The 72,089-nt window shown below is 47.1% G+C and overlaps 1 protein-coding gene across 1 annotated transcript; it reads right to left on the bottom strand.

Annotated features, from left to right (window-relative positions):
* Window positions 1-29,788: 29,788 nt before the first annotated feature.
* Window positions 29,789-58,096, bottom strand: LACTBL1 (lactamase beta like 1). The gene is made up of 7 exons (XM_043531864.1): window positions 57,829-58,096; window positions 55,289-55,433; window positions 53,463-53,572; window positions 47,470-47,627; window positions 41,366-41,613; window positions 37,902-38,007; window positions 29,789-34,562 (listed from the first exon to the last, which is right to left on the bottom strand). Exons 1-7 carry the CDS (start codon window positions 57,910-57,912, stop codon window positions 33,584-33,586), a joined length of 1,830 nt encoding a protein of 609 aa, XP_043387799.1. The 5' UTR covers window positions 57,913-58,096; the 3' UTR covers window positions 29,789-33,583.
* Window positions 58,097-72,089: the final 13,993 nt, after the last annotated feature.

The raw sequence follows: 72,089 nt of genomic DNA, 5'->3' as shown, positions 1-72,089 counted from the left end.
GTCGTGCTTTAGCGTGTGCAAGCACATGGAAACACTTCCACACTTTGAGGCATTATTTCCCCTATTCAATGGACTATCAGAAATAATATATAAAAAAGATTAACGAAAACATTGGGGGATTGATTACGTGCTTGGAGATATTTTGTAGCAGTACTTGCAAAGCAACAAGTATGTTTTTTTGTTTATCACCATATTCAAGGGGCCCTAAACAATTATTCTACTATTTTATATAACACTTTTATACAAGCTGTAACCGTAGATTCTTTGCAGCATTGAATAATACAAAACAGTAGATCAGAGATCTGAGAAATCACTGAAAACGGAGGTGTTATGATGACTAACACCCAAATGCAACGGGTGAGGGTGTGGGGGGGAATTAAAAGGCCCAGCTGAAGTGGAAAAGGGCATGATTTCAGAGCAGATATGAAGAAAAGGGTGGGGGAATTGTGTGGTTCAGGGTTATTTTGTGATGGCCCAGATGCCCTGCTGCTTATACTCCTAACACAGACATATACAATCATACAGGGGCCCTTGTCAGAAGAACAGGCCATTCATATGCCTTTTGATGTTGACAAATGGTAACCTAACAGCAAGTATAAGATATAAAATAATACAAAACAAAGGGTATGTCTACACTACGAAATTAGGTTGAATTTATAGAAGTCGGTTTTTTAGAAATCGTTTTTATATATTCGAGTGTGTGTGTCCCCACAGAAAATGCTCTAAGTGCATTAAGTGCATTAACTCGGTGGAGAGCTTCCACAGTACTGAGGCAAGCGTTGACTTCCGGAGTGTTGTACTGTGGGTAGCTATCCCACAGTTCCCGCAGTCTCCGCTGCCCATTGGAATTCTGGGTTGAGATCCCAATGCCTGATGGGGCTAAAACATTGTCGCGGGTCGTTCTGGGTACATATTGTCAGGCCCCTGTTCCCTCCCTCCTTCCGTGAAAGCAGCAGCAGACAATCGTTTCGCGCCTTTTTTCTTGAGTTACGTTTGCAGACGCCATACCACGGCAAGCATGGAGCCCGCTCAGGTAACCGTCACCGTATGTCTCCTGGGTGCTGGCAGACGTGGTACTGCATTGCTACACAGCAGCAGCAACCCCTTGCCTTGTGGCAGCAGACAGTGCAGTAGGACTGGTAGCCGTCATCGTCATGTCCGAGGTGCTCCTGGCCACGTCGGCTGGGAGCGCCTGGGCAGACATGGGTGCAGGGACTACATTAGAAGTGACTTGACCAGGTCATTCTCTTTAGTCCTGCAGTCAGTCCTATTGAACCATCTTATGGTGAGCAGACAGGCGATATGGATTGCTAGTAGTCGTACTGTACCATCTTCTGCCGGGCAGGCAAGAGATGAGGATGGCTAGCAGTCCTACTGCACCATCTTCTGCCGAGCAGCCATGAGATGTGGATGGCATGCAGTCCTTCTGCACCGTCTGCTGCCAGCCAAAGATGTAAAAGATAGATGGAGTGGATCAAAACAAGAAATAGACCAGATTTGTTTTGTACTCATTTGCTTCCCTCCCTCCCCCATCTAGGGGACTCATTCCTCTAGGTCACACTGCAGTCACACACAAAGAAGGTGCAGCGAGTTAAATCTAGCCATGTATCAATCAGAGGCCAGACCAACCTGCTTGTTCCAATAAGAACAATTACTTAGGTGCACCATTTCTTATTGGAACCCTCCGTGAAGTCCTGTCTGAAATACTCATTGATGTAAAGCCACCCCCTTTGTTGATTTTAATTCCCTGAAGCCAACCCTGTAAGCCATGTAGTCAGTCGCCGCTCCCTCCGTCAGAGCAATGGCAGACAATCGTTCCGCGCCTTTTTTCTGTGCGGACGCCATACCAAGGCAAGCATGGAGGCCGCTCAGCTCACTTTGGCAATTAGGACCACATTAAACACCACACGCATTATCCAGCAGTATATGCAGCACCAGAACCTGGCAGAGCGATACCGGGGGAAGAGGCGACGTCAGCGCGGTCACGTGAGTGATCAGGACATGGACACAGATTTCTCTGAAAGCATGGGCCCTGCCAATGCATGCATCATGGTGCTAATGGGGCAGGTTCATGCTGTGGAATGCCGATTCTGGGCTCGGGAAACAAGCACAGACTGGTGGGACCGCATAGTGTTGCAAGTCTGGGACAATTCCCAGTGGCTGCGAAACTTTCGCATGCGTAAGGGCACTTTCATGGAACTTTGTGACTTGCTTTCCCCTGCCCTGAAGTGCATGAATACCAAGATGAGAGCAGCCCTCACAGTTGAGAAGCGAGTGGCGATAGCCCTGTGGAAGCTTGCAACGCCAGACAGCTACCCGTCAGTCGGGAATCAATTTGGAGTGGGCAAATCTACTGTGGGGGCTGCTGTGATGCAAGTAGCCCTCGCAATCAAAGATCTGCTGATATCAAGGGTAGTGACCCTGGGAAATGTGCAGGTCATAGTGGATGGCTTTGCTGCAATGGGATTCCCTAACTGTGGTGGGGCCATAGACGGAACCCATATCCCTGTCTTGGCACTGGAGCACCAAGCCGGCGAGTACATAAACCGCAAGGGGTACTTTTCAATAGTGCTGCAAGCTCTGGTGGATCACAAGGGACGTTTCACCAACATCAACGTGGGATGGCTGGGAAAGGTACATGACGCTCGCATCTTCAGGAACTCTGATCTGTTTCAAAAGTTGCAGGAAGGGACTTTATTCCCAGACCAGAAAATAACCGTAGGGGATGTTGAAATGCCTATAGTTATCCTTGGGGACCCAGCCTACCCCTTAATGCCATGGCTCATGAAGCCATACACAGGCAGCCTGGACAGTAGTCGGGAGCTGTTCAACTACAGGCTGAGCAAGTGCAGAATGGTGGTAGAATGTGCATTTGGATGTTTAAAGGCGCGCTGGCGCAGTTTACTGACTCGCTTAGACCTCCGCGAAACCAATATTCCCACTGTTATTACTGCTTGCTGTGCGCTCCACAGTATCTGTGAGAGTAAGGGGGAGACGTTTATGGTCGGGTGGGAGGTTGAGGCAAATCGCTTGGCTGCTGGTTACGCGCAGCCAGACACCAGGGCAGTTAGAAGAGCACAGGAGGGCGCGGTACGCATCAGAGAAGCTTTGAAAACCAGTTTCATGACTGGACAGGCTATGGTGTGAAAGTTCTGTTTGTTTCTCCTTGATGAAACCCCCCACCCCTTGGTTCACTCTACTTCCCTGTAAGGTAACCACCCTCCCCTCCTTCCTTCGATCACCGCTTGCAGAGGCAATAAAGTCATTGTTGCTTCACATTCATGCATTCTTTATTCATTCATCACACAAATAGGAGGATAACTGCCAAGGTAGCCCGGGAGGGGTGGTGGAGGAGAGAAGCACTGGGAGGGGTGGTGGAGGAGGGAAGGAAAATGCCACACAGCACTTTAAAAGTTTACAACTTTAAAATTTATTGAATGCCAGCCTTCTGTTTTTTGGGCAATCCTCTGTGGTGGAGTGGCTGGTTGGCCGGAGGCCCCCCCACCGCGTTCTTGGGCGTCTGGGTGAGGAGGCTATGGAACTTGGGGAGGAGGGCGGTTGGTTACACAGGGGCTGTAGTGGCAGTCTGTGCTCCAGCTGCCTTTGCCGCAGCTCAGCCATACACTGGAGCATACTGGTTTGATCCTCCAGCAGCCTCAGCATTGAATCCTGCCTCCTCTCATCACGCTGCTGCCACATTTGAGCTTCAACCCCGTCTTCAGCCCGCCACTTACTCTCTTCAGCCCGCCACCTCTCCTCCCGGTCATTTTGTGCTTTCCTGCACTCTGACATTATTTGCCTCCACGCATTCGTCTGTGCTCTGTCAGTGTGGGAGGACAGCATGAGCTCAGAGAACATTTCATCACGAGTGTGTTTTTTTTTCTTTCTAATCTTCACTAGCCTCTGTGAAGGAGAAGATCCTGTGATCATTGAAACACATACAGCTGGTGGAGAAAAAAAAAGGGACAGTGGTATTTAAAAAGACACATTTTATAAAACAGTGGCTACACTCTTTCAGGGTAAACCTTGCTGTTAACATTACATACATAGCACATGTGCTTTCGTTACAAGGTCACATTTTGCCTCCCCCCACCGCGTGGCTACCCCCTCAACCCTCCCCGCTCCCCATGGCTAAGAGCGGGGAACATTTCTGTTCAGCCACAGGCAAACAGCCCAGCAGGAACGGGCACCTCTGAGTGTTCTCTGAAGAAAAGCACCCTATTTCAACCAGGTGACCATGAATGACATCACTCTCCTGAGGATAACACAGAGAGATAAAGAACGGATGTTGTTTGAACGCCAGCAAACATACACTGCAATGCTTTGTTGTACAATGATTCCCGAGTACGTGTTACTGGCCTGGAGTGGTAAAGTGTCCTACCATGGAGGACGCAATAAGGCTGCCCTCCCCAGAAACCTTTTGCAAAGGCTTTGGGAGTACATCCAGGAGAGCCGCGAATGCCAGGGCAAATTAATCCTTTCACATGCTTGCTTTTAAACCGTGTATAGTATTTTAAAAGGTACACTCACCGGAGGTCCCTTCTCCACCTGCCAGGTCCAGGAGGCAGCCTTGGGTGGGTTCGGGGGGTACTGGCTCCAGGTCCAGGGTGAAAAACAGTTCTTGGCTGTCGGGAAAACCGGTTTCTCCGCTTGCTTGCTGTGAGCTATCTACAACCTCATCATCATCATCATCTTCTTCGTCCCCAAAACCTGCTTCCGTGTTGCCTCCATCTCCATTGAAGGAGTCAAACAACATGGCTGGGGTAGTGGTGGCTGAACCCCCTAAAATGGCATGCAGCTCATCATAGAAGCGGCATGTTTGGGGCTCTGACCCGGAGCGGCTGTTTGCCTCTCTGGTTTTCTGGTAGGCTTGCCTCAGCTCCTTAAGTTTCATGCGGCACTGCTTCGGATCCCTGTTATGGCCTCTGTCCTTCATGCCCTGGGAGATTTTGACAAAGGTTTTGGCATTTCGAAAACTGGAACGGAGTTCTGATAGCATGGATTCCTCTCCCCATACAGCGATCAGATCCCGTACCTCCTGTTCAGTCCATGCTGGAGCTCTTTTGCGATTCTGGGACTCCATCATGGTCACCTCTGCTGATGAGCTCTGCATGGTCACCTGCAGCTTGCCACGCTGGCCAACCAGGAAATGAGATTCAAAAGTTCGCGGTTCTTTTCCTGTCTACCTGGCCAGTGCATCTGAGTTGAGAGTGCTATCCAGAGCGGTCACAATGGAGCACTCTGGGATAGCTCCCGGAGGCCAATACCGTCGAATTGTGTCCACAGTACCCCAAATTCGACCTGGCAAGGCCGATTTAAGCGCTAATCCACTTGTCAGGGGTGGAGTAAGGAAATCGATTTTAAGAGCCCTTTAAGTTGAAAAAAAGGGCTTCATTGTGTGGACGGGTGCAGGTTTACATCGATTTAACGCTGCTAAATTCGACCTAAAGTCCTAATGTAGACCAGGGCTAAGTGTGCAACCTACTTCACTTTTGACAACAACCTTCCTCCCACCATCTCACCATGCCACAGACAGACGTTTTCTCCTTACCTAGGAAGGGAAGCCAATGGACTTTTGAAGTGTTGGCCCAAAACTATTGGCTCAGCAAGGATTGGACAACCATTGTATAAAAGAAGATGCGCTCTTCGAGTGGAGCTGTGGCTTAAAGATGGAAGTGCCTCACTTCATCCCACAAGGAAATGAAGAGGCTGATTCTCTCAGAGTGCTACATTATAATTATACAGGAAAAATTATTCTAAGAGAAAAGCCAGCTGATCCCAGAGTCTTAACAAATGTTGCCTTTTTAATCATATGCACTTTCATAGCCTTAGAGAACTTGATTGTATTTTTTGCCCTATGGAAAAATAACAGATTTCACAACCATGTACTTTTTTTTAAATCAGCAGTCTAACTCTCTGTGATTTGCTAACTGGTCTAGTTTACAAAGTGAACATTCTTATGTCTGGATAGAAAACTCCAAGCCTGCCCTACACAATCTGGTTTCTTAGGGAAGGTGGTGTGTTTATCATACTAGGAGGAACTTGTGTTTTTAGTTTCTTAACCATAGCCATTAAGATGCAAATAAAGTACAGGGTCTTCCTTCTTATTGGAACGTTAGCTTTCCTCGGTTCCCTGGGTACCTTGCCAATCCTTGACTGGAACTGTATCAACAGCTTACCAGACTGCTCAACAGTTTTGCCTCAAAGAATAACAAGTGTCACCAAAACTGTTATAAAGATACTTATGCAAAATACAACATATTTCTTGGAATAGACAGACAAACTCGTTGAGCATTGATATAGATGCTTCTTTTACTGGCAGGCACTGATGGAATCAAGCTCATTTCAGCAGGATGACGTTTCACTTCCAAATTTTCTTGGCGAATGGGGGTTGTTTCCTATTTTATTCTTTATCAGTGCAGGATAATTGTCCCCTCCTAAATCCTTAATGGAATCCCAGAGTAAAACAGTCATCAAGCAAATGCATAACTGTAAAAATCCTCCACAGTGGAATTTCTGGTTTGTGGATGGATTAGTGTCCTCTACCAAGATTAACCAGCTTTCATAGTAATCTTGGACATGATGAAAGTAGTTAAATTTCCTGGCCCAGTAAGTGAGAATATGTTTCTTTATTTGTAACAGCTTTATTCTTGCCATTGACAAATAAAGAGATGGAAGGAAGGTGATTTGAGTTTAAGAATGAGAGAGCATATCTTTCAATGCTCTAGAGGAAAAGAAGATTTCTGTATTACTCATACGTGCCTTTCAGCTCAAGTATTCTGAAAAGGTCTTGAATTCATTGAACTGTAGATCCCAAGCTGACCCTATTGCAGAGCTTTCACATGTAATGCTCCACACACAGTGCAGATCCAAACTCCCTTAACACTGGACCTTCCAGGGGTCACAGACTGGGTGCAACATGGCTAATGAACCCAGACAAGCTTAACTCTGGCCTGGAGTGATGTCATGCAATAACCCCGTGATTATGATTAAGGTATGTCAGTATTTGTAATCCCAGATTACATTAAACTGATTTTTAAAGATACAACAGACATTTTTTCGTTCCCCCCCCCCCCCATGATGGCATCATGGCAAGAGAAAGATAAGTTTGTATGGGTGCCTTACTGTGCTTTTCTTACCTTCACATGTTTGAATTTCTTTTGAATGTAACCTTAACTTTCAGTTTCCTGGGTTTGTAATGTTTGGCTTGGATATAATTGCAAAATCCCTGTAATGTTTTTTACCTTTAAATTACTGACACAAACTCTCAACCTTAGCAAAGATGGGAATTTCCTTGGTTTCTTAAAATTATTTAAAATGCCAAACAAAAAACCCAAAGAGAGTGCTGCCATGTGACTATGTCTAATGGTTTGAAGTTATGCAGTATCAACTGTAAATCATTGAAAAAATTTAAGAATAAACTCACGGATACAGCAAAGCAGCTCAATGCAGCCAGAGCACAATGGTCAGAACCAGGGGAGCTGGAACAATAAACTCTATAGTGGGGGGTCCAGAGAGCCATTGAACCAAAATGTAAACCCTGTATATAATGGAAACTTCCAGCCAGGGGGTGCGGAGCTCCCCCAGAATCCTTAGTTCCAGCACCTATCGACAGAACATTTTTCTTCCCTTTTCTTGCTGCTAGGAAAGGAAATAAAAGGAAGATTGGGAACTGCCTCCTAAGGAGCCATTGCTTGGCCCTGCGGGGAAGGTTGGAGGGAATTGTTGCAGCCGGGAGCTTTGTAATTTAAATCTCTGCAGTGGCATCACTTAAACTGCGAGACTGTTCAAGCAGCTGCAGAGAAGGGAATGGCTGGATTATGTGTGAAGGGGGAGGGTAGACGCGGGAGGAGGAAGGGGGAAATCACATAATTTCGCAGATATCCAGCAGCTATCATGAATGGCAGGCAATGAGTTCCCAACACTCCTCCACTGCCCTGCACTGGGTTTGGTGCTACTGTAAAAAGCATCCTTGGCTGGTATAATTGCTTAGCACAGTGCTCCCTGAAGGGTCTGGGACCCGCAGAGAACTGGAGCTCTCAGACCGGCTTATTTATCTCTGGGCTTTGCTCATTTGCCATCTGGAAAACCACTGAGGTATAAACAAGTCCTTCCTCTCCTATCCTGGACTCACTCTGCATCCCACGACACTCGTCGCACATCCTTGCATCTCACTCATCCTTGCATCTCTTTGTCACTCCCTCCCATCACTCCTCCTGCTGCATTTGTAACCTTTCACCTGTCCCATGTCTGAGGCTTTGCCAAACTCTTCTGAGTGGCACATTCACAGCCTGGCCCATGGGTGAGGGGAAAGCTGGGCTGCCCCTGAAACAGCACATCCCAAGCACGGATTCCCTATTGCCCTGTGCCTCATGTGGTCATTTACACTGAGACAGAGTGGGTCCAATATGCTGCCCTGCTGATGTGGTAGCATTTCACACCTCTTGGCTCTTCCCTATGGGCCTAACTCAGCAGACCAGATTCTCCCCTGCTGCTAACCAGGATCACAGGAGTGGATGTCAAATCCCACCATTCTGATTCGGTAGTGCTTCACACCCACTTGGCATTGTCTTACATTACAAAAATAGCATCCCAGTAACGATCCCTGTTCAGTGCAGGATGATCTGAGCTACCGACCTGAGTATCCATTGTGACTGGAATTTGCCCTTTTTGCTAAAGAGTAGCACCTGCTCCCAGCAGTATTTCCTGGTGACTAAACCCTTCGTCCCAATATTATTGGGGCAGTCCTGATATTCAGGGTTTTGTTTTATATAGGCTCCTATTACTCCTTCCCACTCCCCCCGCACACACTCCTGTCCCCAATTATTCACACTTGCTATCTGATCACCCTTGAATTACAATTGAGGGTGTAAAGACAAAAAAGAAAAAACATGCGGAGATGTTTTAATCATCCCAAAAGGAAGCATTATAAACCTAGGAAACTCAAAGTTAAGGTTACGCTAAAAAGAAATCCGAACATGTTAAGGTAAGAAAGGGTGGTCAAGGCCGTCCAATGACCTTAGCACTGCCCTAGAGTCATGCCAGGTATTTTTTCTTAAACTATGTTTAATGAAAGCATTTTAGTGTTTGTTCTCCCACATTTGATTGCACTACTTTTTAAAGACACATTTCCCCCCATGGCAGCACTCTAGGGCAGACATAAGGTTGTTTGGATGCCCAAACTGTTCATTTCTCCCTTAACATTTGGTTTTCTTTTTCATGTAATCTTATCTCTGACTCTCCTGGGTTTACATTGCTTCATTTTGGGATAATTACAACATTCCTATAATGTTTTTTAATCTTAAACTACTGAGATCTACTGTCAAAACTTTTTGCCTGGGAATTTCTTTAGTTTTTTCTTAAAAACTTAAAATTATCCTAAAATTACTAAAAATCTCATATAAGAACACTAAACAAAAAACCAAACAAACGCAAAGCGGATGCCGCTGTATGATATGCCTAATGATTTGAAAATCTATAGTATCAACTGGCACGTGGTCTGGAGTGGCTCTGGACCAAGAGTGCCAACCTCAAGGTAGATTGTCAAAAACCAGGGCGGACAACCCAAACTGGTGGTATGTTCTCTAATTAGATTTCACCAACCCAGTAACAAATGTGAGCTCCCAAAGTACTACAGTAGTCTTACAATGGAGTCCCCTTGCACGCTCCAGTCTATCTTCCAACCCAGGCAAGCTGGAATATGTGGTAAACAGTCACTTACACCAAAAAAATCACAAAATATTCAGTTTGTTTCCAGTCCCAAGAGACCAGTCACTTACCCCTGGTCAATATGTACCTTAAATCTCAAATCAAATACAACGCTTTTAGCTAATCCTGTAACAAACTAACTAAAGGTTTATTAACTAGAAAATAAGAGAGTTACTGGTTAACGCAGGCAACATATACACACAGGTGAGTTCAGTCTATGGTTTCAAAAGGTGACAGAAGTAGTAATCTGTCAGCAATTCAGTTTCTCCTTGTCATGGATTTTATCCCCTCCTCTCCAGAGTCCAAAATTAATAGGATGAGTTCACGTGTAGGTCTGACCTTCCTGGAGGGAGTTAGGAATGCGATCAACAAAGTTTCTGTCCTTTGATGCTACACGATATCTCATTTGCTTTCAATGGGCCATCTTTTATGCACGATGAGCACTTTACATTAATTAATGCTTCTTTTCCTGTTTGGTGAGTTACACAATTACAGAGGGTTACATTGCAAACACTCCGTATACCTTTATACCCTGGGCTATAGAGGTTATATGTGAGATCAATACGTGCAGCATCCTACAAGCATTTTTATAAAGTCTAAACACATTCTAGGGGCAGAGCTCTTCTTGACCTGCTGCTCACAAATGGGGAAGAATTAGTAGGGGAAGCAAAAGTGGATGGGAACCTGGGAGGCAGTGACCATGAGATAGTCGAGTTCAGGATCCTGACACAAGGAAGAAACGAAAACAGCAGAAAAGGGACCCTGGACTTCAGAAAAGCTGACTTTGACTCCCTCAGGGAACTGATGGGCAGGATCCCCTGGAAGAATAACATGAGGGGGAAAGGAGTCCAGGCTGTATTTTAAAGAATCCTTATTGAGATTACAGGGACAAACCATCCCGATGTGTAGAAAGAATAGCAAATATGGCAGGTGACCAGCTTGGCTTAATAGTGAAATCCTTGCTGATCTTAAACACAAAAAAGAAGCTTACAAGAAGTGGAAGATTGGACAAATGACCAGGGAGGAGTATAAAAATATTGCTCGGGAATGCAGGAGTGAAATCAGGAAGGCCAAATCACCCCTGGAGCTGCAGCTAGCAAGAGATGTTAAGAGTAACAAGAAGGGTTTCTTCAGGTATGTTAGCAACAAGAAGAAGGTCAGGGAAAGTGTGGGCCCCTTACTGAATGAGGGAGGCAACCTAGTGACAGAGGATGTGGAAAAAGCTAATGTACTCAATGCTTTTTTGCCTCTGTCTTCACGAACAGGGTCAGCTCCCAGACTACTCCATTGGGCAGCACAGCATGGGGAGGAGGTGACCAGCCCTCTGTGGAGAAAGAAGTTGTCATAAATATAAAGGGAAGGGTAAACCCCTTTAAAATCCCTCCTGGCCAGAGGAAAAATCCTCTCACCTGTAAAGGGTTAAGAAGCTAAAGGTAACCTCGCTGGCACCTGACCAAAATGACCAATGAGGAGACAAGATACTTTCAAAAGCTGGGAGGAGGGAGAGAAACAAAGGGCCTGTGTCTGTCTGTATGCTGCTTTTGCCGGGGATAGACCAGGAATGGAGTCTTAGAACTTTTAGTAAGTAATCTAGCTAGGTATGTGTTAGATTATGATTTCTTTAAATGGCTGAGAAAAGAATTGTGCTGAATAGAATGACTATCCCTGTCTGTGTGTCTTTTTTGTAACTTAAGGTTTTGCCTAGAGGGATTCTCTATGTTTTGAATCTAATTACCCTGTAAAGTATCTACCATCCTGATTTTACAGGGGTGATTCCTTTACTTCTATTTCTATTAAAAGTCTTCTTGTAAGAAAATTGAATGCTTTTCCATTGTTCTCAGATCCAAGGGTTTGGGTCTGTGGTCACCTATGCAAATTGGTGAGGATTTTTACCAAACCTTTCCCAGGAAGTGGGGTGCAAGGGTTGGGAGGATTTTGGGGGGAAAGACGTGTCCAAACTACGTTTCCCAGTAAACCCAGTTAGAGTTTGGTGGTGGCAGTGGATATTCCAAGGACAAAGGACAAAATTAATTTGTACCTTGGGGACGTTTTAACCTAAGCTGGTAAAAGTAAGCTTAGGAGGTTTTCATGCAGGTCCCCACATCTGTAAGAAGGTCAGGGAAAGTGTGGGCCCCTTACTGAATGAGGGAGGCAACCTAGTGACAGAGGATGTGGAAAAAGCTAATGTACTCAATGCTTTTTTGCCTCTGTCTTCACGAACAGGGTCAGCTCCCAGACTACTCCACTGGGCAGCACAGCATGGGGAGGAGGTGACCAGCCCCCTGTGGAGAAAGAAGTGGTTCGGGACTATTTAGAAAAGCTGGACGAGCACAAGTCCATGGGGCCGGATGCACTGCATCCAAGAGTGCTAAAGGAGTTGGTGGATGTGATTGCAGAGCCGTTGGCCATTATCTTTGAAAACTCATGGAGATTGGGGGAGGTCCCAGACCACTGGAAAAAAGCTAATGTCGTGCCCATCTTTAAAAAAGGGAAGAAGGAGGATCTGGGGAACTACAGGCCAGTCAGCCTCACCTCAGTCCCTGGAAAAATCATGGAGCAGGTCCTCAAGGAATCAATTCTGAAGCACTTAGAGGAGAGGAAAATAATCAGGAACAGTCAGCATGGATTCACCAAGGGCAAGTCATGCCTGACTAATCTAATTGCCTTCTATGACGCGATAATTGGCTCTGTGGATGCGGGGAAAGCAGTGAACATGTTGTTCCTTGACTTTAGGAAAGCTTTTGACATGGTCTCCCACAGTATTCTTGCCAGCCAGTTAAAGAAGTATGGGCTGGATGAATGGACTATTAGGTGGATAGAAAGCTGGCTAGATCGTCGGGCTCAAGGGCTAGTGATCAATGGCTCCATGTCTAGTTGGCAGCCGGTATCAAGTGGAGTGCCCCAAGGGTTGGTCCTTGGGCCGGTTCTGTTCAATATTTTCATTAATGATCTGGAGGATGGTGTGGATTGAACCCTCAGCAAGTTTGCAGATGACACTAAACTGGGAGGAGAGGTAGATACGCTGGAGGGTAGGGATAGGATACAGAGGGCCCTAGACAAATTAGAGGATTGGGCCAAAAGAAATCTGATGAGGTTCAACAAGGACAAGTGCAGAGTCATGCACTTAGGAAGGAAGAATCCAATGCACCGCTACACACTAGGGACCGAATGGCTCGGCAGCAGTTCTGCAGAAAAGGACCTAGGGGTTACAGTGGACGAGAAGCTGGACAGGAGTCAACAGTGTGCCCTTGTTGCCAAGAAGGCCAATGGCATTTTGGGATGTATAAGTAGGGGTATTGCCAGCAGATCGAGGGACGTGATCATTCCCCTCTATTCAAGGTTAGTGAGGCCTCATCTGGAGTACTGTGTCCAGTTTTGGGCCCCACACTACAAAAAGGATGTGGAAAAATTGGAAAATTGTTGCCAGCGGAGGGCAACAAAAATGATTCGGGGACTGGAACACATGACTTATGAGGCGAGGCTGAGGGAACTGGGATTTTTTAGTCTGCGGAAGAGAAGAATGAGGGGGGATTTGATAGGTGCTTTCAACTACCTGAAAGGGGGTTCCAAAGAGGATGGCTCTAGACTGTTCTCAGTGGTAGCAGATGACAGAATGAGGAGTAATGGTCTCAAGTTGCAGTGGGGAAGGTTTAGGTTGGATATTAGGAAAAACTTTTTCACTAGGAGGGTGGTGAAACACTGGAATGCGTTACCTAGGGAGGTGGTGGAATCTCAATCCTTAGATATTTTTAAGGTCAGGCTTGGCAGAGCCCTGGCTGGGATGATTTAGTTGGGGATTGGTCCTGCTTTGAGCAAGGGGTTGGACTAGATGACCTCCTGAGGTTCCTTCCAAGCCTGATATTCTATGATTCCATGATTCTTATCAACTTAACATCTCATATCTATTTTGATAATGGTAATACGCAGGTGAGACAGATTGGTTTCCAGCTAAGTGTTCAGTGCGGCCTGGGGCCTTGGCATGAGCTGGCACCTGGTCTGCCAGCATCACATCAACCTTATCCTTTAAAAATTTTTTAACTGGTCCAAGACTTCGATGTTTGGTGTCCTGTTCGATCTCTTGATGTTACAAATGAGATGCAGATAGTGCATGTGAAAATCCTCAAGTTGCTTGAAGTGCCCATTGTAGAGTGTCCATGTTTCACAGCTGTAGAGAAGAGAGCTTAACATGATCACACAATAGAGACTAATCTTGGTGTGAAGCTCAGTGCCTCTTACATCCCACAAGTGTTGACAAAGTTGACCATAGGCAGAACTGGCTTAAGAAATGAGCTGCATGATTTCATCATCAATCGTGGCATTATTGGATAAAGCTAGTAATATTTTTCTATCGCATTAAGCAGTGTCTCATGAATTGCAATTACAGGGGCAGAATACATTTTCCCTGGCCGATAAAGTACTTCAGTTTTCTTGAGGCTGATAGGGAGTCCAAATTGCTTTGCTGATCTAGAACAGCAGTCAGTTAGATGCTGCCTGTCTTCAGCGGTATGTGCTATGAGTACACAGTCATCCGTGAAGACGAACTTTCCATGAGCATGTCAAGCACATTGGTGCGAGCATGAAGATGCTGGAGATTGTGTGGAAGTGCATGTAAATGCCCTGGTCGCAGTCTTTGAAAGAATCTAGCAGCATAGCACCAAGAGAATGGTAAATAGTGTATGTGCTAACACACAGCCCTGCTTTATGCCTTTCGTGACAAAGAAAGGCTCTGACAAAGAACCATTTTCCAGCACTCTAGCCAGCATATGGTCATAGTGATGAATTTCTGTGGGCACCCAAGTTTGTGTAAGATCTGCCTTGTGACTAGCAATGCTGAAGGCCTTCATCAGGTGTACTAACACCACATAGGGGTCATGGTTTATTTCCTGCAACTTGTCCTGTATTGGCAAGCAGCGAAAATCACACCCACCTTTTTGAGTCCCCTGTGCGAATGCCACACTGACTCTAGGAGATGATGTTATCGCTGGCAATGGTGGAGAGTCTGTTCAGCAACCAACACCTGATTGGCACCTTTCGGCATCTGGCAAACTGACCCAATAAAACGTATATCCAGCACCAACTTCTTGGAGCTGAGATTCACTGGCACAGCGAATTTAGCTAAGATCAGTGGTGTCAATGCCCTATCTCTTAAGTTCTCAGAGGATAATGACAGTTCTCTCTGCTTAGTTGTCAGTGCCCAGAAGCTTCTGGATATCTAATGAGGCTGTATTGCTGGTATGTTTTATATACTTCACACTCTTTGTATTTTGTCTGCAGAATTGGATGATCAACCAGCCACAGTAAACTGGAAGGTTAGGAAATGGAGCAGGCATTTAGGGATCCTTTTCTCTCCTTTCCCTGCATTGGGGAGAGCAGCACTGTCCCTGAAAAGGGCTATTCTGTTGCATGGGTGGAATACAAACAATGCAGCTGCTCCAGTGTCTCTGACAAGCGACCATCACACCCACACCGCTGTGCATGCAGGTTTGTGACTGGGGCTCCCAACAGCAGCATCTGTCTGCCTCTGTTGCCACTCCCTCGTTGCCACAAGACTTGAAACTTGTGAGACAAACTGAGTGGATTTAAATGGGTAGGGTTTGTGCATTAGCTGATCCCTCTCTTTCATCCCAACTAGGCAAATGCCCAACTGGTACAGGAAACTGCAACAAGCAGGGTGACTGGCAGGACGCAGCTATAGAACCCATAGCTGGGGCTAATTTGCCACTTTGAGAAGTTGTACTTCTTCGTACTGAAGGATAGCCACCTGCACCATATAATCCAGGGTTGGAACTATTTACCCATAGCTGGCGCATGGTGGGTGAACACCAGGGCATATCCACAAGTCAGTGGGCCTTCCCATTGCACCTCTGGGGCTCATGCTGCTCCTAGATCCCTCATACATTTAGCCTGAAGCCTCAGGGTGTGGTCAGGTTCCAGGTGGTGCCACAAGGAGGCACTGCAAGAGTTTTCACCATGGTGGAGAGGCTTTTGTACCAGCAAGAAGGACTTACATACTCTGCCTTCCTTTCGTCAAGGCTAGGTAGCAGCTGGGTCTGAAGTGAGAAGTGGAAGGCAATTGCACTAGGGAACACACAGTGCTAGAGGCACCACTCAGCCCTGTGCCAAAGCACCACCGCCCACTAATTAATGCTATCTGCGTGTCGTCCTTTATAAGTCCAAACAAACGGGCCTAAGAGAGATTTAAAATAATAACTTCCAGCAATTGCTTTTGATATTTTAAACTTGTCCTGTTTATACCAAACTATTCAAAAAGGAGGGACCACTCTTAACGATGCCTTTAGGAAATCTGTGTCCTTACTTCTTGGAGATGTACTAGAAGTGTAATAAACGTAATAGAAGCATATTGGAATTGACGACTGATTATCATAAGTAAATATAATAAGGAATACCCATGATTTGCACTGTTCTTTGGTATAACTCTTAATCCTAGTCTATGAATCGCTTACAAGACTGTACATACTTGCCTAGGACGTTGGTTGTGTTTACTCTAGATTGGTGAACTGCTGATTGTGTAATGACGTGGTTCTGGGTAAATTAATAAAATGCTGATTGGTTAAGAATGCCCTGATTTAAGAAATACAGTCCAAGATAAAAAGTTGACCTGAAAAGAACCTAGTGTTAAATTAGTAAGCTTGTGCTCCCTGGACACGTAAGCAGGGGATATGCTATTAGACTCCATTCTCTATCAGCTACAGCACTTATCCAATTGGCTTCAGCTTTAAAATGTAACACACACCTTGACAAATTCATAAAATCGAACCCCTGTCATGTATACACCTGATACAGAAGTCGCTGCCCAGGCCAGAGGCAGAGCTTGGTCAGCTGACTGCTGCAGCGACTGGAGCCCATCATCCACCAAGCTCAAAGGCCACGAGCATTAATAAGAAATAGACCCAGTGTGTAAAAGTTCTATGGGAGTTAGAAGAGACAATGGGCCAGAATCACTGATGATCCAAGCAAGTGCAGTTCCCTTAACTTCACTGGAGCTGCACCTTCTTATGTCAGCTTTGAATTTGGCCTTAGGCTAAGAGCGAGAGGCTCCTTGGTGGTGCTCCTTTTGAAATGGCCACCAGATCATAGGAGGAGGGGAAGGAACCATTTTCGCTGCTTCCCTAATGAAAAGTGAATTACCCCAGCTCTGCAGGGTGTCAGCATTTCCTTAGTTGCCATAGAAACATGCACACAGAATGCTCCCTAAGAACCAGGACTTGGTAATCTTTGCAGCAGCACACTGTCACGCTGTGCCTCTGGCCAGGGCAGGGAGCACTGTTTCAGTTGCCTTGCCAAGCCCTCATAGCATCTCGGCTGGTCTCAAGGGTTAGATCCACAAAGGGGATCTGGGTTCAGTGTTGCAGCACCTCACTTTAAGTGTCCTGCCACCCAGCGGAACCCTCCCCCCCGCATTAGGTGCCCAGCGTCCCTGTACATGCATGGGGAGAGAGAAGTGCCTCGGAATAGGGTCCACGAAAGCCACCATGCTGGGTGGGGAGCCGCCTCAACTAGCCACTAGGAAATGCTGAAGATGGGGTATAGCCTAACCCTCAAATGGGGTTCGGCACCTCCCTCTGCTCGGGTTTCATAGCTGTAAACCCGCGCCTGGAGCTAGGCTCCTAAGACCTTCCTCACACAAAACTGAGGAGGAAGAGCCTGCCTTATAACCTTTAGCCCAGAGGTAGGAGCACTCACCCTGGATGTGGGAGATCTGCATTTAATTTCCCTTCCCCCCAGAAATTTAGAGCAGGGACTTGAAGGTGGGTCTCCCTTCTTCCAGGTGAGTGCCCCAGCCACTGGAGCATTCTGGGGTGGGGTTCTCTCTCCTTCTCCGGTTGGAGCTGTTCCATTGTGTACAAACACTGAGCTATGCATCAGCTCATGGAGTGTGTGTAATGGCTGTCTTCCCCGGCGATTCCAGGCCCTGCTCCAATGATTATTTATACACAGTGGAGCATTAGGGCTCACCCAGCCTCTCATCATTTTGCATCAACTCCGAGGGGAATGTTTGTGTGTGTCTGTATTGTTACAGACATACTTGCTAACAGGTATTTTGAAATAAATTACCAAAATAATTGAAACTGACGTGATTATGTAGTGTTATTTTGACAAATAAAATTTGCAGAATTTTGAAGAGTTTTAAAATATTTTGCACAGAATTTTGAATTTTTTTGCACAGAATGCCCCCAGGAGTAAGTGATGTCTCATGTCTCCAGGAAGGCAACACACTGTCACCTTTTCTCCCTGTCCTTTGCGGTATATTCTTTCAGTTCTTCTGAATGTTGAATCCCCAACAAGAATCATCTGTCTTCCTCAGATGCCTGGAGAACTCTTTGTGGGAAAGCTTACAGGTTGGGCTGAGCTGCCATCCTCAGGTGTGTCCCTTACATCTCTCTGTTCCCTTGGACCAGCTGGATCATGAGGGCCTGGTATTGATTGGAAAATTCTAGCTGTGTGGAACTCCTTCCCATCCTCTTCTCTCTGACGGCCACAGCCTGCCCATCCTTGGCTATCTCCAACCATCCAGAATGCTGTGGTGAACTCTTGCCCCTGTAAGTAACAAGTTACCAGGCCTCATTTCTGACTTCCTTTCTCCCCAACTTCTTCGTGACCAGCTCCTTTCTTCCACAAACCTGGGGTACTGATGATTCACAAACCTGGCTGTCGAGGAATTCCTTACTTTCTCTGATTCTCAGCAGTGTCTCCACTTACCCTTCCAATCCAAGGAGCTTCTCCTCCAGCACAGACACCAACTTTCATTTCACACAGAGTCCTTTTTGGCTTCAGGCAAGAAAAAAAACCACCATGGCACATCCTTTGTAGGTCACCATCATTATTCCATTGCTGGCCATACTGAAATCATACATAGAGCTGAACCTGAAAGAAAAGCTTCTCACACTCCCTCTCTAAACTCCCTCCGAAACTCTCCTGTTAGCCACCTCTTTTCTTGGCTCTTGTGACATTTAGCTAGTGACTTTTTATGCCAACTTGCACTGTTTAGCACAGCTCAGCTCTGCCCCTCACCACCAGTAAGTGAATAACCACTCAGAGACTTCAAAGAACGGAGCTGATCAAAGCTCCAAGGGTTAGAGCCTCGCTGCCTTTATGAAGGCACCAAATAGACCTGCCTTAGCTGCTTACTCATGGGCCTGTGGCCTGTGTTCCCTCTAAGCTGTGTGATTACACGGCTGCCCAGGAGTGAACCAAGTGCCGCACACTTGATTAGCAGAGCTGCTCACATCCGGCGGCATGTGTTCACGTGCCCCTCCCCACCCTGCTTTGCAGCCACATTGCTCCTGCCCTCTGCCTTGCAGCCCCAGTCCAGCTGCTCCTGGGACCCTCCTACTTGCTGTGCAGAGTGTGGGGGAGAGGAGGAGGGCACTGATGTCAGGGTGTTTTTCTCCCCCGCCTTTCCCGATGCCCATGTACCCCATCGCCACAGAGCAGGATTGCTGCAGTCTGAATAACAGGCTTTCTGGTGAGCTCCTTAAAGAGACAGCGCATGGTCTCTCATAGACTTCGCCAGCAGCCAGCACACACACACACACTTTCTCTGTGTGTGTGTCTCTCTCTCTCTCGCTCACACACACACATACACACACACTCTGTCACACACACAAACACACACAGTCTCTGTGTCTCACACATAGACACACACACTGTCTCTGACACACACACACTCTGTCTCTTTCACACTCACTCCCAACACATACTTGGGTTGTTGTTGTTGTTAGTTCTTGGTACTTCCTGGAATGCACATATATTCTCTGTAATGTTATTCTTTCAAAGTGTGTTAATTTATTTTTTTGACTGGTCTGTTCATTTCATAATTTTATTTCTCTCTTATGCTTAAATTTAATTCTTTGAGTAGTGAGTTCTAAAGTGCCTAACCTGTCCTGGCTGAGTAATTATCCCTATGGTAACTTTAAAAAAAATTATATCTAGGTTTTTTGTTTCTAGTGGTGGTGCACATCCGCACATTAGCTCAATATTGGTGCACATAAAATTCATTCACACATGGATGGAAAAAATCAGAGGGACCACTGTCTGTGGCCCAGCTCACAACCCGTACACAGAGAGCAAACAGCCAACCCACAGGCAGACCAAACACCCCACTCGCCAAATTGTGCTTCCTCCCGATTCAGGGCTCCCTCAGTCCCTCTCGTTGAAGCTGTTCTACTCTATATGACATAATTAAAGAACCATTGGGCCAGAAGGAGAAAGCAAGAGAGTGCATGGCTCTGTAGGCTCGTGGTCTGGGCACCCACCTATAAGGTAGGAGTCCCAGGATGCAGTCCCGCTTCTCCAACCCTCTGACCCCCCCCCCCAGTAGCCACAATCCTCCAACATGTTTGCTGTACAATTTGTGCTTTGCTGGGACTGATGATTCTGTTTCTCCTGGCGTGGATCTGTGCAGTGCAGCTGGTGCGTTACAGCTGCTGTTCAATCACTTGCCTTCTAGGAGAAAAGGTAACAACAACAAGTGAGTCGTAGAAATCCTGCCAGCACCTGACCCTGAGCCAGTCTTTTTCCCGCCTGTGCCATGCAGGTTACCTGGAGCTCTGCCCATCAGAGCCAGAGCCAGGCCAGATTGTAACTGACAATGGTCCATGTGCAAGCAATTTTAAGAGGCAGAGCCACTGCTTTCTGCTTTGCCTAGGGTTACCGTACGTCTGGGTTTTCCCAGGCATAGCCTCTTCTTTGAGCCTCCTTTCTCTGTCCAGAGGGATTTAAAAAATAACAGGAAACATCCAGGGGTTTTGCGGAACAGACAAGCTACAGCTCAGAAAGCGCCCCGATTGGTCTGCTTCCTGATTGGTCCCTCCCCTGCATCTGCAGCTGATTGGTCCAGTCTCCTGCAAGCCACAGCTGCTGGATCCAGCCCACCCAGGCCCCAGCTCCCAGCCCTGGGCAGGGCGTCCCAGGCTTGTGCCAGTTGCCTTGCCACCGTGACAGGGAGCGACACTGCCCCCCACCTCCAGAGAGTGCCCCTGCTGCAAGTACTTACCCAGCTCCTTCAGCTCCCCCAATTGCACCCCTCCTCCTGCTCCCCCTCCTTCTCTCCCCACAGCTTCCCCTCTTCGGCAGTGTCCTCTTTTGGGGAACCTGAAATATGGTAACTGTAGCTTTGTCAGAGATTATGTCTGTACCAACAGAAATATCCAGGACGAGATATCCAATTAGTAGCCCACATTTCCGCCCCAGAAGTACTCACCCCAGAGTGGCTCCCCCACTACTGGCGTCACACCTGTGTGCTGTCTTTCTTGATTTTGTTTGGGTTTTAGATCTTTGCTCCTAGAACTCGGACTGAGATCCTGCACCCAGGGCAGCTGGCTCTGGCTCCCCATTGAGAACAGAAACAGGGCAATAGTAAGGTATCAACCATGCAGCTCTCGGGCAGGTAGCCTGCAAGCATCCCATCCTAGCATGCCCTGTTTCCTCTCTCTGAGTTCCAGCTTCTTTAGAGCTTTACTGTATCCCCACTCCCCTTGTACTTTAGAAATTATAACACCCTGTCAGGAAAAGCAACAGCCAAAGCCTGTGGGTGACCCTAAGTCCTACAGGGAAAGGAATCGTGCTACATCTCACAATAGTGCTCTAGCTTCTGCAGCATCTTGCAACTTCATTGCACTGTCCTGTGCATGTCATCAGCTCTCTATGGCCCTGTTAGCCCCCAAAATGGTATTTAATATCATTCCTGGGGATGGGGGTGCCTTCGCTCTATGAAGAGTTGCCTTGGCTAACCCAAGCAGACTAAGTTAGCTCTCCCCTGCCCAAATTCCATGGAAATGGGGCTAGCTTTTACAACATTTTGTTCAGGCTGCATTGAAAAACATTATGACCGTGATCTGTGTGTGCATCTTTTGGACAAGGAAATGGAAATAATAGGCAAAAAACAAGCAGCATGTCACTGTTAGCACTCAGAGCATTTAAAGGCAGAGCTACAGACAGGAAGAAATGCAGTGGCGATACACAATTAGAAATGGAGGGGGAAGGGTGTAGTCACTGTGACTCTGTGTCTAGTGGGGATTATGTTCTGATCTGACCAGTCATGGCCACAGATGTCTCCAGAAATCATTAGAGAGACAGAAGCATCCAAGCAGGGCAGCAGAAGGCAGGGCAAATCACCCCAGAGAAAGCGGGATTTGGAACACTGTGTTGGGTAATCCGAGCACTGCTTGTACTGCTGGCAGCCCTGTTCAGAATACCCCCTGGGGGCTCCTCCCTTACCGGTTCTGTGCTCTTCCCTCTAGCAATTCCCATCCAGGGAGTCCTTTATCCAAGAAGGGTGGCAAGAGGGAAGGGATAGAGAAAGAAAAGGTATAAAACTAGGAAAACCACCTGCAGCCACTTGTGAATATGTCCAGAAAAGGAGCTGGGAAACATTCTCTAAATCAGTGGAATGGGTCATCTTTAATGCCCCATGTGCCTAGTATGCTTAGCCCCCTGAAGAGGGATCCCAGATTTGCTCCAGATCACTAAGTCTGTTCAGCTTTAGTACATTTTTCAAGGGATTTAGTACATGCTTTCCTCAGGGAAGGACGAAGCGTTTCTCTGCAGATAGCGGGGCTCCAGGAATCGACCTCGTTTCATGATTTATACATCCAACTAACTGTGTCACCAAAGACTCACTGGTGCAAAGACAGAGAGGAAGCAAAGGGCAAAAACTACTGACCAGTATCCCTCTCCCAGTATTCTACAAGTAATACATCACCTCCCTACCGCACCAGGGTGGGGGTGGGGGGGAGGGGGCTGCGTAAAGCCAATGAGATGATGAAGTGTTGCAAGAGAAAAGCTATGTTAAGGTCTTGCTACATGAGATTTTTAAAAATCTGATTTAGTTAAACCTGGGTAAAAGGCTGTGTAGACACTCTTAGTTTGGTTTAAGAGTGATTTATTTCAGTTTAGCTTAAAATGATACCTAAATTACTTAAACTAAAGCTAAATCAGTCAGTTTAAACCAAAATCGGAGTGTCCACACATGGGTTTGCACCACTTTAGTTAAATCAGTTTAAAATACACTGTTAAATCAATGCAACTTTCTTGTATGGAGAAACCTTAAATCTCTGAGCATGTCCAGTGTAAACTAGATGTTTCTAGAAGTCTGAGCAGGCTCAGGCTGTGCTGAGTGCTTGGGGCAGTTCATGAAAGTGCTGGGCCCAGTCCCATGACAAACCTGCATCCTGACTGCTCCCTGAACATTACATGAGTTTTGTCAGTCCATAGACAGAGTGGCTGTTTCTTCCAAGGTCACTGCTGGATTTGCAAGGAAACCTGACATAAAAATAGCATTTAAGATAAAATAAGGCGGGGAGGTGTCAAACACAAGCTCCTCTGACCTAGAGTGTGTGCAACACCATAACTTAGTGTAAGCTCTTGTGGCCTCCCTTCCACTCTGTGCAGTCCCTCTTGGGCCAGGTGGTCCATTTGTGGTCTAGGTTAATGACAATGGTATGTATTACTTCTCTTAGCAACTGCCATGAGCATGGGTCTTTGAGAACTAATATATTTGGCTATCGATGGCAAGTGAACAATACTCCAAGGTGCGCAGATATCCTCCCTACCCATCTCCATACGTGGTCTGCCATTGCAGAGTCACTTCTGTCTTTGGAAGACTTAACAGGCATGAACATGAAAAGGAGTCCAGTGGTTGAGACCGATTGGTGTGTGGTACAGGCAGCATTTCGCTTTCCCAGGGAACGTCTCAGGACACACTGGTGCTCTGCACCATGGTGTGGTGTATACGGGGTTAGCACCAGCAGAAATGCAGCCCTAGCAGGGCTTGAAACATCCTAAATTTAAAAAGCAGCCTATCAGGAGGCTGCCTTACCAAATAATTGCTGGGGAGAGGGAGAAAGGATGAGCCCAGGGGTTGAATTCCGGAGGAGGCTGCAGCAGAGAGGCTCTGGGAGGCTGCACCATGGAGGGAGTATATTCCTGCATTCAGTCAGGATGAAGGATGGGCAGACTTTGCTTTTTCCCTTATAAATTATTCTACCCCAAGGACTCTGTGAGGTTTTAGAATGTGTATTAGAAACAAGTACTGCAGGAGCAAAGGCACTAATAGAAAGAGAATTTTCAGTGACACAGTTTTCTCCAAATCAACTGTCCTTTCGAATTAAAAAAATGTCACAAAATCCCTCTCCCAGGAACAAGAACACACTTCAGGAAACAGGGTTCTACAGCCTTTTGCACTGTCTGTACACAGGAGCTTTCATCTAAAGACTTCAAGGTGCTTTACAAACCTCACAGCACCCCTGAAAGCTGACCCCATCCGAGTTTCAGCATTCATCTGCACAGTCTCTGCTTTCGTTAGCATCACTCTCTGTGTCCCATGGCTTTACATCACGTCTCTGCCACCTGTCTTCTCATACTTCACCCATCTTTCCACTTCTCTTCTAGCTCTAATGTCCATGGACTTTGGAAAAAATCAGTGACACATTGTCATCAAGGTGTGAAAAAGGTTCTCTCAAGTGTCCTAATTTCATACTTGATCTGTGGATTAACTTAAGTATCTCGGCGTTTGCATTGCAGGGTCTCCCCATTGCAGATTATACTTATTGGAATCAGTGGGTAGTGAATCTTGTCACATAACAGCAACATCAGACTTTTCTTACTGTAGTGCACAGGAATTGGGTAGTGTTCATTTAAATAATTTGTGAACCTCACTGTGTTCTACAGGTAGAATTTTGCCAGAGCAGCAGTGCACCTACCCTGCTAGGTTATGCTTGTTGTTTATAGTTAGTAAACATGGTTCCTTGGACCACACAGTGCCCCCGTGTTTTCTTCATATTACATTTGTTGTGTAAAGTGCAAAAGACACAACATTAGTCCTGAGGCACGTCAAGAGACTGGCGTTGGAAAATGAAGACCAGATTTACCAGTACTCCTGCATTCCACTATCTTACCACAGAGAAGAAGGGCAGCGTTAAGGACAACTTCACCTAAGAGGAAACCAGCTTGATTGTGTGCTACACACAGAGTGAATTATACCTAGACACTACACAGAAAACACATTGTACAGAGCTGTCATTGTAGGAACTGGCCAGTTCCTTCTATTTATCAGTGAACTGACCTGTTATGATGCTCGTGGGCAGCATCTCCTTCGATGGCAACTCTCTCTAATCCCAAATAGTACGAGTCAATGTTCACCTTGTCAATTCCTGTTCTCAGAGATGCTCACTGGAGTATAGGGTTTATCATATCACATCAAACTGTTGGTTCATCTAGCCTAGAATCCTACATAGCGACTAGTCCCCAATGCTTCTGCAGAAAATTCAATCTCTCCATAATGCATCTTGTCAGTTGTGCAGTGATGCACATGGGGAAGGGAGATTCCTTCCTGGCTCCTATAGCACTCAGCATATGCCCTAAAGCATGAGGTTTCACTAAACTTTCCATAGCATCAGTGATCAGAGAAGCCATTGTCCATAAATTATCCAGTGCCTTCATAACAACCCCTTAATCAAGGATTATTGCAGCTGCAGTATTCAACTCATGGCCCACCTTCCTCTCATGTATCTTCTTCTGGTGGCTCTCATTTCTGAAACGTTCTGGGATTATGGTTACAACCATCTAACCAATCATAATGCCAGGGAATCTCTGGAACCTCAGATAGTCTGTTAATGGCTAGCTGATAGCTATTTGATCAGCTACCCTACAGCTCCTGGCAGCATATGTTTATCAGCCAGGGCCCCCACCTATGTTTATCAGCCAGGGCCCCCACCTATGTTTATCAGCCATTCCTCACTAAACTTTGTCTTTGCTCTGCTGTTTGTGTCTCAAGCTCTCTGCCCAGCTCCCTCTCTCCACACGTGTCATGGTGGTGGTGTTCACCATCTGCTGGGCTCCATTCCACTTCAAAAGGCTGGTGTGAAGTTCCGCCACCCAGGGGCGTACAGCAGATCTGTCCATCTTCCACTACAACTCCAGGGTCTTCTGCCTGAGCGTTGCCATCAACCCCATTATCTACAACCTCCTCTCCACCATGTTCTGCAGCTGCTTCTGGGAAATGGTCTGCTGCCATGCTTCATGCAGGGCTTCCACACAGCTCTCCAGGACTCGGCAAGGTATATGCGGTCCCCCTCTCAACTAGAAAAAGCTGCAGGACAATCAGACACTGTTACTAACGATGAGTGCATGCCACTCTCTACTGACTCAAAGATGAAGCAGCCATAGAAAGTGCGTGATCTGTACACTGGATGGCTCCTGCACTGTCCTAGTGTAACAAAGTCAAGTATTCCCGGGCCTTTTGACTCTACAGTGCCCCCTTTTGTCAGCTGATATGCACAGGAACTCGTCACAGCAGTTTAAAAAAGCAGCTGTCTGCCCATCCTCTGACAGAGGGAAGATATTGGGAGAGTTGCCAGGATGACCGGTCAGCACAAAACCCAATCTCCTCCCAGGCTCTGAAGTGAGAGAATGATTTGGAGAATGAGTGAGCAAAGAGCCCATCTTGAGTAAAGGGGAGGAGAGAACAAAGACAGAATGATCATAGAATCATAGAATATCAGGGTTGGAAGGGACCTCAGGAGGTCATCTTGTCCAACCCCCTGCTCAAAGCAGGACCGATCCCCGACTAAATCATCCCAGCCAGGGCTTTGTCAAGCCTGACCTTAAAAACTTCTAGAGAAGGAGATTCCACCACCTCCCTAGGTAACGCATTCCAATGTTTCACCACCCTCATAGTGAAAAAGTTTTTCCTAATATCCAACCTAAATCTCCCCCACTGCAACTTGAGACCATTACTCCTTGTTCTGTCATCTGCTACCACTGAGAACAGTCTAGAGCCATCCTCTTTGGAACCCCCTTTCAGGTAGTTGAAAGCACCTATCAAATCCCCCCTCATTCTTCTCTTCCACAGACTAAACAATCCCAGTTCCCTCAGCCTCTCCTCATAAGTCATGTGTTCCAGTCCCCTAATCATTTTTGTTGCCTTTCCAATTTTTCCACATCCTTCTTGTAGTGTGGGGCCCAAAACTGGACACAGTACTCCAGATGAGGCCTCACCAATGTTGAATAGAGGGGAACGATCTCGTCCCTCGATCTGCTGGCAGTGCCCCTACATATACATCCCAAAATGCCATTGGCCTTCTTGGCAACAAGGGCACACTGTTGACTCATATCCAGCTTCTCGTCTACTGTAACCCCTAGGTCCTTTTCTGCAGAACTGCTGCCGAGCCATTCGGTCCCTAGTCTGTAGCGGTGCATTGGATTCTTCCATCCTAAGCGCAGGACTCTGCACTTGTCCTTGTTGAACCTCATTAGATTTCTTTTGGCCTAATCCTCCAATTTGTCTAGGTCCCTCTGTATCCTATCCCTACCCTCCAGCGTATCTACCTCTCCTCCCAGTTTAGTGTCATCTGCAAACTTGCGGAGGGTGCAATCCACACCATCCTCCAGATCATTTATGAAGATATTGAACAAAACCGGCCGCAGGACCAACTGCTGGGGCACTCCACTTGATACCGGCTGCCAATGATCCAGGAGGGCAGCTTTCTGATACAATTGTTTAATAAAGGCAGCATTCAAATAGCTAACTGGCTGCTTCCCAGCTGTGCCACTTCATCTTACAACGGCTCATCTCTGATGGGGAGAGAGAAGTACTCTTCTGACACCAAGTCCTTGAGTCAGCTGTGCTGGCTTCATCCATTCCCCACCCACTTGCTTGGGTGGAAGTAGCAGGCATGCGACATCTCCTTACTGCTGTGGTCCCAGACCCAAGCGCCAGTGAGGCCGCACAGGGACATCATGGGATTTGCACTCCCCCTTGCGCCCCAATCACATCAACAATTGAGCCCATATTGTTTTGATTGAGGAAATGTATGACTTAGGATGAAGCTAAATGCTTATTGGGTAAGTAATTGCTTGCTAAAACTTGTGACGTCAGCGCTCAACCGTGATTTTACTGTCACTTGAATTTTTCCAGAGCTGTATATGTTAGATTAACAAGGCGATCTCAGCTGGTCCTAGATGGCTGATGCCACACGGTTATGGTGCCTGTATGTTTTATCAGTGGCTCTTCAGGGCAGCAGAGCTTTGCTGATTTACCCCAGCTGAAGATCTGCCCCTTTCCCCATGGTTAATTCAGTCAATTAGAGCATTCGTTTCTCTCAACATAGTAAACTACTTGAGATATTCAGTGAATGAAAAACATTAAAACTCACTGGTCAAATTCTGCTCTCAGGTGCAAGGGTGTAAATCTAGTGTAATTACTTGGCAGTTATACGCATGCAACTGAGAGCAGAATATGGCTCACTGACATAATTTGTATATGATGTCCTTTTTGTTCGTATCTCTCCTTAAAATTGAAGGTTGTTCTGTTTAAATATTATTACTCCTTACAGAATTCTGCACCCATGGTCTGCATATTTCTGTGCTCCCCATGCAGAAAAATGCAAAAGAAATCTGTGGGGTGAAATTTCCTCTTCCCTGGCAGCCCAGCCAGCGCGTCTGTTCCAGCGTGCCTGGAGCAGCCTGAAAGACACAAATCACTGCAGGGGGAGGGAGGCTGGGCGTGTGTGCCTGCGGGGGAGATGTTGATCACCATCAGGGGTGGGACTGGGCATGCGTGCCTGCCTGTCAACAAGCGAGAGAGACTCTATCCCTCTCGCTTGCTACTGTGGCTCGCGGGGCATGGAGGGGTAAGTCTTTTTATTATGCATGAGGAAGGCTCTGTCCCCGAGGCAGAAATGTAGCAGCCTGCCTGCTAGTTAATTGATCTCATTCTCTGAGGCAGAAGGTAGCAGCCTGCCGGCATAGTAACATTGTTAATGTTCCTATTGTTAGTTAACTGTTCCCATTCTCAGTTAATTCCCCCAGGAGCATAAAACCTTTTTACGACCCCTAGATTGCCAGAGTGATGTAAAGCCTTAAAAATGACAGTAAGGGAATCAGCTAGGAAGATCTATGTGCTCTCTCACTTTTCTCCTGTGCCAAAGTGGCACAATGGAGTTAGATTACAGCTCAGGATTTATTTTACTTACCCATTAAAAAAAAATTGAGGGCAAATAAAACAGACCAAGCAGTTAATAAAATGTCAGGACAATCAGAAGCAAGCACTTCTCAAAGTACCCAGCCAGGTCCAGGACAATGATTAGAAAAACTGTATGACTTTCATGTGTGAAAGTCTGAGCAATTTAAAATGACATTCTACTGTTTTTTGGCTGTTTGTGTTCTGTAATGTAATTTAAACGAAAACCCAGGATTATAACTGGAATGCAGGGTATTAGTTACCATGGGTTTGTAATTTAACTTTCATGTATTTAGAAAATGCTGAATAGTTATTGTGACATTTTTCTGTATTGTAGTTTAAATAAATTACCAAAACAACTGAAACTGGTGTGATTATATTGCATTATTTTGACAAATAAAATATGCTGAATTTTGCAGAATTTTTAATTTTTTGGCACAGAATTTTTAATTTTTTGGCGCAGAACCCCCCAGGAGTAAAATATATGATTTCCCCCATGATGTTTCTGTGTCACTATCACAGATGTTTATAAATGAAATGTTTTTTTAAAAAAACCCATAATAAATGGTCCCAACCAAGCTTTGAAATTCATACCTTATTAAGGTGTGCGGGGTTGAGTAAAATTCACTGTTGTTGTTTGTCTGGAGTCAGTTTCCAATGTGGCTAATAAGAAGGCTAGAATTTTATTTAAAATGAAAGCTGAGATTCTGCAGCAAACAGCAATGTTTGTGGAGGGATCTTAAAAACTGGCATATGCCTGCTCACCTGCCTTTCCACTGATGGAAGAAGAGGTCACTAGGGGCCTATTCGGCTCCCATTAGAGTCAGGGAAAGTCTTTCAGTTGATATCAACGGAAGTTGGATAAGGTCCTAGAGTTCAAGCTCACTTGAGGAATTACATTTTAACAAATGCTCTCCCTCCCGCATTTCAACTGGTTTTCAAAGTTGTTTGAGCATAAGCTTTCGTGAGCTACAGCTCACTTCATCGGATGCATACAGTATGCATCTGATGAAGTGAGCTGTAGCTCACGAAAGCTTATGCTCAAATAAATTGGTTAGTCTCTAAGGTGCCACAAGTACTCCTTTTCTTTTTGCGAATACAGACTAACACGGCTGTTACTCTGAAAGTTGTTTGGTTATCTAGTGAGGATGAGGTCAAACTGACTTATAACCATGTTTAAAAATATGGTCTAGCATCTAGCCTATGGTCGTTTTATAATCTCTCATGATTACACAGGAGTAAATCCACTGGGGACGTAGGTTATTGACAGATGATTTTACACTTTGTCAAAAAGTCAAGAGTCACTGAAAATAAGGCAAAATACGTCCCTAGGGATTATGCCCAGCTGGTACCAAAGTTTCACGCTTGTGTTAATGACCTTTGCAACAGTACTAATTAGCACAAGGCAAACATGGACTACAGGGACTACTGACTATCCTCCCACATTTCTGATTTATTCAGAGCTGGGATCTGCAATACGTGGTTTGCCAGCTTTGATCTAGACACATTGATCTCTGTGCAATCAGATAAATGTGCTGCTGGAATTCTGTGGGAAAGAGAAATAAAAGCTAGGGAGCCTGTAATTTCCCGTAGATGGTAGATTTTGCATTTCTACTTTTAGTAGTGTGCTAACATCAGTGAGATGCAGACAGCATGTCTGAGGGAAGTCATACGGGAGCCGGTCCATGTCCCTTTTGGAAGGGGTTAGTCACAGGGCATTCTGCCATACTCCCATGGACATTTCACTCCCCTAATAAAAAATGGCCTGAGCTAGAAACTATAGGTTTCCTCTTGCTCTCACTTCCATCAATTTTTTTTTTGCCAGTGTTACTCCACTGACATCAATGGAGCTAGTCACTATTTATACTCTTGGGAATCAGGTCCCATCCATCCAGATCCTTTGATAGTCCCACCCCCCCATCCACACACACACAAGAAAAGCTCTGTTAATTTAAAATTCAGGTTATTGAGTGAATTCTCCTTTAAAAACATAGACCATGAATATTGTCTCTCATTTATATTTAGGAAATAAAGATGTAGAATACACAGGACAGGCTTCCGTAGCATCTGCGGGTACCAAGGTGCCAACAGGAGTATTAGTTCAGGCTAGTGCATAAGCTATAGGAGTGACTCAGTAGGAAACTGAAATGCTCCCAGTAAGCAAGGGCTTCTCTTTGGGGGTCAATGTTAACAGGAAAGTGAAACATTCTGACATAACAGACAGTGGCCAGCTCAGGGGGCTCAGCCCTGACCTTTGGCCTCTGGATGCAGAGCCCCATTTTCCCAAAGCCATCCTACCCCGTCTCCTAAGCAATCCAAGTACACTGTGCCCTTCCCCCAGCGCGAGGAGAAATGGACGGTGAGTGAGGATTAACCCCTTGTACTCTAGGGCCAGAGAAGTCCCAGCCACAGAACCAGACAGCTGGTTCTGTGGTTTAAGGTCAGCATAAGAGGACTTGTCATGAGCTTAAAATCCTGAAAGCTGCATTTTGCAAAAAGTGCCGAGAGGAGCATTGCAGTCAGGTGTATATACACACAATCTCAGTCCAGTAGTCACACTGTCTGCAGCCATGTGTTCCAGGCACCATCAGTCACAAAAGCAGTCAGAATTTAGACAGGGTTTAATATGATTGTTATTGCACATTGTAACTATCTGAACATCGGAAGATACATAAAGTGTGAGCTGTGATCACCCACAGAGAAGAACACTGGGACCAACACTGCACTGCAGCAACAGCTGTGACTCCAGGGATTGGATGGAGCAGCGGGGCAGTCCTTACGTCATATCCTATGTTTAATGGTGAGCTTAGATGGAAAACAAGGGAGATGGAGAGATTTCTAGGCACTGTTTATAATCTCTTTTCCCAGTGAACTTGAAGATGGGAAGAATAGAAAGGAGAGAGACAGGGGAACAGGAAGAGAGGCAGAGAGGACAAGATCCACATCTTCCAGCTCTGGCAACTCCCGAGGATGAGCCAGGCTCTCCTAAATCCTGCAAGAATGAGCAGCAGCAGAACACCTTGCAATCACTGCTGGCTGCCAACAAGGGCTTATGACCAAGTGGAGGAAATTAACCAGCCACAAGAGACCAGGGTAGGTGCGAGAGAACACGCACTGCTGAAAAGTCATTGAACTGAGAAGATTTTCTTACCATGCCCTTGCCCTGCACCACAGCCAAGGATTTCAGGACTATACAGTCCATGCCAAGTCTGAGCCAGCACTCAGCAGCGAAGTTGATTAATCACAATGGTAACATTTATCTAGCTCCAGCCCTCTGATGGGTTTGAACTCAGGCTCCAGGCAGAGCTATAAGCAGTGATGCTGCCGTCAGCAGAAAGTGGGTGTGGATGTAGCCAAAGGTCTCTGTTAGCTGGAATCCTTCCTCTACTGATGCTCATGTTCCTAAAGCCTCTGCTCCCCTTGCACTGCTGTGATGTTTTCCCATCACTGCCAGCTCCCTCCAGGAAGGGGATAGAAGCAAATGACTGAACACAGCAACTTGTTGTGTGTCATCTGTCCTCCCTGCCTAGGCAGTCAGGTGCGTACAAGGAAGAAGGCAAATGCATCAGTGGCATTACAAGGTACTTGAAGGTGGTCCTAATTTAAAGGGATCAAGTTTCAGGGGGGGAGGGATAGCTCTGGGGGGGAGGGATAACTCAGTGGTTTGAGCATTGGCCTGCTAAAGCCAGGGTTGTGAATTCAATCCTTGAGGGGGCCATTTTGGGTTCTGGGGCAAAAATTGGGGATTGGTCCTGCTTTGAGCAGGGGGTTGGACTAGATGACCTCCTGAGGTCCCTTCCAACCCTGATATTCTATGATTCAGGCTAGTGCCCTATCATGTGTTTTCAGTCTGTGTTCTAGCTAACTCTTCATCCAGACAGCACTGAAGCTTCTCTCTGCTACACATGGGAAATTGGGAAAAGTTAGAGCCCATTGGAGCCACAGTCCTGACACAGCTCAGTCTCTGCTCACAATGCGCACACAGGGATCTACACTCACATCTGAGCCACAACACAGGACAAAACACACAGTACTCACAACTACAAACGCCCACAGGGAGGCATGCACGCAACACATACAGACATTCATGCATTCCTACTCAAAACCCCTACACACAGACATCTACCTAAAGACACAGCCCTGAAACCAACTTTTTACAAGTGCACGCACTCCCACACGTACATGCACTCAGATGACATCTACTTATCTAGGTACTCATAAAGCTCATCACTGTAGTACTTCAGCACCTACCAATCTAATCCTCTTTGATCTTCTGTATCTAAACACTACGATTTCCTTTGTGGACCCACAATGGCAGTAGAAACCCACACAGCCCATAGTGAAACTCCATGGCTCCCTACCACTCACACAGATGCAGGTTGCTTGCTGTACCCCACTGACCCATATGAAAGAGATGGACCCCACTCTCTTAGATGTTACAAAGTGGTCTAGGATCTCAGATTATGGCAAACCTGAGTGGGCAAGGCAGTTGAATCCTAGTAGCAGGGAAGAGGATAGCTGCCTGAAAAACCCTTGGATACCAGAATAGACTCTGGCTCAAAAGCACAGGAGATTCCCAATGGTCCATTGAAGCCAGTCACACTTTGTGATCGTGGCCAAATGGGCAGCTTTAGCACTGGAAGATTTAAGTGCTGGGAATTATGCAGTGGAGTCCATATCCCAGACATCCAACATATCCAGCATGTAGTTTCTTCAGGCTCCCGCAGCTGCCAGCAATCGTTTCAGAAGAGAGAGTTTTTGTTGGATGGAACGGTCAGTTTGCCAGCATCTTTCCTTTTTAAGCTGCATCCCCAAAGCCTTGGGGGCAGGAGAGTCAGGGACACACAGAACAGAAGCCAACTTCCACACATGGTCACGCAGGAGCAAGGGCAGTTAGCTGTAGAACACGGGTTTGCGATGTATGCGTACCACATTGTATGTGTTTAATCCTGGGGCATCAAAGCCGGGAGACAAACCCTTGCGGTCAAAAGGATAGAAATTAAAGAGCTGCCCATCCTGGGTCTCCAGTGAGACTGAGGCAGAGCCCAGCCGCAGAATGCATGGGAACTCCTTGTCAAAAACCACCTGGAAGACTCGGTCTTCCAGGTGGTGGAGCTTGATTGTCCGGTAGTTTTCAGGGATCAGCTCTTCAATATGGGGTCCAAACTGTTGCATGACCAGAACCCCAGTGGGCCCAACTTTAATCTCATAGAAGGTCAGGTTAGAGTAAGTGTAATAGCCAACATAAGGAGTGGGATTTGGGGGAGGGCTCAGGCTCTTCTCTGCCTCCCGGAACGCTGTCTCCATGGCAGGGATAAGGTACTCATATGTCTGAGTCACAATATCTCCCCCTTGGGGCCTAGGCCCTGCCATTAGCACTATGAAGCTTAAGCGGAGTTTGGGGACAAGGGAGAAAGTGGCTGAATAGCCATCGAGGTCACCATCCTTCCTGATAATATCATAGCCCAGCTGCTCATTGATCTCCCAGGGTGTGCCAGTCTTGTTGGCAAAGTATTCACTGGAGCACTTAAAAAGAGGTGTCAGCATCGTCTTCACTGTGTCAGGCTCCAAAAGGCGACGGTGGTAGGTGCCCAGGAAGACCATTGCAAGCTTGGCAAGGTCAGCGGCTGTGGAGTACATCTGGCCAGATGGCCTGTACCAGCCCAAGTCATAAAGGGGGGCAGGCTGCCCACTGCTATAGAACCCGACGGCCATTTGGGACCGGATCGGTGGTGTGATATCAAAGCCAGTGTCCTCCATACCCAAGCGGTCCAGGATATTCTCTGAGACCCACCGCTGGTACTCCCCTTCGGCGGCATGATCTGCTAACACGTGGGCCATCAGAGAGAAGGCCAAATTACTGTAATGGCACCTGAAATGAGAAAGAAATGCAATTCAGTGTCATCTTCAGAACAGGGTTGCACCTGTGAGGCTGGCAGTTCAGGTGTCCACTTATGCCAAGGCCCCAGGCCTCACTGATCTCTCACATAGGCATAGCTGGAAACCAGTCTTGCTTAGCGGTGTGTCAGCATCACCAAAGTAGATATTAGATGTTACGTTGGTAAAAATGTGCTTAGCGTCTTATAAATGTGTGTAGGATGCTGCATGTATTGTTCTCACTCAAATATGCCTCATGTTATAATGTAACAGCACACATTCGCATTGTATATACCTCTGTAACTAAGTAATCCATCAAATGAGAAAAAAGCCTGGTGTAATGCAAATGATGGTGTCTTACAAGAAGATGTTAAATCCTGTTCATTAAACACAGATGAGTCATTGTGTGAGATCAAGGATCAAAGACTTTGTTAACTGCATTCCCCTCTCCCCTTGTCCTATGAAGAAGGAATCTGGGTGGGAACTGCTGCGGTCAGCTTGGTTTCTGTGAGAAGAAGCTATAAATACAGACAAAAGGAAAAATTCTTCATCTCTGGACTGTTTGGATTCTAACACGGCAGAATAACTGAATGGGAAGATGGAGATCCCCAGAGTTATGCTGGGTAGTCCTTAAAGACTTTTGGGAAACTGGCAGATTAATACATCTCTGCTACCATCTCTACTACATCTCTGCTACCTCTCAATAACTCTCATTCCTTTTTTTACCTCACAAACCTTTAGTTATTTTACTATAGAATTGGCTAAAAGTGTTGTCTTTGATGTAAGATTTAAGGTACAAATTGACCTGAGGTAAGTGACTGGTCTCTTAGGACTGGAAGCAACCTGAATATTTTGTGATTTTTGGTGTAAGTGACCATTTATCACATAGTCCAGCTTGCCTGGCTGGCAAGATAGACTGGACTGTCCAAGGGGACTGCATTGTAAGACTACTGTAATACTTTGGGAGTTCATATTTGTTACTGGGTTGGTGAAATCTAATTCTAGAACATACCACCAGTTTGGGGTGTCCGCCCTGGTTTTGACAGTCTGCCCTGAAGTTGGCACTCATGGTCCAGAGCCACTCCAGACAGCGTGACAGCAAGAACCCTGACCTCCATAGATTCCACAGCATTAGGCATTCTATAAAAGCCACAGGCAGATTGTGATGTGGTCTGATCATGTGCTAATGGGAACTAAGAAAAGATATTTCCAAACCCTACTCTCTTGTACCCTGAAACCACCTTAAATTTTCAAAGGGCCGAAGGGCAGGCAGATTGAGTGCAGAGCGGAGGAAGAAAGAAAGAGGAGCAGAGGTTTTGCCATTCTGAATTTCTGGTAAGTCAGGAAATATAGAAGGGAGGATTCCAACAGCAGCATTAACTTAGCCACACTGATTCAAATAGTCATAGTTTCCAAGGCCAGAAGGGAAGCCCTGTGATCATCTAGTCTGGCCTCCTGTATAACACAAGCCAGAGAATGTCCCCCCAAAAGTTCCTAGAGCATGTCTTTTAGAAAAAAACATCATATCTTGATGTGGAACCTGTAGATATCACAGTCCACATTTAGCAATAGAGACTGGAAATACTACACGCAATACATGCCAAAAGACATCACCGCAAGAACAGTTAATTCTGCATTTCCTACCTTGTTGTTTTTAGTTGTTCAGCAGACAGTGCATTCAGTTTTCTGCACTTCATTTCTCTTCACTGTTTTTTTTTAAAAGGAAGGACAGGGCTGAAGGCCTGTAGATGCAAAAGTGCACCATGTCTCTCAGGAGCAGGCCATAAAAGTCCCAGCTTAGCTGCTTTGCATACTTAACATGGCACAAGCATTTAAACCACCTTAAGGTGGCAAAAGCACTTAAATTGCTTTGAGTCAGCAAGGCAGCATCACAGCAATGTTAAGTCCTTAAGGAAACATAAGTGCTTGAGTCCTGTAAGTCCATAAGCTGTTTTAAAAGTTTTAAGCTCGAATGGCATCTATTGACATAAGACAGAGAAGTTCGCACTTCAGAAACAACCCACATGGGCACACTTTGTCTTTCTAGAACTGTTTTCAACCAGTCATAATGTTGTTATTTATAATCAGGTTTTATTTCCATGCTTAGGCATGGCCATAGTTCTCAATGGGCACTCCATACACACCTAGCTCAGCCATTTTTGAACTAATTGAAAAAAAAACCCAGGATGATCATTTTAAACAGCAGGAAAATATATTTTTTTCCTCCCTACACTTATATTGCAAAAGTGGCTGAAAATGTTCTGTTCAGAGTTCCCAGAAAAATGTTACCATTGCATGGATGCAAAGATAGGAAATGTTCCTGTGAAAAGATTATCTTTTCAGAATGTTATGGGTGTGTATGAGCAAGGGAAAAAATCAAAATAATTTTGACACCTGAAGTACCAAGGTGCTCAGAGACCAGCAAAGGATCCTGGAGGCACGCATGTACGTCAGTGAGGAGTGAGACAGGTTAATAGATCTGCAGGCCATAAGGAACCATTATGCTCATGCAGTCTGACTGCCTGGCCAGGATTTTACCCAGAGTTTCCTGAACCAAACCCATAACTTCAGGTGAAGCTAGAGCAGATCATTTAGAAACAGATTTCCACTCTGCATGTAAAGACTCTGTGTAATGGAGAATCCGCCATGTCCCTAGGCAAGTTGTTCCAATGATTAATTACCCTCACTAAAAATATGCAAAGTTTAAGTTTGAGTGTGTCTACTGTCAGCTTCCAGCCACTGGATCCTGTTCTGCCTTTGTCTCCCAGATTGATGAGGCCTCTATTATCAGGCAACTTAAATTTTGGCATTTTCTAACTGTTAAGTGCTTGACTTTGCAAACCCAGGTAATGGTCTTGTAACAGGGTTTTTTATTGCAATGGACATTTATAGATATTATTGACAATATGTTGATTTTCATGTAATTTCTTTATCTGACAACTTGATTTTTTTCTGGAATGGATCACCAAGACCTCAGCCTGAGCCTTCTCCACAACAGATGTAAATTCTGTCCTGTCCTTTCCTACCAGACACAGATCAGCCATGGGACCCGGGGTTAACATGGCAGAATGGCCTTGCATCCCTGCTGACTGTGCTGTCACTAGTTGCTAATGCTGACTTCCAAACTGTCCCGCTTTGTCTTCTCTCTCTATATCTAATGGTACTTGAGTGAATGATGCATGTTAAAGGAGAGCGAGGGTTGCAGGCACTGTACTGTAACAGGAAGGAGCTGCCTGCACCACTTGCAGCTCTGGTTCTGACTCCTTAGCAGCTAAGCATTGCTACAGTCCCCAGATATTAGCCAAGAGAAGTGTAAGTCATGCATACACCTGACCTGGTTCCTGGGTCAACTACCAGGACATCATCCTTCAAGAGAGCGAGAGCATCTTGTGTGCTTCCTCTCCACAGCAGACTGGTGGACCGCAATCTCCTGGGCAGCCCTGTGCCATGGGAACAATAGGATATAAAACAGCAAGAGACAAATAATGATTTTTGTTAGGATAACATCAAGATTCCCTCATTGAGTTTGGTCAACAATGATCCAAAATGGTAGAGTCAAAGACAAAGGAAAACAACAATGATTAATTACACTCTCTACCAAAGACACAGCAAATGTGCTACTACTCATAGACGCATAGACTTTACGGCCAGAAAGGACCATCGTGATCATCTAGTCTGACCTCCTGCACATCGCTGGCCATAGAACCTCGCCTACCCACTCCTGTAATAGACCTATACCCTTTGGCTGAGTTACTGGAGTCCTCAAATCATCATCCCAGACAGAGCTTTCAGGTGAACATGTTCCATTAGCTTAGGAGCTCCTGCAAAACAGTTTCCATTACATCCCCAGTTGTCATATATTTATAAATGTCAGGAACATCCATTTGTGGGGGCTGAAATTTTCCAAACTTGTTTCTGTCCCAAAGGGATTTTTTGTTTCAGTTTGTGCTAAATTCCTCCAGACTTTTTTGAGTTGTAGGAGAGTGAAAACAGTTCACTTTTCCCACTAGAAATAAGATACATTTTAACCACACTTTTCAGAACAGGGCTTCATTAAACAACCCCCTGAGGCCAAATTCTCAGCAAAACATCATAGCTGCAGTGACTTCATTGAGATGATTTACACAAACTGAGGATCTGGAAGTGTAGAACTGGAACTTGTCATGGGCAGAATCCTCAGAGGTCTAGGGCCTGGCCATAGTTTGGGGGAAACTTGTGACTGAGAGGGTAAAAGCAATAGAAAAATTACTTGTTTGCATCAAGCTCAGTGAGCACTTGCCCAGAGTCATAGATTGTTAATCCAGAAGGGACTCCTGTGATCCTCATCTGACCTGTATAAAAAAGGCCATACAGTGTGCGCAAAGTGTAATGAAGCCCCTCCCTCTTTGTGAGATCAATGCACGGGTTCCCTATCTATCCTAACCTGGGGAGTTGGGCAGGCTGTAGGGACCAGGGTGGAGGCAGTCATGCCTAATGGTTAGAGTCAGGAGCTTGGAACCGGAGCTAGAGTCAGGAGCCAAGCCAAGGGTCAGAGACAGAGTTGGGGTAGGCTTTAGAAGCAGGGACGTGGAGTGAGGCAGGAAAGCAGGAACCAGGAACAGACAGGGGCCTGGGATAAGGAGACCAGGAACAAGCAGGAAGGCAGGGCTCAGGCATCAGGCAAGGAGGCAGAGACCATACTCACAGCCAGCAAGGATCCCTCTAGTTGATCACACAACTTTCTGTGCCTTTTTCTGGTTTAAGTAGAGCTTCCCAGCCAATAGGTGGGACTGGATGTCTCACCCAGTCAGGAGCTTTGTGGTGTCTTTTGCAAGCTAGAGCATCACTGGCCCCCTTCTCCCCTAACTCAAGTGAGCTGCTCGGTGGTGGCTGTGGTCTGAGGCCTGAACAGGGCTCTGTAGGCCTGGGTTGAGGCCCACGATCTCTCATGCAGGTCAGGGAGCTGCTGCTACAATAGCTGACTTGCATAGAATCACAGAATATCAGGGTTGGAAGGGACCTCAGGAGATCATCTAGTCCAGCCCCCTGCTCAAAGCAGGACCGATCCCCAATGTTTGCCCCAGATCCCTAAATGGCCCTCTCAAGGTTTGAATGCACAACCCTGGGTTTAGCCGGCCAATGCTCAATGGAGTGAGCGGGGGCCATGGCCTCTGAAAAGGGGTGGGGCAGGGGCGGGGCAAGGGTGTTCGGTTTTCTTCAGCTGGAAAGTTGGCAACCCTAGCACCAAGCAGGTAATGCTCAATCCCTTGTAGAGTCAGGCGCTGATACAGTAGAGCCTCCATAATTACCACCACTGACTGGGAGGTTCATAGCAAGGTACTGAAATCTGCAAATTAGGGAGTGAACAAGCATAACCAAAAAACCCCTAGGTCATCGCTTTACGCACACACTTCGTTAATTGATCTGACAAGTGTAGTCATCATTATTTATAACAACATTTCATAGTATAATTAATACATAAGTACATTTCAATATAACAAAATCTTAGCAACCTAGCACTTCACTCCAGCGCTATCTCTGCTCAGAGGTGTGAGTGGATTTTACAGCACGCAGATCAGAGAAGTGCGGGGTAGTGAGGCTGCATTGTATATTACTGTTTATGCTGTAAAAAGCCACCGCTAAGATATATATCACGTGCAACACTGCAGCATTAATGTTGCTATTAAAATCTTAACTTTTGCATTTCCAGACTTTGTGGGTTTAACTGTGCAACTATAACATTGCATTTGATATTGGATTCACTTTTAAAATCATCCTTCCCTAACTACTAGATGGGGACGGTGTGTGCAGCCAACCACACCTTGCTGACAATAAAAACATGCATAACATGTGTTGCGTTTACTCTGTAAGGTGCTTTTCATCCCTCAATTTTAAAGCACCTTACAATGATGTGTTAGCATCATTATCCCCATTTTACAGGAAGAGCAATGGAGGCAAAGGCACAACCCCTGCCTGCTGATGCCAAGATTACCTGCTTCCAAAAGATCTCAGAATAGCAATGCCCACTAATTCTGGGTTAATAATGGAATCTGCATGCTTCTAAAGGAGTGTCAAAGCAGGGCACTTGATACCAGCTAACAGCAGGCATTAATAGCCGTACCTTTTGAGGGATTTCCAGATTACATCAGGCCTTGCCATCTACAGCTACTTTAATATCAAAGTTACTCATTTATAAGAGAAACAGCAGATTAAGAGCCGTCCCCTGACAGCAAACACCAGGCTATCCCAGATCAGGAGGCCGCACTGCCAGCATTTTGATTATAGAAGCTATATCCCTTCAAAACAAACAATGCTTAACAATTCTCTGGCTCCCAACTCCAACTCACAGACCATGACAGCACTCTGGGCTGGGGAGGAACTGTGGTGAGAAGAAGCTGCCTCACATTTCATCCCTGATTTCAATGCAGGAGCCTGAATTGCAAAGAAAAATTATTCTGATAGGAAATAGCCAGGAATCCAGCAGCTCCTACTGGCTTAGCCAGGGGAAGACCTACTCATCATAGTTCAGTCAGTGGGAAGCATATCCCAGACAACAGACCAACTCACTGCACCTGCTAGTAGCTGGGCTGGAGAGAGGCTCTCTTTTGGCTCGCCTGTTGGAGCAGCTGGAGAATCCTGGTTCACACCAGGAGGGGGCTGTTTGCACTGCCTGACAAACACAGACAGAGGTTTTTGCATTGCTGTGTCCTGTTCTCACTGGGGACAGGGAGTTTTGTTGTTTTAAATGGTATGTTGAAGCACAGAGTCAAGCTGGAGAATTTGGTGAGGATTGAAGAACTGGGAGTGGGGTTCTCTCACCTGAGAGCTGACTAGCCATCCTGCGCAGTGTAACAGGTGATGGCTTGAGTGGCAGTGACCCCTTGTCCAGGAAGATCAGCCCATCCGCTGTGTATCTTTGTTCAGATTCCTTGAGTCGCCCCAGAGGATTTTTAATAATGAAACTCTGGGCATAGCGTTCCAAAGGATCATCCAGAGATGTCACCTTCCCTTCCTCCCACAGTTTGTAGAGCATGATGGTGGGGAAGATCTTGGAGATGCTGGCAATCCTGTCATGGGACAAACGGTTACATGGCTTCACTACCAGCTACTAGTCCAGCATTAACTAGTCCTTGGGCCAAGCAATGTTCCCTCTAATTTTTTACATCTGTGTGTGGAACGAATTTTGTTATGTGCACCAATATGGAGGTGATGTGTGGCAAGGGTGTGGCCAAGGGGTTCAGAGTGTGGGAGGGGGCTCAGGGTTGGGGCAGAGGGTTGGGGTGCCAGGGGTGAGGATTCTGGCTGGGGGTGAAGGCTCTGGGGTGCGGCCCGGATTGAGGGGTTCAGGGTGCGGGGTGGGGCTTAGGGCTGTGGCAGAGGGTTGGGTGCCGGGGGGTGAGGACTATGGCTGGGGGTGAAGGCTCTGTGATGGGGCCGGGGATGAGGGATTTGGGGTGCAGGCTTCCCCAGGGCTGCGGCGGGGAGAGAGGACTCCCCGCAGCCCTCTCTCATGGCAGCAGCCCAAGGCCGAGGGGGAGGCGCCTCTCCACGTCTGGCCAGCCCTTGATAGCCTGCTGCAAAGCTTAGAGGGAACTTAGAGGCTAAGACCTTTCAGGCTACCACGTCATGCCAAACATTCTCTGAACAACTCAGCGATTCTAAACAAGTCCAAACAGGGGACAGCATTTAAGGGATGCTCAGCACATCGGATTGCTCAAGGAGCTGATTATCTGTTGCTTTATTAAATTTATAATCTACATTAATGTAACAATAAGGGACCAAAAGTCAGGAAAGATTAAAGTTAAGCTTGAACATATATAACTCTGGCCCGGTTGCCCATATGCATTATGCTACAACTTTCACGTATGGGATCAAATACTCCAATAGAAATAATATAATAGAATTGTTTGCAAATAATACAATAGATTTTTACAGTATTTTCTACAGCCCTTGAGATACTCAGGAATATTTAAGGTAGATTGTATTCATTTCATTAAAACTGTAACATAATGTGTATCTACACGTGGAGAGAATACGTTTGTGTGTTCGACATTCAGATCTGATTTTTGAATGCTTAATTTTGCAGTCTTAACTTTATATCAATGTATAGGCAGGGGTCTTGTGGAAGAAATAGCATGTGATCATGTAATTAAAGTCTTTATCTAAATGTATATGCACAAGGGGGTCAAATTACAGTTGTGCATGGAAACTTAACTCTGGTATTTCCTAACTTTTGAGTGCTTGACTTTAGAGCAACCTTAATGCAATTTCCTAGGATTTTAGAAAACAAACTGAAAAAACAGAATTTCTATCCTGTGAAACCGTATTAACACCAGCTTGGATCATCAGAAGGGTTGGAACCTTTAGATCCACCACCCATACATCTGTCACTTGAGCTCAATGTCAATGTACACGTGCCACTAGAGGGAGTCTGGACACACACCTTCACAGCTATTTGTTGACAGCAGAGGAAAGTAGAAACTCAACACCTAGGTTCAGTTCCAAGGTTCGATCTATTCTGTACAGGATCCTACACCAGACTCATCACCGTAGTAGCTGAGTGCCTAGGTTCTGGAGACAAGTGGGCTCCAGCGATTATAGACTCTTCTGTCCCTGTGCCCTCAGCCTGTTTCCATCCCCCGTGTCCTCCTATCTATCCCCCAATCCTGGCTTCTGTCCCTCCTCACCTCTACTCCTACCCGCCTCCACCCCTCAGCTTCTTCTCCCTTACCGCTCTTCTCCAATCTATGCCCCCATCCGGCCTCCTGCACCCCTTCCCCACCTGTTCCTATCTGCCCCCCACGTGCCCTGCCCCCCATGTGCCCTGCTCCTGCCTTGCTCCTGCCTGACTGCCTCTCCAATGCTCCCCCTCCTCCTTTGCTCCTATCTACCTCCCCCTGGCTGCTGCCACTCCCCCTCTGCTTGTATCTCCCCCCATCCATGCCTATATACCTGCCCAGACTCCTATCTCCCCCTCCTCTGCTCCTATCCAACCCCCCGCCCTGGCTCCTACTCACATCCCCTTTTCTTCTGTTCTCCCTGGCTCCTTCTCCCATTCCTCACCACCCTAAATTACAGCCAGGCTTCCTCTTTCTCCTTGCTGCTTGGGTTCCACCAGGGGAGCATGGAGAGCACAGGAGAGGCACCAAACCACAGCAGCCCCTGGCAGCGATGAGGCCAAATTGCAGGAAAGTCCAGCTCAGCCCTTGCAGCCCCTATGTTCAGCTGCTCTGTGGGGATGGCACATGTAGGAGCTGTGAATGGCTGGAGCATGCTCAGTGCAGGCAGAATCTTCGGCTAGTTTAGCTGCCAAACGCTAAGTCTCTGTGGAGCTTGGGCAAACTGCAGTTTTTAGGAGACTAATACCTGGGGCCAAGTTTGGGGGAATGTTAATGGCAACAGCAGGGAGATCTCCCTAAGGTTAAGCCCCTGCTTCAAAGCGTGAAGGTGCTAGCGCTTTTCAACTAAACAATTGTGAGGATTTTCTAATATGGCAAAACAACCCGTTTTCCTTTAATCTTACACATCTTAATACCGCTTTTCAGAATTATGCCCAGGTCTTCTTCTTGAGTTGGGATAGTTAATTCAGAGCCTCTAGGTGTATGAGTAATTCAAATTTTCCCTTAAATGTGCATAACTTTGTATTTATCAGCATTGAATTTTATCTGTCATATTGCTTATTTACCTAGTTTGATTCTTGATGAGTTCCCTGTGAAGCTCCTCACAGTCTTCTCTAGGCTAGTTTAACCTGAATAATCAGGACAGTTTCTCACCTCACTACTCACTTTTTTCCAGACCACTAATGAATACATGAAACACCACTGGTCCCAGAATAGAACCTTCCTGTACCTCATGGTTAATCTTTTCCCATGCTAAAAATTAACCATTTCTACTCTTTGTTAGAAGAAAAGGAGTATTTGTGGCACCTTAGAGACTAACTCAAATAAATTGGTTAGTCTCTAAGGTGGCACAAGTACTCCTTTTCTTTTTGCTGATACAGACTAACACGGCTGCTACTCTGAAACCTACTCTTTGTTAGCTGTCTCTTTGCCAGATCAAGGACACCCCTTAAATACAGGGCAGGTTATCACTAAAGCCAAAATAGTGCTGGTTAAGTAATCCTTTTCATATCCGTGCATGGACTATATACAATTTTGCCCTTGTATTGTATGTGTGCATTTTACAAAATCCTGAAGGAAGTATACGCCTCTCCCCCCCGGCATGCACACATTCCAGCTCCGTTGCTGCCCTCCCCAAAATGTGTGGTTTGCCACTGGAAGGGATCAAAGGCCTTGAAGTGACATACATTGCTCTAAAGTACTAAACCGATCAGTTTAAAGGATAGTTCTACTCGAAAAAGTGGCTGTCTAAAAATGGCATTGTGGGTCTCCTATTTATTACACCTCAGCAACTCAGGATCAAGTATGCTCCGTTTACATGTAAAAGGACGTATTTTCCAACTTCTAGTGCTGCAAATGATCCCTGTGAATTAAGTTGTAGTCTTCCCTTCTCATGCATCATCCTCAGAGATATTGGTTCTGCAGACAAAATTCTGCCCTCAGTGACACTTGTTCTCCCCATCCCTTTGCCTTCAATGAGTTTGCACAGCTGGTGGGACCCGAGCCCTTGAGCTGTGTCGTGACGCTAAAAAAAGAGTACAGAGAGGTAAAAATGTATTTTTTGTCACTGCAGTGGGTATATTATTACCTGATACTTATAGGACCTAGATGTGCAATGTTTATTCTTGTTGGTGAGCACCTGACTGTGCACAGAACCACATTGAAGTCAATAGAGTTACTCGCAATTGTGTGTGCTCACCAGGGTCAGTGGGGCTTCCACCACTGGGCCCACAGGAGCAGAGCTGCTGAATAAGAGGTTGTTATTGTCACATTCTGAGTAGAAATGCATTTTAAACTGCAAAAAACAGGGAGGGGTGAGGGTAGATGGGTTCATGGTAAGACTGAGCAGCCAGGCAAGGATGGGCAGGGTTCAAGACAGAATAGGTTCAAGCTGACTTCAGTTTAGATCATCCCATTTTAAGAGGTGTGATTAATTGAAATGTGAATAACTTCACTAAACTGACTGACAAGACAAGCCACATTTAGTCATTTTGACGATATCATTGTTTTAAGTCAGCGATTTCTGGACCATCCTAACTCAGTTTAGCTCAATCCAAAACGGGAGAGCTGCAGAGTCTCAGGGTGCTCTGAACTGCTGCAGCTTTGAATGGCTCAAAAAACAAAGGCAAAAGTTTCAACAAACTGATTTTAAATGTTCATAACTTTAAAATTACTAGGGATTTTCATCAGACTTAGCTTGACCTTTAAGTTTTAATGAGATCAACCAAAAAATCAAGTTTGAGGAAAATCAGTTCGATAGATTTAAAGTTATAAGTATTTAAATTTAGCAAAGACGATATGAAACCCTGCTTCATGTGCATGCGTAGGGCATCTCTTTTGAAGGGTCTCATCTAGGACATATTCTCTCACATTTAAGAGAACAACTAACCTTTCATTGACTTCACTGGGGGAAGGAGTATGTCCATACTGGCTTCATCTACTGAGCATGCTCAGGATACATTTCCCAAATACAGGACTCATTACTTTGCTAAATGAACCCCATTTTCCCCCAAGTCAGCAAAAGCATTACCCCTCAGTATGGATTATGCACAGGCCAAGTTTCAAGCATTAGATAACTTGCTCTAGTGCTGCACAGAAAATGGTGATTAGTTTTTTCTGCAGTGGAAAAAATATTTCTTTTCACTCTGATGGAACTCAGAAACAGCTGACGTTGCCCAAACTCTAAAAAATAAAATTAAATCCACCTGCATGCAGAAACCAAGCCTTGAAAGTTTCATCCCAAATGGTAAATGCTTCAGTAAGCTGAGAGCGTGTTTAAGATGGGAAGATAATAGAAGCTGTTGTCTAGCCTTAACTATAGAGTCTGCAGCACTGGGGGTGGTGTGGTAAAATGGGGCCCAGCTGGGGGCACCCCTCCCCTCAAAACCCACTAGACCCAGAGTTGTGCAGGGGAGACCCCTCACAATCTGGGGGTACTAGGAACCAGGTGGTGCCTCCCCTTCACATGGACTTCCACAGTATGCATCCGATGAAGTGAGCTGTAGCTCACGAAAGCTCATGATCAAATAAATTGGTTAGTCTCTATGGTGCCACAACTACTCCTTTTCTTTTTACTACAGAGAGGAGCCTTTTGGAGAACTTTCTCCAATTTAGGCTGGACTACCACTGCCCTGTGTTGATTAGCTGTTTGCTCCAACCTTCCCCCACAATCTCTTCATTTTAGGCTATGTCTACACTTCACTTGCATCGTTAAAACTTTTGTTTCTCAGGGGTGCAGGGGAAAAAACCCCCGAACGACAAAAGTTTTAACAATGAGAAGCACTGGTTTGGACAGTGCTTCAACAGCAGGCAATGCTCTTTTAAATGGTCTCCTACAGCATGTGGGAAACCCTTATGCTTAACGATCTGTGCCACCCTGTATTTAGCTCAGACACTCTGATTACTGTTTCCAGACCTGAGGAAGAGCTCTGTGACTCTCAAAAGGTTGTCCCTTCTACCAACAGAGGTTGGTCCAATAAAAGATATTTCCTCACCTACCTTGTCTCTCTCATGTCCTGGGACCAACATGCCTACAACAACATTGCAAACAAGACCGTTGCATTGTAACTGCACCTGGCACACATTAAAGGGAGGATCTGTGATGGCTGTTCCATTTTTATTGCCCCACATTTGGAAGAAGTAGGGTTTTTTTAAGATTTCAGAATGTATTTATGTAATTGAATTGATATGCAGTGCATACATCCCTCCCACTTGCTGTCTGTCGGGGCATGGTGACAGTAATTTTCCACTAACCCAATGGCTAAATCATACCCAATTCCTGCTGTATTAACTTGTAAACCCCACCTGTAAATGGTGTACTCATTGGGCATCGCTGAGAAGGGGTCAGAGCCATTCTTCTTCCCAAAGTTGCCTGTCCAGAGCACAGTGTCATTGTAGATAACAATGGCAGACATGGCAGGGAGGCCTGGGCTATGGATTTTGTGGCGCAGAAGCATGTCCACCTAGGAGAAGATTAGAAAGTGGTGAGGAGTTTGAAGGCAAGCACAGAGTAGGACAAAGGAATGAATCAATACAACAATGCATTCACAGTGAACAGGGATAATTACGTTTATCTACTGGTGAGCAAACAGCTCTGTACTAAGACAAGTCAAATATTTAAAACAAAGCATTTTTAATCAATGATCCGTCTCTGAAAATTGAATTTTTCACAAAATCTTTGCTTTTGACTGTCCCATCATTTCTTTAATGTTTTTCTACGGTTCTACATCTCTACTCTGTACCCTTGCTTACTGATTATTACTTGGTTCCCATCATCTGAGTATCTGCAAACCTTGTTATTTAAACAAAGATAAAATTCCCATAATAATACCTAGTTATTATATAGCACTTTTCACCAGTACATCTCAAAGCGCTTAATAGGAAATGTACGAAACCCAGATGTGCAGTCTTCTCACATACCATAGACAATAAAGGGGAAGGGATGCAGACTGGGATAAGTAAAGAACATGTCAGAGATCTTCTGGCCAATTTGAATGAATTCAAGTGAGCGAGGTCTGATGCTATTCATCCAAGGGTACCGAAGGAATTAGCTGAAGAAATCTTGGAGCCACTGGCAATAATATTTACAAACTCATGGATGACAGGAGAGGTCCCAGAAGACCGGCGAAGGGCTAGCATAGTGCCCATCTTTAAAAGGGGGAAAGGAGGAGCCAGGAACTACAGACCAGTCAGCCTGACGCTGATACCTGGGAAGCTACGAGAGCAATGTCTCAAACATTCAATTTGCGAATACCTGGAGGACGAAGGGGTGAGCACTAGCAGCCAGCCTGGATTTACCAAGAACAAATCATGCCACATCAGCTTCATTGGCAGGGTAACTGATTTGGTGGATGGAGGAAATGCGGTGGACATAATATACCTGGACTTCAGCAAGGCTTTTGACACAGTCCCACATGACATTCAAATAAGCCAGCTGGAGAAATGCGGGCTCAGAAGAACGACCATTAAATCGATGTATAATTGATTAAGGAACTGCAAACAAAGAGTAACTATTAATGGAATGATTTCAGATTGGAGGGAGGTCTCAAATGGGGTTCCATAGGCAGGTGTTCTGGGTCCAGTGTTGTTTAACATCTTTGTTAATGACCTGAATGTAGGTATACAGAGCACACTGATCAAATTTGAAGATGACAAAAAACTGAGGGGGTTGCCAACACTTTGGAGGACAGAGCTAAAATTCAGAGGGATCTTGATAAATTGTAGAACTGGGCTATAGACAACAAAATGAAATTCAACAAAGATAAATGTAAGGTGCTACACTTAGGGAAGAAAAACCAAATGCACAAATACAAAATAGGGGATAACTGGCTTGGCAGCAGCAGTGCTGAGAAGGATCTGGGAGTTGAGGTGGATCACAACCTCAACATGAGTCAGCAATGCAATGCTGTTGCAAAAAAAGCAAAAGCAATTTTAAGGTGCATTAAGAGAGGCATAGCATGCAAGTCATGGGAGGTAACAGTATCGCTCTACTCGGTGCTGGGTAGGCCTCAGATGGAGTACTGTACGCAGTTTTGGTCACCAACATGTAGAGAGGATGTAGAGAAAGTGGAAAAGATCCAGAGGTGAGTGACAAAGATGATCAAAGGGATGAAATGCAAACCATAGGAACTGGGTTTGTTTACTTTGGAAAATAGGAGATTATGGGGGGATATGATTAATGCTCTTCAAATGCTTAAAAGGCTGTTATAAAAAGAGGCAATGGATTCAAAATATAGCATGGCAGATTTAAATTAAAACCTCAGGAAAAACCAGAGGTGCTGACTCCGTGGGTGATCTGGGGCTCAAGTCCGCACAGAAAAAAATAAGGAGTGCTCAGCACCCACCAGCCGCAACTGTTCAGTGGGGGCTGCCAATCAGCTGTTCAGACACTGGTGGGAGGCACTTACAGGAGGGCAGAGACCCTTGGGGGAGAGGGCGGAGCCTCAGGGCAGAGCAGGGGTGGAGCACCCACTGGGAAAAATAAAACTCAATACCTGTGAGAAAAACGTCCTAACTGTCAGAACAGTACGACAATGGAACAGACTGCCTTGGGAGTCAGGAAGTCGTGGAAGCTCCTTCACTGGAGGCTTTCAAAAGGAGGCTGGATAGTTACCTGCCTTGGATGGTTGAGATATAATAAATCTGTAACTTGGCAGGGGGTTAGACTAGATGGGCCTTGCAGTCCCTTCTAACCCTATGGTTCTATGATTCTATGAAATGTGAGTCCTCACACTAATATCTTAGGGTGGAAGATGCATAAAGCCAAGGTCCTGACCATTTGTGGATATTAGAAGATTCCATGGCACTTTTACAACATCAAGCAGATCAGTCCCGGTGTCTTGTTCAAATTCCAATCTGGAATCTCTTTTTTACTTGCAGAATCAATTGGATTGACCAGATTTTCTCTGCTCCACTGTGCACATGCTTGAGCAGTGTTAGAAGCTACCGCACTCCTCAGGGAAGTGATTCTCAGTGATGGACTCTTGCATACAATGGCTTTGTAAAGGACTTGGAATCATTATGGATAAAAGCCTCCATCACACAGGACAGTGCTCACTCCCAAACCCATCACACAGGACAGTGTTCAGCCCACACCCCCCACCCATGCTCACCCCAAACCCTTTCCCCTGCACTCACTCAAACCCCTCCCCCATACTCATTACTAGAGCTGGTGAAAAACCCTATGAAATGCCTGACACTTGGCAGCTGTGCAACTTCAATGGGGAGATCAGCTTCCCTGGAGACCTCACTTTTACCCCATGATAGCCCCATATGGCCTTGATGGGCATATCAGCACCCCAAAGGAGCAGAGTGTGGAAGACCATTGGCCAAATACAACCCTACATTTAGTTTCTGCAAGGAATGCTGCGAGGTATCCATGTAGCCATGTCCAACCCAATAAAGAGCTCAAGGGAATATAAGAATTGCCATGCGCAGTCAGACCAGTAGGCCATCCAGTTCAATATCCTTTCTCTGATGTTGGCCAATACTAGATTCTACAGAGGAAGGTGCAAGAATTCCAGTAATGGGCTGGCACGCTGTCTGGAGTGGCTCATGACCAAGACTGCCAACCTCAGAGCAGACTGTCAAAAACCAGGGCGGACATCCCAAACTGCTGGTATGTTCTAGAATTAGATTTCACCAACCCAGTAACAAATGTGAGCTCCCAAAGTACTACCATAGTCTTACAATGGAGTCACAGACAGTCCCCTTGGACACTCCAGTGTATCTTGCCAGCCAGGCAAGTTGGACTATGTGAGGTTCAACAAGGACAAGTGCAGAGTCCTGCGCTTAGGACGGAAGAATCCCATGCACCGCTACAGACTAGGGACCAAATGGCTAGGCAGCAGTTCTGCAGAAAAGGACCTAGGGGTTACAGTGGACGAGAAGCTGGATATGAGTCAACAGTGTGCCCTTGTTGCCAAGAAGGCCAATGGCATTTTGGGCTGTATATGTAGGGGCACTGCCGGCAGATCGAGGGACGTGATCATTCCCCTCTATTCAACGTTAGTGAGGCCTCACCTGGAGTACTGTGTCCAGTTTTGGGCCCCACACTACAAGAAGGATGTGGAAAAATTGGAAAATGTCCATCAGAGGGCAACAAAAATGATTAGGGGACTGGAACACATGGCTTATGAGGAGAGGCTGAGGGAACTGGGATTGTTTAGTCTGCGGAAGAGAAGAATGAGGGGGGATTTGATAGCTGCTTTCAACTACCTGAAAGGAGGTTCCAAAGAGGATGGATTTAGACTGTTCTCAGTGGTAGCAGATGACAGAACGAGGAGTAATGGTCTCAAGTTGCAGTGGGGGAGGTTTAGGTTGGAGATTAGGAAAAACGTTTTCACTAGGAGGGCGGTGAAGCACTGGAATGCGTTACCTAGGGAGGTGGTGGAATCTCCTTCCTTAGAAGTTTTTTAAGGTCAGGCTTAACAAAGCCCTGGCTGGGATGATTTAGTAGGTGACTGGTCCTGCTTTTAGCAGGGGGTTGGACTAGATGACCTCCTGAGGTCCCTTCCAACCCTGATATTCTATGATTCTATGATTCTATAAATGGTCACTTACAAAAAATCACAAAATATTCAGGTTGCTTCCAGTCCCAAGAGACCAGTCTCTTACCCCAGGTCAATTTGCATCTTAAATCTTACATCAAAGAGAACACTTTTAGCCAATCCTGTAATAAACTAACTAAACATGTATTAACTGCGAAAAAGAAATAAGAGAGTTATTTAGGGGTTCAAGCAAGCAAGCATATAGACACAAATGAGTTCAGACTGTTATTCCAAAGGTGACAGCATTGTAGTAATCTGTCAAGTCAAATATCTTTCAGGGCTAACCCATGCCAGCAGCATGGAGATCTCTTTTGCTTATGTTTAGTAATCTTCGCCTCTCAGAGTCCAGACAGGATGAAAGAGATTTTCCTTGTCAGGGACTTTAAACCCCTCCATTCAAGGGTCCCAAATGATGGGATAAATTGTAGATCTCTCCTTCCTGGAGGGAGTTAGGAATGCCATCAACAGGGTCTCTGTCCTTTGATGCTACACATCACCTCATTTGCCTTCAATAAGCCATCTTGTATGCAGGGTCAGCACTTTACCTTAATTAATGCTTCTTTATTGTTTGGTGAGTTACACAAATACAGAGGTTTACAATGCAAACACTCAATATACCTTTATACCATGGGCTATGGAGGTTGTAAGTGAGATCAATACACACAGCATCCTGCAGGCATTTTATAAAGTCTAAACACTAAGCACATTCTTATCAACTTAACATCTAATATCTAGTCTGATAATACTAACACACGGATAAGCCAGACTGGTTTCCCAGCTATGAATTTGTAACTGTTCAGTGTGGCCTGGGGCCTTGGAATGAGCTGGCACCTGGTCTGCCATCATCACACGGGCAATTATAGACAATCTATAACAATCTATCCCATTGGGGGAATGTTTTCCTAAACCCCATCTCTTAGTGAATATAAACTCTCAATTCTTCCCAGGATAGAGTCCCCCATCCTATAAGTATGGCCTGCATTCTTTGTACCTAGATGCATACATTTATATTCACCCATATTAACTTGCACATCGTTTGCTTGCAACCAGTTTACCAAGAGATCTGGATCACTCTGAATCAGTAATCTGTCCTTTTTATTATTTACCACTCCCCTCAATTTTTGTATCATCTGCACACTTTATCAATGATGATTATGTTTTCTTCCAGGTAATTGATAAAAATGTTAAATAGTATAGGGCCAAGAACCGATCCATGCAGGACCCCACTGGAAACACACCTGCTAGATGGTGATTTTAAGAACATGAATAGTAACTCCTCTGTTTAACTGTTTAACTCCTCTGTTTATATATCCATGTAATTAGGAATAAGAATTACATCAGAGGGGCACACTAATCTCCAGAAGCTTCTGGTAGTTTGCCTCTTCTTTCCCAGAGCCCTGCTCACCTTTCCACACATACAAGTGCTTCCCACTGAAGTCACAGAGAGACACTCAAATTTTCCTGTGAAGGAGTCAGGCCACAGGAAGGGAAGTGTGGAGTTGTGCTCCTCAAACTGGATGTTGTTGTTACTGTGTTATCCAGAGGATAACCAAGACTATGGGAGGGCTTAGAGTTCAGCTGGTCCTGGATACACTTGAGACAGTCACCTGTCCTAATATGACACTGGAGACTGAAGGAGACTGAAGAACCCAGATCTCTTCCTTCCTACATTCCTAGACTCTCTTCCCTACACCTACAGGTCACTGAGGTTAAGACATATACACCCCCATCCATGACATTCCCACAGACCTTCTCCAGCGCATCCTTCAGGATTGGGATTGGGTGGTCCAGTGGTACAGGTTCTGGATAGCGGGGACACATCTGAATAGCTTCTGATCTCACCTCCATTGCAGATGGGCCTGGAAACAGTTCCAGAGAGGAGGCTGGTTGAGCAGATGGATTTGCTGACATGTTTTACATAGAAGATTACACAGAATGAAGAAGTGCAGATGAGGCCACCGACCTTACAGAGCCTGAAGAGGCCTTGTGTAAAGCAAAGGAGGGGGCTGACAGACTTACAACTCACACAGAATTTCAGCACGACATGTTGTTGGTGCACTTTCAAATCTACCCCAGCGAGGTACTGAGTACATGAGGGAAATCCTTGACTGAGTGTACTAGTGACAGCGGGCTGGCAGAGAGAGCATAGTTGATACAGGGCTCAATCCTGGTCCTCCTGAAGTTAGTAGGAGTTTTGCTGTTGAGTTCAGTAGGACCAAGTTGTGTCCCAAAGTCTCCCCATGAGCATCAATTGGGCACTGTGACTCCACAGGGAGGAAAAGAAGCAGCAAACGGAAATAAGCTTTTCCAATAAATATTGTGAATACTGCCTGAAAGTGACCTGGACACCTAAGGAAACAAACCAGCTCCAAACCAGAGCACACTGGACACATGGGGCCACCCACATAAACAGCTGACCATCTGCCATGCCAGGGAGAAATCAGGGGCCCAATAATTTTCTTCCTCATTTTAAATTTTTGGTGCAAATGAAGAACTCTTATTTCCTAAGGAAAATGGAAACTCTCCTACCTGGGGCCAATATTTGCCCATCAGATTCCAGTGAGCTTCTGAAGCACAGCTCCCCAGCTCTGCACATTATAAAGAAAATGCCTGTGATTTCCCCTTCTTTTACCCCTTTGGGGTGGGTATGTGCCATGTTGTGGTGCTGTGTAGCAGAGGAGAAATGTCACTGCAGAACATTTGGGCTGAGACCATTGTGGACCAATGACCGTGAAACCCCAGGCAGATTCTGACCAGTGCAGCCCCATAAGAAGAAAGTGAGATCCAGACTCAGAGGTGAGTCCAAGTGAGTTTAGAAGGAGTCTATGTTGGTGTAATGCCTTCGTCTGACCCCTTCAAAGTGTCTCTGTAATTCTCTGGGCTCTCTTAGCCTTACATCCACTTACCAGTGTATGAATTACATCCCTGCACATGCTGCCTCTGAATCTGTCCCACTGAGTTTGCAATAACTGAGTGTGAGGAAGTCGAAGTGAATCTATGGGGTCTAAGCTGGCATGACCCATATGGCAAGGGGCCAGGAGAGAAGAGTAGCAGGTAACGCTGCTAGCAGGAGAGGGTACGCAGGTGTACATTAAAGTAGCCACCCACAGCTTTAACATGCACCTTCTGACTCCCTCCTTAGGATGTAAATTACTCCAGAGTGGTTTTAGCAGGTATAAGGGAATCCAGCTAGGCTTAGGAGGGCTTATCATGCCCCACCTTACTCACCACCCCTGACTTTGCTTCTGAGTGTAGACCCTGACTTCCTGAGGCAACCCTTTCTTATCATCACTGGCAGGTTTTCTTTGTTTTTCATTTGGAATCTCATTCACACCTGTTAGAGCCTTCCATCTCACTGAACCCACTGGGCAAATAATTAGGTTGTGTGTAATGAAATAGAGGCTCTGAGCGCACAGGGCGGGAGGGAGAGCCGTATCTACTACTTCCCCTGCAGCGTCCAACCAACTAACTGTAGTGCTCAACCCTGCAGAGTTTATTCAAACAACCACCTCTTGATTTCAATGGCATTGGGCTTCTGAGACCCACTGTATGCAGGCTGACTGCTGGTTACTCACCAGGCTCCTCCTTGGGGAGGCTGTACTGCCACAGGAAGCAGCCCATCATGGTCACAGAGAGCAGGGAAAAGAAGATTAATGCCACGTGGATCCACTTCACTTCCATCATCAAGAGCCTAAGGAGACTCCGCCCTCTGGAGGCCTGCTGCAAAGAAGAGACATGGGGGTTTCAGTGGTACTGTTTATAGGACACAGAGAGAGAGGAACTGCCTCCCATGCTTATAAATTAGGTATGTACATGATCTACAGACAAGGACATGAGTTCCTGGTGCAATCACTGTAGCATTAATAGACAGCTTATAACGTGTCCAGCTGAAATGCCACAAAATTCTGTGAATAATCTATGCCACCATTGATGCAGCTGGTGCTGGAAGTTGCTTAAAAACTGGTTTGGGTTTCAGTAGGCGAGCTCATGCTATTAAATCATGGCCTATTTGCTACAGAATAATCATGGCTCATTCCCAGCATCCCCACCACACCTTCAGTCTGAGTCATGTCGTGTGCGATGTCATTTGCATGCAAGATGCACACACACAAAAAGTTGCATTAAATTGTCTGCATCTCACTTATCTTTAATCAGGTTAGACTGAGCCACTCCCCGGGGACTCTACTGTAGCCTGGTCTCCTCTCCAGGACTGGAATCTAGGATGGCCGATTCAGGATTTCTTCCAAACCCATTGGTGCATGGGCTCTTTCTCATGTAACAAGGGAACTAAGAAAGCCACGGTCGGACTTGCAGGTACCTTTCTCATGCTCTGGCCTATGTGACTGAGGATCCTGAAGGGGAACCCAGATCCCATCAGCACTTAGCCCCTTTCCCCCCTCCTAAGCTTACAGGGCACTTTCTGAATGTGAACAGATGTTTGTTACAAATATTTTGTGAAACCTTTTGGTCTATTTCAAACATTTCCACAGCAGGTTTTGAAGCTGCATAGTACTCTGGGCTCTTCCATCCCTAAGTGGGAAGGTAACAGCCCTTGTCCCTTCTCGCTGCCTCTATCAGCCGTGTGTCCTGACATCACCCATCCTGGTGCATGCTGGATGGACCAAAGAGCTGACAGGCAGAACACTTGCATTCTCCACACTCCAGCTGCCTGAGCAAGGACAGCTCTCACCTGCCAGGGAACACCCATCAACACTAAGGAAAGCAGCATGTACCAGAAAAGGACCCCATCCTGGATCTGTCAAGACCTCGTTTCCCACAGGAAGGGGGGCAAGGGGAACCAGCATGCACCAGGAAGGGTGATGTCAAGTCATCTGTCTGATGGAGGCAGCAGGGGGCAGGGGAGGGGGGGAGAGGGTAAGAGGGGGGCAGGAAGGGGTGAGGAGGGAGAATGACATACAGAGGAAGGACAAAGGCCATCCAGTCCAGATGGCCTGGTCTGAAAGAGCAAGAGAAGACGGTGATGGAAAGAGGATAAATAGATACAGGAGAAGGAGAAAAGAGAAGCCAGGGCCACATTGCTCAGCTCAGAGAGAGACAGTGAAGCCCCAAGCTACACAGAAACATACTGTGCCCTAGCTGACAGGAGCAAAGGCTCACATAGGTGGAAGGAATTGATCAGACCCTAAGCTGCTATCAGCCAGGTCTATTGCTAGGGTCACACTGCCCCCGCCCCAGTCCTGAGTGACAAAGCTCACTCTTACCCATCTGTTAGTCCATGCTGGAGAGCTGCTCCTTAGAGCTGCAAGGAGATGCCATATTCCTGCTGTAGGAGCTGAGAGTGCAGACCAGGGCCCTCACTTTTCATTTTTAGCTCCCACATGGTAAAACTGCCTTTTCACTGATGCCTCCTGCCCAGACTGTCTCCTCCTAGCTTCTTCCCCCACCCCGTTGCTGCCGGTGACTCCCAGGGCCCTGACGTCAGAGTGAAATGGGATTTTCTTGGTTTAATCTCTGGGGGAGGAGGTAATCCCCAATCTGCTCACTTCATGCACTTCGGACTTTCCCAGCCCAGTAGACATTGATCCAAAAGGGAAGGGCGCCCAAACCTTTCTCACCTGATGCCACCTTCGTTCACCTCCCCTGGCAGGCAAGCGCCCTGCACCCCCAGTCCCATCTCTTCACACACCAGTCCCACTGCAGCACCAGCGACTATGTCCTGCTCTCCAAACCCAGAGACAAATGGCACTTACATAGTAACACGAATGGGACATCTCTCGCCATTCACTGGGATGCTGAGCGCTTAAATCTGACTGACTGCACAGAGCTATTCATTCTCCATGGGATTTACAGGAAATGAATTACCCACAAATAACTCCCAACCCAGTCTGTGGGGAAATACACTCTTCTACCTGTCTCTTCTTATTCAGCAACAGAGAGAGATTCCATACAATTCCTGTCCCAAGTGGGAGAGGAGACCTCCAGGGTGATTTGATCCATGTCCCATTTTCTCTGAGCCCCCAAAGTTTGGGGAGAGGTTCAGATAAGTCACCCTCTATTAAACCCTTCTCTTACACCACGCAGTGTAATATTTCCCTGTGTCCCTCCCAGTGAATTAACACTCACACTTCTGTGTGTCACTTAGCTGGTGACAGACCTTATCACAAGTTATTAAGGCCCAACATGATTCACAGCTCCCGTCGGTACCATCCTCAGATGATGTCTCAGTCACACAGGCCATTGCCAGGAAGCACAAAATATGCTGGATGTATCCGATCCAGGCTAGCTGATCTTAAATGTGGCAACAGCAGAGCAGAGATCTGCCAGCTACCTTGTCTCGCCATGCTCTAAGCTGCAAGCTCCCTTCCCAGCCACCTTGTCTCGCCATGCTCTAAGCTGCAAGCTCCCGTCCCAGGGAGGAGCTGCGTGGCCTCTCTGGCAGTGTCTGGAGTGATCTTTGCTCTCTAGCTGACTGTTCCTTTGTCTCTGTGTTTCTCTGTCCATTTAACCCAATCAGAGCTTCCAGAAAGTGTCATTCACCCCCCGCCCCCTCCCCAGCAAGGACATTAAAGCTACAGGGCCAGAGTGGAATTTGCTTTTCACTCTCTCAGGGTTGAAAGTGCCTGTGAGATAGAATATTAATTCTGTCTAATGCTTCTCTGCCATGTGTGTGAATTGGGGCTGAAACCAGCTGGGCTTTGCAAACTATTTATAGCATCTTCATCTCCTCTTGGCATCTGTGCAGGGAGGCGATTAACCCTTGTGATGGACAGCATCTTCATGTCTGTGGTACGTAGCTCACTCACTCAGCCCCACTACATTTGGTGGGGAATCGCCAGGCTAATAATTTACAAAACACAGGAGGAGGAAGCCCAGATGGGCAGAGACAGGGAACACAGGGGGCAGATCCTGCTCTCACGTCCACCAAAGCTAATGAGGAATAACCCCATTAGAGTCAATGGAGTTATAGTGCGGTAAGCAAGAGGAGAATCAGGCCCAGCCATTTGTTGGTGAGCTACATACTTTATTTGGATACAATGATGTCACACTATTTCCTTTCCATTGGCCTGGGCTCTGATGCTGACAATCAACAGCCAAGGGAATGGGAGCAGTGAAGCGGCTGTGGATGCTGGGAAGGTTGGGCCTTACCCGTTTCTGTAACCCTTCCATGGCTGATTAGGAGTCGCTTCTCACCACCAGCGCTGGGGGGCTTTTGCAAGTCCAGGGCTGGAAACTCCTAGGAGCAGGGAACAAAGGGTTAGAACAGGGGGAAAAAAGGGACCGCAGGGCGAGTCTGAGCAAGGGGTAGAGGGAACTCAGATGCCAGCGTATGGAAAGTGAGGGCAGGGCTGCCTATTAGAATGAGGCAGGAGAGCCCAGCGCTAGGGGATGAAGCAGGAAAGAGGGGATTGCTCCAGAAAATAAGCTCAGAGAGTGCGAGAACAGGTGGCAGCTTCACACCCTCTGCTTCTCTCTGGTTTTGCGTGATACCAGCCTACCCCTAAGGCAGTGACTTTCAACCTTTCCAGACTGCTGTACCCCTTTCAGGAGTCTGATTTGTCTGGCGTACCCCCAAGTTTCACTTCACTTAAAAACTACTTGCTTACAAAATCAGACAAAAGTGTCACCGCACACTGTTACTGAAAAATTGCTTCTTTTCTCAAATGAATTGAAATATTAATATTGTATTTACAATTCAGTGTATAAAGAGCAGTATAGAATCATAGAACATTAGGGTTGGAAGAGACCTCAGGAGTTCATCTAGTCCAGAGGTGGGCAAACTACAATCCGCAGGCCACATCCGGCTGGCGGGACCCTCCTGCCCGGCTCCTGGCCGGGGAGGCTCACCCCCGGCCCCTCCCCCCTGGCCCCCACATCTCAGCTCACTGCTCCGCCGGCACAATGCTCTGGGCGGGGGGGCTGCGAGCTCCTGGGGCCGCGTAGCTGCAGAGCCTGGCCTGACCCGGTGCCCTGTGCTGCGTGGTGCGTGGCTGGCTCTGGCTGGGCGCTGCCCGCCACCGGTGCTCCAGACAGTGTGGTAAGGGGACAGGGAGCGGAGGAGAGGGGGTTGGATAGAGGGCAGGGGAGTTCAGGGGAGTGGTCAGGGGGCGGGGGTGTCGATAGGGGTTGGGGCGGTCAGAGGGCGGGGAACAGGGGGGTTGAATGGGGGCAGGGGTCCCAAGGGGGCAGTCAGGAATGAGAGGAGGGGTTGGATGGGGCAGCAGGGGGAAGTCAGGAGTGGGGGGTGGTGGATGGGGCAGGAGTCCCGGGGGGGGCCATCAGGGGACAGGGAACGCGGGGAAGGGGTTGGATTGGGTAGGAGTCCCAGGGTGGGATCAAGGGGTAAGAAGCAGGGGGGGGTCGGATAGGGGGTTCGGGCCGGACCACGCCTGGCTGTTTGGGGAGGCACAGCCTTGCCTAACCAGCCCTCTATACAATTCTGGAAACCCGATGTGGCCCTCAGGCCAAAAAGTTTGCCCGCCCCGATCTAGTCCAATCCCCTGCTTAAAGCAGGACCAACACCAGCTAAATCATCCCAGCCAGGGCTTTGTCAAGCCGGGCCTTACAAACCTCTAAGGATGGTTGTCATACAGTCATTGTATGAAAGTTTAGTTTGCACTGACTTCGCTAGTGCTTTTTATGTAGCCTGTTGTAAAACTAGGCAAATCTCTAGATGAGTTGATGTCCCCCTGGAAGACCTCTGGGTACCCCCAGGGTTATGTGTACCCCTGGCTGAGAACCACTGACCTAAAGGAACTAACTAGCAATACGGCGTCCTTTTCAAATTGCCCAGGCCCCTTTCCCTCCTGCTGCCAGGACCCTGCCCCCAAGTCATCTGGCTGGCAGCAGTTCCCCCTCTCTTCCCCCCCAGCTCCCCTAGAGAATTAGAGCACAGAGTTCTTCAAGGCTGAAGCTTCCCCACGGTTCGGGTCGAGGTGTGACATGATCCTTCATCCCGCCCAGGCCCTGCGGGGGTGGTTAAACCCCTCCCCTTCCCTGGCCTCTCTCTGCTGGACACTTACTGAACCTGAAGAGACATGAGCCCATCTCAGCTACCTATGATTAGAGAAGCCAAGATGGAGGCATTGATCTGTGGTGCTCTCAGGGCTGGGGGCAGTGCCCAGGGCCGGTGTCACAGGCTCCAAGCACACAAGGGACCATAGTATCACTGCCCCTCAAGCCACCAAAGCCTCCCTCCTCTCCTGTCCTTTTTTCCCATTAGCAGTGATTTCCGCGGTGGGTAAAAGAACCTTGGAAAGCTCTTACCAGCCTCGCTGCTGTTGTTCTCCAGGTTCCAGTGCTGATGAATTTGGGGCTTTCCTGCTGCCACAGATGTTGTTAAGAGTGGCTGGAGCACTAATCCCAGCAGGCAGCCTCTCAGCGCAGATTATTCCCTCTGCCTCACCCTTGCGCAGGGGATGGAACATCTGTCCAGGGAAGCTGCCAAAAAAGAGAGTGACATTGCTATTCTCATGGGATGCAACAAACACAACAGGGCACAGTGGGGGTTGCAGGAGCGGCTGGTTTTAACATGCCACAGGAATGAAACGTTCATTATTCCCCAGAGTCCACCCTTGGGAAGCTCTTTATAGATACCCCTGGTGGTGGGGCAGAGGGGCGGGAAGTGATCTGCCAGAGGCCACATGCAGAATCAGTAGCAGAGCCAGGACCTGAACCCAGGAGTCCTGATTCCCCATCCCTTGTGCTCACTCTGAGGCCATGTCCACATTACTAGCTAGGGGTGTGATTCTCGACTCAGCCTGAAACTGGTGGGTATGTACTCTGCTGCTGCTACCCATGCGACCACAGCTACACTGATATCTATACTCCCACTAACTCAATGTACATAAGCAGAGGACTCACACCCCCACCCCATAATGTAGACTGACTCACAGATGACACTCCCTTCATACACTTCAGAATCCAAGGGGCTCCAGGCTTGCTGCCCTCCAGCAATGAAAACAGAGGAGCTGAATGCCCTTCCTCAACTATCCTGGGCCTGCTGCCAGTGGGGCAATGCATAGGGCCATTCCTTCCAGAGAGGAGAGTACAGAAAACATTTTCAAGTTGCTGATTAACATGTATGGGGAATGACGGACCCGGATGCCATCCTGAAGTGATAGGACTGAGGGATGATGATTTAAGACATGAAATGAAGAGGAGATTAAAGGAGCAGCCTACATTGACTTTTCCTGACCTGATGAGGGGAGCCTTTGAGGGGCTGAGGAGGATGAAAAGAATATTGAAGGACCTGGAAATAAAATAGTTATAGAGAAAAAAATGAAGGTGTTATCCAGCCATCCTGGCAGATTTGGACAATACAAGCACTGTCTTGGAGAGTTTGAGCAAAGCAGGACAAAGACCTCGTGATCAACAAGAAGAGCTATTTAAAATAGTGCATCAACCAAAAGCAAACAATGCATTCTGAGGGGCAGAAAATTTCAGGACATCTCCATTAAGAGATAACTAGGACAACCTGGTTTGATGTGGACGCCACGAGTCCGATCACATCTGGAGAGAATCCCCACGTAACTGAAAGGATCAAGGAAGAATTTCCTCTCCTGATAGGGAGAGATTTGAAGTTCGAAATTCAAGTGAGGGCAGAAGAGACTCTCAAAAAGGGGATGAGACACCCACTACTTCACCTAGGGTGGGTTTACAGATGGCTAGAACTCTGGACAGTCCACAGATAGAGGAAAAGAAAGCCAGAGCTTTTGGAGGCAGCCCCATCGTGGAAGTGGCGATTGGAGGGGTAAAGGCATAGCCTTTACATGGCATAAGGTCTGAAGTCACCACCATGAAGTGAACAGGGAGCAGGCTTCTTTCCATCTACCTGGCAAATGCAGTGAATGATAGGCAAATAGGCTGAATGGCCATGACAGTCACTGCGGAGCATGCTGAGGGGTCTGCGTCTCGTCAGACACTTGTGCAATTTCACTGTTCCCAGAAAGGCCAGACTGAGACAGTCACACACACCCTGTGCTCTCCATCTCCATCTCCCAGTGATGAAATTGATCGCCGGTGACTCCCAGGTGCTGCCTTGTCCATTCATCTCAGCCTACGCATCTCTGGAAGGCCAACGGGTCTCAGTAAATTAATAGGAGGTGCTGTTCTCTGCAGCAGTTCTTCTGCAGGCAGCCACACAGCCCCTCCATCTCTGGCACTGGCAGCCGTGGATGTGTTTGCCAGGAGCACTGGCCTCCGTTGGACACAGCAGGCCTCACCATGGAGCCATGGCCTGCACTTGCCAGTGGTCTCCACCTGTGGGATCCAACTGAAATGAATTCAGAACCCTAATGTTCCCAGGTGAAAGGCCTGCACCAGTGCCAGATGGGGCGACAGGTTTGTATAATTTTGGTGGTGCCCACAGAACAGGTCCAAGTCCCCCCCCCACCACACACACACCTGCCTTGTAAGCCAATATATATATTTTAAAAGAATGTAAAAATGGACTGGAAACAGTACCGTTCCCCTATATTGCACAATGTGGGGGGGGCGGTATGGTGGGATGAGGGCTCTGGCTGGGGGTGCGGGCTCTGTGGTGGGGCAGGGCTGGGGATGAGGAGTTTGGGGCGCAGGCAGGCTGCCCGGGGGCTGGGGCCAGAGTGGAGGACTCCACAATCCCCCCAGCCCTCTCCCCTCCACAGTCCCCCCCCATCTCCGGGGGAGGGGCCCCCCTTGACCCCCCAGCAGCACACTCACCCGCAACCTCACTGCACGTGATCCGAGGGGCCGGGCCTCTCTCAGGTCCAGGAAGCCCCCTTGTCTCCCCTGCAGTGGGTGCTGGGGGAGACCCAGCCCCGAACATTGGTGGAGCCGGGCCCCTGGGCCCTGAATTTGCTGGAACACGGGCACCTCGGACCCATATAACTCACCACCCCTGGTGCTAGAAAGAGGCCTTCCTCTGCCTGTTCATTCCCAAAGGAGATGGAACAGACCCACCCACAGTAACTCTGCTTTCACAGTCACCCAGAGCTGGTAGGGAACAGGTTGCCTGCTCCATGAAAACTTTCATGAGATTGCCAATACCAACCGGCCTGAACTCTGCAGATATGTACGTATTCATCAGGGCTACCCTGAGCTGCCGCTCGCCACTGCCAACCCTGCCCTGGCTATACCTCGGTACAGCTTGGCATTGTTCTCTTCCCTCTTGCCCTGCCGCCATGGCTTCAGAGCATTCTCCTACTTCTAGACAAGCTGCTGCTGCTGAAGAATATTCCGCTGCTCCTGCATCCTCTGCTTAGTGGTGTGACAGCCAAAGTCCAATGCCGAATTTGTCTGGCTTAGGCGGCTGTAATACCTAAGCAGCTGCTGCATCTTCTAGCTTGTCACCGTAGTGGGTGTGCACTGTTGGGGCCAGGCTGACAGAGAGCAATTTGAAAATGGCACGAACCCACCCAGAAAGGAGGCATGGGGCAGAGACCGTGGAAATATGGGATTTTTCAGAAAAATTCCCAGCAAAAATAACCCCGGACTGCACCCTGCTTAGTGGTGAAGCAAAGGACACTGGGATACCCCCAAGAATGCCATGCAAAGCAAGGCTGTGTGTTTGCAGCAAAGCAAGGCCGTGTGTTCACATGATGAGTAGGGCCCTATGAAATTCACGGTCCATTTTGGTCAAAGTCGTAGGATTTAAAAAATAATAAATTTCATGATTTCAGATATTTAAATGAGAAATTTCACGGTGTTGGAACTCTTTGGGTTCTGACCCAAAAGGAGGTTGTGCAGGGGTCAGAAGTTTATTGAAGGGGGGTTGCAGTATTACCACCCTTACTTCTGCACTGCTGCTGGCAGCAGAACTGCCTTCCGAGCTTGTGTCAAGGCTCTTTCCCCACTTTGAGCGCAGAAGGTGGGGGCCCGCAAGGATTCTAAAAATTAATACTGGCCACTCCAGTCTTGTATTAAACTCCCAAGGTTACAGCTTTTCTCTGATCTTGGATGGGTAGATGCTACCGCCACCGAAGTGCAAAAACCCCTTTGAGAACCCAGGAAGGTGCACTTGGGAATTCCTTCCTGTGGGGTACCCTCAAGCCTTTCACCCCCTGTCCCCCGGAGAAGAGCTGAGAAAGAAAACAAAGGAAATCAGAGGTTGCCACCAGCTAATTAAATAACGTGCACAAACCTCTTAGGACACAAAAACCCAATCCTGTTCTTAAAAAACGTAAATTTTAGTAAAAACAAAAAGAAAGAAAATACATCTGGAAACTCAGGCTATTGCTAGATTTAAAAAAAACACCACTTATAAGGATTAAGCATCAAGAATAACATTCTTGCAGTCCAGCTTAAAGGTTGCAAGCAAAACAAAAGCATTTGGGGTTAGCACAGAGGAGTCCACAAGCCATAAAGAAACAAAAAAGAGATAAACCTAATCGCATCTCCCTAGACATTCCCTGATCTACTTACATATCTAGGGTTTCAAATGAGTAGTTTCTAGGTATGATCTGATGATATTTCATACCTGGCCCAAAGCTTCTTACAGCAACGTTGCTCTGTTCCCTTTCTCTGGAGAACAACAACAGACAGACAAAAGGGGAGTCTTGTTTCAATTTTAAAAAGTTCTAGCCTTCCCATTGGTTCTTTTGGCCAGGTGCCCACTCACTTCCTTTTACCTGTGCATCGCAGTGACTTTTAACCCTTTACAGGTAAAGCAAGTAGAGAACAGCTGCGAAGAGGGATTTTTTAGCTAACTGGCTGGCTGGGTCCATAAAAGGGAGCTAACCCCCCACTTCATTTATCATAGCTTGGTGGCCAGACAGCAGTGGCTGCTGGCCAAGAGCTCAGCTCTGAAGGCAGTGCCACTGCCAACAGCAGCGCAGAAGTCAGGATGGCATGGTATGGGATTGCCACCCTGACTTCTGCGCTGCTGCCTTCAGATCTGGGCCCTCGGCCAGCAGCCACCGCTCTCCAGCTCTGATGGCAGCAGCAGAGAAGGAAGGATGGATGGTACAGTATTGCCACCCTTCCTCTGCACTGCTGCTGGCGGGGCATTGCCTTCAGAGCTGGGCACCCGGCCAGAAGCCGCTGCTTTCTGGCAAGGCAGCCTGGACTGGCCCACAACTCCAGGTCCCGGGCCAGGTTTTTTACAAGCTCAGCCTTCCCCTGCCCAGATGGGCTTAATTACAATTAGCCTTTCGGTCTATCGACCGAGGTACAGATGATCAGGTGGATTGTCCTAAATTAACCCACTCTGCCTTGTGTAGGGTGGACACCCCATCATGGGGGTGTTTCTGAGGTCGGCTGGAGTTGGATTAGAAGGAACTGAGGGGGAAGGGTTGGACTGGAGGGAGCTGAAGGGCATGGGGTGGTTCTGAGGGGGGAAGGGTTGGACTGGAGGGAGCTGAGGGGCGTGGGGTGGTTCTGGGGGGGAAGGGTTGGACTGGAGGGAGCTGAGGGGAATGTGGAGGTTCTGAGCTGTGGGGGGTTGACTTGGGTTGGCAGGGCTGAGTGCAGGTGGAATACAGTCAGAGGGAGAATGTGTGTTCATGTGCATCTGTATGCCTGTGTGTGTGTATGCATGTGAATGTGTATATGTGCCCATGCATGTGTGTGCACATGTGTATGCATGAATACGTGTGTGTGTAGATGGACAGGTATAAGTTGCTACTTGCAACCCCTCCAGCTATTTTGATGCCCACTGCCAGTGCCCTCTGCTACCCAGGCTGTCTCAGAGCATGTGGAATACTGGTGGTACAGTGACTGTGGCAGATGTTTTCCACCCTAGGGTCATGATCACACACAGGGTGTTCAGAAGTCATGAGTCAGTACCCAACATTCATGAGATTGGTTTAAAAACATAGGATTTTAAAAAGTAACTATTGGGACTTTTCCTTCTGGTTTGGGTACCTTCAAGGCACACTCGGCTCATGTTTTCCAGCTTTTCTCTGTGACTAGGAGGTCGAGAAACCTTCATTTTAAAAATAAAAGCTGAGATTCTCCTGTCCTCGCCTGACTTCAAGAGCTGGGGCTTTAAGGAAGACACCAAATATTGCAAGACTTGTGATAAAATCATGGGGTCTTCTTGCTTCCTGCTGTGCAGCCACCGGAGGTGGGCAGAGGCTAGAGTCTCGTATCTCATTTAAGGATCAAGAATGAGCATGAAGTGAGCTGTAGCTCACGAGAGCTTATGCTCAAATAAATTGGTTAGTCTCTAAGGTGCCACAAATACTCCTTTTCTTTTGTGGATACAGACTAACATGGCTGCTACTCTGAAACCTCTCAAAACTGGAGACTCTCATACAAAACCAGCCTTCCACACAAACTTCTATGTGGCTGGACTTTACAAAAACAAGACAAGCCATTTACAATGGACACTTTACTTCTCTACAGAGGAAAAAGGACAGTAAACTATCTAAAGTCCTACATGCCACAGGGGGCTACAACAGTGGTACCCTTAACTCACCCAACAATATTGTTAATCTATCCGACCACACATTTAGCCTGGCAGAAGAGTCTGTCCTATCTCGGGGACTCTTTTTCTGCCCCACCACCCCACGCACATGATACAGTTCTGCGGTGATCTGGAAGCCTACTTCCGCCATCTCCGACTCAAGGAATATTTTCAACACACCACTGAACAGTGCACTGACCCACAGGAACCCTCCTACCAACACTACAAGAAAAAGAATTCTGCGTGGACTCCTCCTGACAGTCGAAATGACAGATTGGACTTCTACAGAGAGAGCTTCCACAGACGTGCACAGGCTGAAATTGTGAACAAACAGCATCACTTGCCCCATAACCTCAGCTGTGCAGAATGCACTCAGGGGACAGGGAGCAGGAGGTGGTTGGATGGGGCGGAGGTTCGGGGGGGGGGAGTCAGGGGACAGGGAGCAGGGGGTGGTTGGATAGGTGTGGGAGTCCCGGGGGGCCTGTTGGGGGCGGGGGTGTGGATAGGCGTCAGGGCAGTCAGGGGACAGGAATCAGGGAGGGTTGGATAGGTGGTAGAGTCCCGGGAGGGGGGGGGGCAGTTAGGGGCAGGGGTTCCCGGGAGGGTGTAGTGAGAGGACAAGGAGCAGGGGGGGTTGGATGGGTTGGGGGTTCTGACAGGGGCGGGAAGTGGGAAGGGACGGATAGGGGGCGGGGGCCAGGCTGTTTGGGGAGGCACAGCCTTCCCTACCCGGCCCTCCGTACAGTTTTGCACCCTGATGTGGCCCTCGGGCCAAAAAGTTTGCCCACTCCTGATATAGACCCTCGGGAAAGAGGCTCTTGAAGAATTCCACCTGGATTTCAACAATTTCTACCCCACCATCAACCTCAGTCTGGACCAGTCCACACAAGAGATCCACTTCCTGGACACTACAGTGCTAATAAATGATGGTCACATAAACACCACCCTATACCGGAAACCTACTGACCGCTATTCCTACCTACATGCCTCCAGCTTCCATCCAGGACACATCACATGATCCATTGTCTACAGCCAAGCCTTAAGATACAACCGCATTTGCTCCAATCCCTCAGACAGAGACAAATACCTATGAGATCTTTATCAAGCATTCTTAAAACTACAATACCCACTGGGGGAAGTGAGGAAACAGATTGACAGAGCGAGACAGGTACCCAGAAGTCACCTACTACAGGAGAGGCCCAACAAGGAAAATAACAGAACACCGCTGGCCATCATGTACAGCCCCCAGCTAAAACTTCTCCAGCGCATCATCAACGATCTACAACCTATCCTGGAAAACGATCCCTCACTCTCACAGACCTTGGGAGACAGACCAGTCCTCGCTTACAGACAGTCCCCCAACCTGAAGCATATTCTCACCAGCAACTACACACCATACCACAGAAACACTAACTCAGGAACTTATCCCTGTAACAAACTCCGTTGCCTACTCTGTCCCCATATCTACTCTAGCGACGCCATCAGAGGACCCAACCACATCAGCCACACCATCAGGGGCTCATTTACCTGCACATCTACTAATGTGATATATGCCATCATGTGCCAGCAATGCCCCTCTGCCATGTACGTTGGCCAAACCAGACAGTCTCTTCTTAAAAGAATAAATGGACACAAATCAGACATCAGGAATGGTAACATACCAAAGCCAGTAGGAGAACACTTCAATCTCCCTGGACATTCAATAACAGATTTAAAAGTAGCCATCCTTCAACAGAAAAACTTCAAAAACAGACTTCAACGAGAAACTGCAGAGCTACAATTCATTTGCAAACTTAACACCATTAATTTGGGCTTGAATAGGGACTGGGAGTGGCTGGCTCACTACAAAAGCAATTTTCCCTCTCTTGGTCTTGACACCTCCTCATCAATTATTGAGAGTGGACCACATCCACCCTGATTGAATTGGCCCTGTCAGCACTGGTTCTCCACTTGTAAGGTAACTCCCTTCTCTTCATGTGCCAGTATATTTATGCCTGTATTTATAATTTTCCCTCCGTGCATCTGAAGAAGTGGGGTTTTTACCCTCGAAAGCTTATGCCCAAATAAATCAGTTAGTTTTTAAGGTACCGCCGGACTCCTCGTTGTTTTCATTTATGGACTGGCTCTGCACAGTGCAATCACACAATGCTGGGTGTCTGTGCCCTGGGCTGACACTGCAGAGGAGTTCCTTTCCAGATGTGTGTGCATTGGGTTTCCCTTGGCAGTGCCCATTCTCGTCAGGCGTCGGTGCATTGGAATCCCATTGCCAGTGTCCCTTACCCTATTGGCAGGGTCCCCAGACAACCAAGGCCCCAAAGCCCCCAGGGTCCTTTCCCTGTGCAGAGGCAGAGGCTTTTCCTCTGTGAGTCCAAAGAGGCATTTTTGGGCTGCCCCACTGTCAGCACTCTCTTCACTCACTTCATGGTGGGCTGTGGGGGGCAAGGGGGCAGGTGACAGCAGCTGGTTACCATGTGGTGGCAGCACAGGACAGATTTCCCTGCTCACCAGCATGATGCCCAGAAGCCCAGAACCATTTTCTCGATGCCTCAAAGACACATTTTCAAGCCAGTTAAGAGCACAATTGTGTGTCTAACTCCTACAGGCAGTTGCCACGACATTGGCACACTGAAAGGAGGAAGAATTAATTATGGCCATTTGTGTGCAAAGGTATATGATTTGCACACCAGACTGTGATAACTACACACTAGGTAGGGGCACAATTGCATGTCTAGTATGTTTAACAATTGGCCAGAAGGGAGTGCATGCCCGGCTTGGGGCCCTGGACCCTTCATCTTCTGTGTGGTACTTGTGGTGGGTCACATGGAAACCGGATCCCCAGCTTTGCCAGCCTCACTGCTCCCACTGAGCTGCGTGGAGCAGAGGAGACCCTGGCACTGGCATGCAGAGGGAGAGCCTGTGGCACGTGCAGGATCCATGTGGGGTGGGCGCTTCAGGCCATGGGTGGCAACAAAACCTGCGTCCAAGGGGAAAGTGCTGGGTGATGTGAAAGTGGAAGGCTAAGCTCCCGGGGCTCCTTGGCCCTGCACCCAGTGTCACCGTTCACACCTGGGCAGAGTGAATGCAGCCTGGGGTAAAGATGGCCATGGCAGGGGAGGGGAGGGTAGGAAGCACTCTGAGCTGGCAGTGTGTGACACCCGCTTTGCACAGATGTAAGAGCTGACACGAGGAGTCTGCCCTGCCTGCCCAGTCAGCTCAGCGCTGCATTTCCCTGGCTCCTCTGGCAATCCATGTCTGGCAAACTGCAGGGCTGTGCTGCCATCTGTGGGCAGATCACTGGAGCTTGAATTGGGAATTTGACTGGCCAAGGCCCCTTGCCGCAGATGGGAATGGTTACCGCCTGAGCAGCAGAGGGGCCCCCTCCTGCCTGACTCCTGACACCTTTGCATTTCTGACTCCCCCAGGCCATCCCCAGAGCCCTATGAATGACAGAGGCAGGGCCTTGTTCTAGGAGGAACCCATTGCTTATTCCCTTCCAGCAGTTGGGCTTGGGGGAAGGTAGGGAACACGCATCCCCTTGTCAAAGAGAAAGGTACTGGGATATCTACAAGCATCTCCCCCTGCCAACAGGCCCCAGAAATCGAAGACTGAGGCAACAGCAGCCCACACTGCCTTGCCTTGGAGCTCTTTAAATGGGTCAGCAGCAGGTGCCTGGATGAAATTTACCCTCATTTAATGACCAAGGAGAGGCTGTCTGGGCCCTTCCCTGTGGCTAACAGCAGGGTTTTGCAGTGATGACTTGATGGCTTAATCCTGCAGTTTTTATTAACCCCTTTTGTGCCTCTCCCATGTGCCTGCGGTTGTATTAATTTCGATGGAATAAATGGGCCTAGTCAAAGGTGTTAACATGACACTATCACTGTACAACGCTCAACAGTTAAACCTGGCTGGGGGTTTCCAGTACAGAGATCTTGGTCTGCTTAGTCCTATGGCAAAAACACTATTAAACACCTTTATAACATTTTATTAAAGATACAGAAAAAGCAGGAAAAAGGGTTGAAGCATTTGAAATGTTAAGCATAAAGTAAGACTTTCATTTTAACATATCCCTTATTCCTTTTCCCTTTAGGGTTTTTATAGGGACCACTCACCCCCCTCTCCCCCCAGTTTGACATCCTTTGAGGTGGTGTTAAAGATGGTAAAAACTGTCCGGGGTGTGTGTGTGTGTGTGTGTGAGTTACTTTAGATAGCCTGGAACTGCTAGATTGTTACGTCTGTTTCTTGAAGGCAAAACAAGACAAACACACAAAAGGGGAAAGGAAAGAAAAGCAAAGAGAGAAAATGCAGCTTTGGTCTCTGGTGCTGACTCTCACTTACAGCTTCACTTCTGGAGGAACTCAGGCACAGGCAAAGTCTGATCAGCCCCTCTGAGACCTGGCAAACTTGTACCACTGTTGGGCTGTTTAAGTAATTGTTTTTAACTGCCTTGCTGATCACAGCCGCTTCCATCAGGGTTGCAAGATATATAGACTTGCCTGGCTGAGTCAAACTCTTCTTCAACAGGAGGCAAAAAGAGAGAGAGAGGAGAAAGAGAAAAAATGAGGCCAGGGAAGGAAAAGGACACATGGGAGAAGGGGGAACCCAAGTCTCACAACCTGGGTGGGGTTTGGGATTTAGCTGGGGCCAGTGGAGGTGGCGAAGTCATCTGGGTCCCTCTCTCTGGCCTAGTCTTGTCAGCACATCTCTCCAGATCTGGATGACAAAGCCCAGCAGTGTCACGGTGGATCTCAGAAGATGGTCTCAGAAGATGGTGAGGCTGGCAGCCATGAGAGTGAAGCGCGCTCCTTTCAGTCCCACTCATTTCCACCAACCAGCTAATTTGAACCTCTCCCAGGTATCTTTTAAGGACTCCAAGAGGGAGAGATGGGCAGAATATTTCATCCACTGATTATGCCTAATTTCCAACATAACAATTTTAGTTCACTGGTTTCTGGTTCACTGGTTTCCATTCTCCAGTCTGTCTTCCTTTGTATCTTTTTCTAAACAATTTTCTGTAACAGTCAGAGGTGGAC

The sequence above is a fragment of the Chelonia mydas genome, chromosome 18, assembly GCF_015237465.2.
Source record: "Chelonia mydas isolate rCheMyd1 chromosome 18, rCheMyd1.pri.v2, whole genome shotgun sequence".
NCBI lineage: Eukaryota > Metazoa > Chordata > Testudines > Cheloniidae > Chelonia > Chelonia mydas.
Note: the sequence above shows the minus strand (reverse complement) of the source record. Positions and strands in the feature narration are given on the sequence as shown.

Coding starts and splice junctions, on each gene's coding strand:
- LACTBL1 (XM_043531864.1), bottom strand. CDS start 57,912: ATGGCCTGTGTGACTGAGACATCATCTGAGGATGGTACCGACGGGAGC. Junction 41,614..47,469: donor AATGAGTACACCATTTACAG/GTGGGGTTTACA, acceptor GTCCCATGACAG/GATTGCCAGCATCTCCAAGA. Junction 34,563..37,901: donor GTAGTTGACCCAGGAACCAG/GTCAGGTGTATG, acceptor TTCTCATTTCAG/GTGCCATTACAGTAATTTGG.